The following is a 72089-nucleotide window of genomic DNA, read 5'->3' as shown; positions in this document are numbered from 1 at the left end:
AGCCTGGTGCAGCACAGGAAGGTGGCACTAATATGTTAACATCTGTTCACTACAGCAGAGGTACAACGACCTTGGTGTATCATCATTAATTTCCCCAAAACAAACCATCCAGAACTACTGCTAGTAGAAACAATTTGAGGAACATCAGCATATAGTCAAACTTATTTAGTCTTTGACATTGATTGAGGAGTTGTTGCCTTTGTGACTGGAACTCATCATGACCACAAAGGCTGGGCCTTTGCCTTACCCAAGTGCTGCAAAAGTGTTTGTCCCACTGGGGACCCTTGTACTCACCCCTGCATAAAGGGGGAAATGAGCATCCAGACTTTAGAAAACCTTGCTTAACTTCACAGGCTTCCTTTTTAATCAGAATACATGTGAGCGCTGACAAAGAACTTTGTCTTAATTTCTGTGCCTCGCTGCCTCCAAGCACAGCCATATGAATAATGTAGGAGGCAGTACATCCCCCTGGAATATGGGCATTTATGTACACACTAGGCCAGCTCTTCAGCTAGTGAAAATGGCTACAGCACAGCCATGCTGATTTCTGTCTGAAATCTGCCTGGATCAGCAGCAGTGTGACCAGCAGGACCAGAGTAGTGATTGTTCCCTTGTATTTAGCACAGTGAGGCTGCAGCTTGAATACTGAGCTCAGTTTTGGGCCCCTCATTGCAAAAAGGACATTGAGGTGCTGGAGCGTATCCAGAGAACGGTGATGAAGCTGTGGAGGGTCTGGAGAAAAGGTCTGGTGAGGAGCAGCTGAGGGAACTGGGGCTGTGTTTAGCCAGCAGAGAAGCAAGCTGAGGATATTCTGACTCTATACAGCTCCTTAAAAGGAGTTTAGAGACAGGTGGGATTTGGTCTCTTCTCCCTAGTAACTAATGACAGGATGAAAGGAAATGCTCCAGGTGCACCAGGGGAGGTTTAAACTCTCCTGCAAGAGTGATCAGGCATTGGAACAGGCTGCCCAGGGAAATGGTTGGAGTTGAACGTCCTAGAGGCGTTCAAAAAGCATGTAGGCATGGCACTTGGGGACATCGTTCAGAGGGTGTGGTAGTGTTTCTTTGATGGTTGGGCTTCATGATTTAGAGGTCTTTTCCAACCTTAACGATTCTATGATTCTGTCGCTGGAGGGTCTGGCCTGGGCACTTTGGGCTGTCTTCCCACATTGCCTCTCAAAGCAGCAAACATCTTTCCAACAATCCAGTGAAAACCCTGCCCTTGTGCTGACGTGGCCTCACTTCTCAGTGAGGAGACTGAGCGGTGCACTGCCGAGGGGTCCTGAGCTGTGCCTCCCTCAGGCCAAGGCCCAGGCTGTGCTCCTCACAGGCCAGGGCCCAGGCTGTGCCCACCAGTCTGTGACCTTGTGATGCACTGAACCTCTCACTCCTACAGCATCTTCACACAGCTTGCATCTGCCATCCTGCACCAGCTTACACCAGGGCCCATTCTTGCCCGCTGTGTGACAAACTGCAGGGACACCAGAGGTATTTGCCATTCCCTGGAGCACTGGTTGAGTCCCAGTCTGCTTCAGCAGGTTCCAAAAGCAGCCCCAAGGCAGAGGAGTGAGGGTATAGGAAGGCCACCCACATTCATTAAACTCCTGGAAGCTAGCAGAGTTGTGGGCTTCCTCGGTGCTTCAAGCCACAGTTCATTGTTAATGGAGTTAGTGGGTTAAGTTCATCGTCATGTTTGACCTCCTGTTTAGGAGGCTTATGATGTGTGAAAGCCTGGCTGCCAAAGAGGACTGATGGTGATGCAATTTTAGGGGCTAATGATTCTGCTGACCTAATGTCCTCATCCAGCTGCTTTCTATTACTGTCACTTAACTGGGACATGGTAGGCTCAAGGGACTGGGTTTATATAATGAGCTAGCTGTGCAATTATGGCAGCTATTGCAGGACACTGGAGCTAAATCTATCTCATTTTTGCTTCATCATCTATTTTTATATTATTCTGGCATAATGTGGACATTCCAAAAAATCGGAGTTTATTGCTCCTAGGTGAAATGAGCAGTGCTAATAGTGCTGCTGGGCTGTTGTCAGGCAGGGCTGGCAAGGGAATTCTTCCTTAGCTATCTTTTCACACTGCCCTCTTGCCTCAGTAATGCGAAAAAAAAATAAATCACCAGAGATCTTTGTGTTTATGTTTATTTTCTATTTAATTTCCTTCTTGCTTGCTTTTCTTCCTTCTTGTATGAAAGTATGAAGGGGAAAAATAACATGATTTTTTCCCAGAATCTATGGAAAAGCTATAGTGGCTCAACAGTTTACTTAGAAATGTTTAATTTCCCTTGAATTTCCAATACAATTTATTGCAGCTATGATCTGGGGTTTTCATAAGCTTCTGCTACCTAAGAAGTACAAACCCCTAGTTTTGCCTGAATTATGGAAATTCCAAAGATTATCACAGGTTATAATGCAGCAGTATACATGGATAAATTAGGCTTGGGTTTACTTCTAAATGGATAGCTAGCAAAGTATGTATGTTTTTACTACATGCAAAATCTTGGTACTTTTTATGGTCAACTTATTATCCCCTGACACTATCTGTCATTATAAGAGTAATGGGATTTATTCCCAATCTTAGAGAGGAACCACTTGGCAAGTTCACTCCAGTACAGATTTCTTTATAAAAGTGAGTTTAAATTTCAAAGAGAAAATGGTGTCATTTTCAAACTGCTTTGCAACAGACACATAGATAGATAGTATTTTTCATGAGGAATGTTGTATATCTTAGTTAAAACAAATGTCTGGGGGCTTGTTTTCTTGTTTGCACTTATTTGAGAGAGTTTACTTAGATAAACCTACTGATTTTTTTTTAAGCAAAAGATGTTTACTAAGACTAGACCATGCTAACTATTTCATATTTTGCTTACTGATTTATATGGGGGAAAAATTAGCTGAAAGGTCTTAAACAGGCAATATCACTTAATCATCACTAATACTTTTATGAAGTAGTTAAGGGTAGATATATTTTTCACCAGCAGCTAAAATCTGTATACTTACTAAGTTTCCATAAATTTGAAGTAACCTCATGTTGCTGTCCATAGCAGTAAGTAAACTGAGCAAAATCTAATTAAAGATACCTATCTATGAAATATGAGTCTTGATTCCACCTGTTCTCCATTCAGCATATTCCATCCATGTATGTTTTTAATATATTAGAATGTTTTAATGGGCAGTCATGTGTGACAGCCTCAGAATATTCTGTCTAGTGTTTTGGAGGACCCAGGGAGCTGGGCCTGCAGTGTATGCAAGTAACTTCTCAAATGTGCTTTCAGGGGCAAGTACAGAAGAGACTTTTACCTTCACAGCTTCTGTGGGGCTGAGGATTTCACTAGTTTTAAGCCAAATGAGTTCTCTGCTGGGTATGGTGTATACTCACACAGCTACTTATTTAAGCAGAATCATTATTTAGGAATAAGCAGAGAGTATGGAGTCATAGGAAGAATGGCCAAGGGTAGGAGCCAAATGGGATAAATACTTGCTGCAGCAGAGCTGCTTTTACACTAGCACAAAATGTCTGTGGGACTGTGGCCCAACAGAAAACATGACCATGAATTGGCTGGCTTCAATGCTGAGCAGTTCCATTCATCAGGAAGCTCATCTTTGGGCAAACTCAAGGGCACTAACAAGCCTTATTTACTCTAAGCAGCCTCCCTTGTCTGTGCCCCATGGGCTTCAGTGGAGTCTGAGGTTTATGCAGTTTTCTGTATGTGTATGTACATGCACATACATTTCTTGAGCTACTTTAACTACAGATGATTTAAGATTAAAATTCAGCTTAAAAAAACATATTTATTTTCATTGCCCAGGCAGTGATAATACATCAAAATTTCTCTTTTCTAGAGAGTCTTAATTTGGCCAGTGTGCCAAATTGAAAGGAGGAGTTGCTATAAATAGACCTCTTAGAGCCTTCATAGCCAGTTAAAAAAGTAAATAAATCAAGTACTTTAACAAAATGTAGTGTTTTAGTTTAGAGCTTTGTCTGAGCATTAATCACTACCATAGTAAGAATACAAATGAAACAAACAAATAAAACAACACAAACAAACAAACCCCAAACAACTACATGAATTACATTTATAACTCAAATGTGCAGAGTTTTTTGGTAGGTTAAGGAACATGGTTGTAAATGTGAATTTTACTTTCCTTTCTAGCATTTTTTTTGTGGAAAGCAAGAATGAGGGGCATGAAAACTAATGAAGCCTAACTGGCTTAGCAAGAAGGTCATGCCTCCCGTGTGTGCCTTAGGAAGTAAAGTATTACACTATGGATTTGCATATTTTTTCTACTTTTGTCATCACCTAAAGAGTGTCAGATGTGACATTGTGATGCTACTGAAGGGGTAGGCTTGTTGGTTGGGTTGTTTTTATCATTTCACAGTGAACCAGGGATATTGCAGGTAACAGTTCACATAATGGATTGTAGAGGTTATGAAGAACGCTGGCTGGTTTCTTTGATATCTATCATAAAATAGCCCCAACAGCTGAAATTTTCTTTGGTTTCATGGGCTAATAGTCATAACCAGAAATAATTTCTGAGTTATGAGGAGCCAGGCTAAGGACTGCTCCAGGTAAATAAAAAGGGGAAAGGCCAATGGGCAATCTGTCCCAACCCACAGGTGAATGCAGAAATAATACAAGGTTACAGCACAGTGATGATTAAGTTGTAATTTTCAGATGTTCCTCAGCTCAGCAAGACAAACCTTTAAGAGTAGTATTTCACATTTAGTTAGATAAATGCCAAGCCCAACACCAAACCTTGTCAGATGTCTGCCCTAGATGTCCTTGTCGGTGCAAATCTTAATTAGTTATCCTGTAGGTGTGTTTACTTCATTTGTTTCAGGACTGCTTAAGCAGTGAGATAGTGGTTAACAGTGAGAGAGAATGACACAGTCTCTTCCAGAATTCTTTGCTGGTCAGGATTTTATGTCTAAGAATTGAAACTCTGTCTCTAAAGAAGAAATGTAATTTGACTCACTGTCTTCTACTTTTCTAACTTCCATGGCAGAGCTTGAATCAAACATGACCTGCACATTCAACCATGTGTTCAGTCATTGCTGCTCAAAAGTTCAGTCATCCTATATGACATGAGTGATACTCACCTTTGTCTTCTAACAGTCCTGCAAAAACATGGGAAACAACTTGCATCCATCTAAAGCTATACTCTAGCAAAACTGCTGTTCAGAATATCTGTCTGTTGAAGGAAACAGCTCTCAGGTTATTTCATTAATACCAGTGGTGAAAGAAAACCAAACCAATTCCACCTTGTCACTGTCTATTCCAGTCTTGTTCATTTTTTTCTTCTAGGTTTATATGTTTCCTTCATTCTCAAAATCTTCTTTTCCCAATATTCCAAAAGCATTTCTAAAGCCCAAAGTACAGGAAATGATTTTCTGAAGTTTATTGTAAATATTTATTTAGGGCACTTTTGGGGTTTGTTTTTTATCCTGCTTTGGAAATTTTGTTGACAGTTAAGCACAGAGAAGATGCTCACCGAGCTGAAGGACTTTGGCTGCAGCTTCTTCAGTGAGTGTTCTTGTAACATAGTTTATGTGAGTTTGAAAGAAGTTAAGCTAAACATGAGCAGACAGTGAAGGACTTCCATGTATTTTTGTTCCTAGACAAGGACTGAAATAGGCCATCTCTCATTCCCTAGGAATCTAAGAACGTAGAAGGACCTAAAAGGTGAAAACTGCAGGTCTTAAAATGTACAGGATTCAAATTGATATGAGAAGCTGAAAAACTTAAGGATAAAATAGCTTGGCTAGGAAAATGAGTGACAGAAAAAAAGCTTCCCAAGTGGATGGGATGAGATGAGACAGTTCAGTGAAATATCTCCTGTCTTTCAGGCAAGAGATACATGAGGATCCTGGCCCATAATGTGTCCCTTTCAATTTTTTCCTCCATTTTTATCTTTGAGATTTTGCACAGGGTATTTCATATACATTTAATAGAAAAATGACATTAAATGAGCTTTAGAGTTTTACATTTCAGAAGCTTTCTGCATTCAAGAAGGTTTCCTTTATTTCTTTCTGATAAGATGCTGGTCTGAGATACCTAAAAAATTGCAACTTTTTGGATACTGTTTTGGAATGGCAAATACTGTCCTCATAATTAATTCTGGAGAGTAAGAGCTGTGTATGCGTGCTCCTCAAGATAAGACCTTTCTAAATGCTAACAACAGTCAACATAAAGACTGTGTGCTGTACTTTCTGCTTTATCACTGTATCTACATTTTTGTCAGTATTTGTGGGATTCCTTATGGAGAATGGGAAGTTTTGAACTGAGTGCAACTTTCTTGAGTAGCAGAAAAAAGCCTTTTTTAAGGATGTTTTCTGTCAGTCATGCATAGCTTCTCGCACAAGAGGAATAAATTGCAGCTTCCATGAGAAGGAGTGAAATAAAGCCATGGGTTTTTTTCTGTCACACAGGGATTATTGTGAGAGAGACAGGAATGTCTCACCTGGCCTTATTTCTCTTAGTGAAATCGTTGCATTCTTGACTAGTACTCAAAATGTCAAGGGGACAGCAAGAGACAGTGAAAGAACATCATACTTTGTACAAATCATCAGTAAGAACAAGAAGCTACTGCAGGTAGGATGATCTACAAAGGAAGCCACCAGCCTTATAGAGCAGGTTCAACTAGTTGTGACAGGGACATCATCTACATTCCCATTCTCTCTCTCTGCTCCCCCCTCTTCTGTAACAGCTACCTTATTAGTGACACACAATTACAGGTACTTCCTTAACCAGGATTGTCCAGGATGGGGAAGAACAAATTGGTTCATGTTTCTAGTGACTTGACTACAGATCTCAGTGGGTGCTCTGCTTTAAGGAGCTTAATATCTGGCAATACCTTCTCCAAGGATTTAATTGAGCAATCACACTGTGACAGATGGGCAGTTTTTGCAAAAGCCTACAGCAAAGAATGACTTTTGAGCTGCTATTCTTTGTCATGAACATTATACCACTCTTGTGTCTTCATTCACTGGCTTCTCAAACATGACAGATGATACAGCTGGTGGTATAGAAATTACAAGTTTCAGGAACTGGGGGAGGGGAGTTGGGGTGAGACAGAGGAAGAATCAGTCACACAACTAGAATAATTCCCTGCATGAGCTTAAATAAAAATCTGTTAAAACTTTCAGATAATTGTCAGGCCTTCACAGACTAACAACAGCCAGCTCATTAATTTTATGAGTGTTATTTGACCTATAATACTAATATGTTTTACTGTTTATTAATTAACCATTACCTTGAAGAATGTCATTATTTTAAATAGAAACACTCCATCTCTGTCTGCATTTATATAGCACTGAGAGTACTGTTAAAGACCTTAACCCCTCTGGTAAAAGGATCACTTTTGGAGTTTTCAGAGCTGTCTCAGGCTGTGTTTGGTTTCCTGTGTCCAACCTGAATACAGTACAGTTTTCCCAGCTATATAGTTGAGGCTGGAGAAGTATTTCTCTAGCACAAGGCTGGCTTGACTGCCTGCTAACCTGTCCTGCTGTACAGGCATCAGTACTGTAGTGCATTACTCAAAAGAGTGGTTTCCTTAGCAGTGTCCCTCTATTGAGTTATTTGTCCCTTTGTTTGGTGGTTTTTTATTAATATGCTTGGCATTAGAATATGCTGATGGAATTTGATAAAAATGTAAAGCTGGAAGTGCTAATGTGGAAAAGCCTGGTACGTTATCTAGGAAGAGATGGAGTGTCTAGCAGATTGAAATAAAAGTAGTGAATTAATGTTAGTAATACCAAGGAAAAGGTCATGCTTCTAGGAACTAACTGGAATTCAAGTGCTGAACAGGGATTAATCAGACAATAAGTTGGAGAGGGAAGATATGGGCATAATATGCCCAGTGGTCCAGCTGCCCTCTGGATGACTATAAAGCAAGAGGAAGATCTAGCTGTACAATAAAGAAATAGAGTCTTTGGACATATAAGGTGAATTATTAAAATAGAGGAGTCTTTAACTGTATTGCAAGGCATTACTGAGTCCTTGGTTAGAATAGTCACATTGTTCAGTTGTATTTACATTACTTACATAGTTGATAGAGACAGGCACATGTGAATGGTGGTTTAGTGCAGGAATTATAAGAGCTTCCAGAAACTCCACTCTAAATTCTGATCTTGAGCTAGGTTTCCATATATACTCTGCAATATATATTTTTAGTCATTCACCTCCAAGAGAGATGTAATTAAATTGTAGTAAGTGGAGTGTAACTCTGCTGAGTTTATAAGCAGAAAGGTCTTCTGTGACAGGACACTAGCAGAGTGGCACGTAAAGCCTAATGGAATGCTCAGAGAGAGTGGATCTGGTGACTTATATCAGGTTCATGTTAGAAAGGAAAAATAACTGCTAATGCTAAAGAATCTTAATGAAGAGGAATTAAAAAAATAAAAAGGGAAAAAAAGGAGATAGGTTGTTTGTATATACGTGGAATTTATATAAACTAAGTTCTGCTCATGTGAGAGGAATTCTTGAACAGCCATCAAAAGTCCTGCTAGTGACAAAAGATCCACATTTCAAATGGAGCTCAATCTGGTTTTGAATAGGGTCAAATTAAATAACGTTGTGATTGCAGGTACCTTGTTGTGATGTGACAGGAGTTCATTTCCATTATTAAATTCCTTTGAAATCATTTTTTGACGATCCACAGATGTCTTCCATTGAACAGCAGCCCTGCACACAAATTGGCTTTTTTTGCTCTACAGGCTGAACTCCATTTGATAACCTCCAGGTTCTCCTTTCCCTCAAGCTGAGTCACGGTTCATCACTCCCTCTCCTGCTCCTGAAGGCTGGGGAGAGTTGGTGCTATCTTTGACAAGTGATTATTATCCAGTATAAAGAAAGAACTCATCTCATGTGGACAGAATTAGAGCTGGGTGTCAATCTTAAATTTGTGAGAAGATTATTAAGGGGTTTTCAACCTGGTAAAGTGGTGACAATATTGTGACATAAAGTTCTAACAAAGTTTGTTTGTTCTACTGTTTTACAGCCTTCATAGTCTAATAACATCTAATTAATTTTGCATCTGTTATTTGACCTATAATGATAAAGTACAGCTGTGTCTATCTAAAGTGCTTGAACTAAAGCTACTTTAATATACATTACAATTGTGTCTGTGTCACCTGCACTGAATTTCGTGCAAGTTTGTGGTTGTAGCTGACTTAATTATAATTTGATGTCTAATGCCAGAGAGATCCAAAGATCAGTTTAATTCCCTGATTGGCAGAAAGAAGTAGCTGCAGCAGTTCCATAGCTGCTCAGGAGACAAGTCTGTCTGTGCTGAGCACAGCCTTGCTTGCTCCAACCCACAACTGGAGCAGGGCTTTTCCCACAGGGCTCCCTGCAGCTCCATTGCTGCCCAGGCTGGACACCTCCACCCAGCACAGTGCATCGTCAGTGTGATGCAGCTGGCAAACCTTTCTTTGTCACCCTTTACATGGAGTGTCTTCTTCAAACTCACTGTTGCTTCTAGCACCATGAAACTAAGCTGGCTTGGTTTCAAAGCATATCCTAGTAATTGTCTTGATGTGTTAGAATAGCTTATGATTGCACTATTCATCATTTCTGTTCAGAAATAAAACTTAGCAGAAAGGCAAAAATACTTTCCCAGTTCTGTTTTGTTGTGTTTCCCTAATTTTTGCCCAATATTCCTGAATATTATTGTATTCTTAGTTTATACCTGCTTTTGCCTTCTAATGTGCATGAGAGGTGAATAGTCTTCTCTCAGTGTGAAAGACAGCTCTCTTAGTTCTGTTCCCTCAAGCCACAAGAACCAATTGATGTCAGTTACCTCAAAAGGAAATTAATCCCACTCCTGTGTTGTTGTATCAATACTAATGCATTTTTCCTGCAATTTCCAGGTTTTGACATCACTGGCTGCCAGCGAGGCTGAGGTAGGAAATCCTGTCTTATACTGGTGGAATGTTAAATAGCTGTCGGTGATTTTGATAGCGGAGATAAGCTGTCTTACAGTTTTGGGGTGAAATTTAAGTGACTTCATTGTGGCATTTGCACTGCTCCTACTGTTTAATGAGCCAATCTTTGGAATTCTTGTCTAGTTATAACAATGTTTAAGTTGAAAGAGTCATCCTAGGGAAGTTTTGTCATTGTGTAGGTCTTTCTAAGATATCCATGGCATTGAAACTGCATCGTTCAGAGCTTTGTTAAGCATGTGCTACCATTCTTCATCAATAGAAGGTGGGTGTCTGACCTTTCCCCTACACCCTCCAGTTTCTGTAGTTTGCTCCACAGCAAAGGAGTTATTGTACCTGCTCTGGAGTCAGTTCTGGTGGCTGGCATCCATTCCTCCCAAGTCCATAACTAGTTTGTCTTGCTTCTCTGGTACCATATGACCTGAGCTGTTTGACCAGATTGGGATGTGGGAGAGAAATACAGTTTTACAACAGAATGCTGCTAGTTTAATTCTTGTTGGATTCTGAAATGACATGAGCTATATTTTATGTTGTATAGCACAGACTGATCATCTTGCTTGCACATTTCTTTTGCTGGTTTTTCTATTCATGTGTGAGTGCTTTAAGCTGTCTGAATGTGTCTAACAGTATTCTTTGAGATGAAAATATGATGATTATTGAATTATATTTGGAATAACTGATTGCTGAAGTGAAATTGACAATCCTCTGTGGCCACTAAGGCCTGTTATACTGCATTTGTCCCTTGTGAACATTGCTGTTGAGTAAGTCACTGAACTTTTATTAACTGACAGGTATTTTTATTCAGTGCACAGTTACTGACTCATTTAAATGTAATGTCAATTGGAAGCTCAGAGCATTTCTATATGAAACGAGTCTCGGACTCACAGTAGGGAATTTGTGATGTACTCTAAAGCTAATGTTTAACTATGACAAAATGTCTAGGTGACTCTAACTGCTGTAGTCAGATAAATTTTTAATACGAACCTCTGGTAAATTAAATTGCATTATTAAAGAGAATAGATGTCAAGCATCCAACAAGATAAACTGTGCTAGTTACTTTAAAGAATGAGGACTCAAGTTCACTTGCATGCTGTAAGAAGTAAGATTTGTGCCTGCTTTTTCACTGTTGCACTCTTTTAAATGTCTGTTGCTCTTACATCAATAGGCTCCAATAATAAGTACTCACTCCCATTATCTTGTTTTGCAATGGAGTCTTTGGGGCTTAGATTTGTCACTGCTACCAATCTTGCTCCCTTATAAAGTCTGTTTCTTCATCTATTTGTGAAGTGCTCTCATTTCCCTTTTTTTTTTTTACTTTTGTTTTGAAGATTCTAGAAATATTCCAAGTTGTTTATTTGTGTTCCATTGTTTGTGAGTACATTCACCATTTAAAAACCTTAAGAAAGTTAATGCTTCTGCTTGCTCTTCAGCAAAGCTTATCAACTAGCCTTTGTGCTTCAGCCCATGGACCAGCTGACTTGACAGAAACAAATCTGTGTGTAAGAGGTAATCGTTAGATGTTGGTTCTCCCATTCATAAAAGTACTCAGGAGAAATATCAGAGTTCCACAACATAGGAAAAATCCTAATTGTGGATAGAGAATAATGAAGTGATTTCCTGAATCAGGGCAGGGAGAGTGTTTGTACATAGTCCTATCGAGTTCAGGGGAATAACTTACAAGAATAACATCTAAAAAGAATAATAAGCATGCAGAGCTGGCTGCTGAGTTTTTGAACTAGAGACAGTTTTTAGCCTGAGGGAAATGACTCCTCTGACATAATGGCAAACTTCCCAAGATTTCCTCCTGGGACCTAGAGAGTGCTTTGTATTAGGCATTACATAGTGCAGATGTAGTATATTTTGAGGCTAACACACCTTAAATAACTTTGTATGGATGACATACAAGAGTGTATATTTTTTATTATTCTTTGGTCTTCATGAAGAGTTCTGAGAAAGACACAAAACAAAACAGCCTTTTTCTGCTTTACCTTTTTGTCATGTCTTAATTATTTGTGTTCCTCAATTTCTTGCTCCTGTATACAGTGCTTGTATTGCAAGATCTCTAGTTGCTTTTGAAAAACCGAAAGTACACCTGCCTGCTTTCTAAAACCTTTTATTAGAACTGCTGTGTGGTTGTTCTTGAACTGTTGATCCAAGTAGTCTTGAAATTTGATTACTTCTCTTTTTCTTCTTGGTTGACATAGCCATATTCCCTTAGTGAATTTTGTATGAAGTCTGAATGAAATGTTGGCCTGTTTGCTTTGCTATTGAATGTTTCAGGAGATACAAGCAAGTTTTTGTTTTGTTTTGTTTTTCAAATACTGGTTGCCACATACCTACTGTAGAGAAACCAGTAGATCTAGAGGAAGCTTAGAGGAAGCCGTCAAGTAATCCAAAGACCCCTCTTTCATCTTTTAATACATAGTGACAGAGTCAAAGCTGCAGGCAAGCAAGCCTTCCATGAATAATTTCAGAATCTGCCTACTCTGTGTCTTTTGGTGTCATAGTCTTGTTAACATGCAAGTTAGAAGCACCTTTAAAAAATATTAACTTACACAGAGGTAATCAAATATGAAGGTTTTAATCACAAATTGCTCTGGACTTGTCCACAATAAAACACATAAGAGAGCGTGTTAATGTCATTACAAAATGGGCCTGAGAATAGTTTCCAATACAGCTATCAATTGCCCTTACATGCACAATATTTTTCTTATAAAGTTTTAATGTAATTCCCACAGCTTGAGGAATCCCTTTTTTGAGGTCTGCTCACTGTATTTACTAGAGGTGTCTGGCAGTCTAGTCCTTTTATTGCATTCCTGAATGCACATTTGTCCCTTTCAAAAAAACCCATCTAATTCAGGAAACTCTGTGACTTGCTTCCAGAGTGTCCTTCTTTCTAATTAGCTATTAGTATAAGTAATATTTATGCTGGGAAAAGCATAAATTCTTCTCCTCCTTATGAAACAAAAGTTGTTACCAAAATAGAGACCAGATTCCTGTTTTCTTCCCCAACATCTGAGTAAACAATACAGTGAAGTTCAAGGCTGTCTTCTTGGGAGAAGTTAGAGGTCATGCCTGATTGAAACACAAGTTTTTTGTAACCATGTGTAAGCTCCCTGCCTGCTTTTTTGTGAGGGATGTCAAGGCAGCTTTTCTATTTTTTTTGCTCTTATGAGGAAAAGGCTGCCCATATGTCTCAATAAAGCTGAAAATCAAAATCAGCTCAAAGCCAAGGAGGTTATTAAATCAGAGTTTAAGGAAAATCTCAGAACAGTAAGCAAAACGTGGTTCTAATGATAACAAAACTGTGACTGATTTATACTGCAATCCATAAGGTCCTTGATTATGAGGAAATGTCATTGTGAAGTCCCCCACTTTCCTTACACAGAAGGAATAGGTCAGGCCAGTGAGTGGTGTGCGCCTGAAAAGGCCAGGAAATGTATTACATTTCAGTCGCCCTTTGCTGCTCTGTGTGCGCAGCGGAGAGCGAAGAAAAATCCTCTGACAGGACAGAGAATTGTTTCATTTAGGTTTTGTTTATAACATGTTTATGAGAAACCCTGTGAATGTGGTGCTGTGGAAATACATTTGCGTGAACGTGAGAGATGCATATGCAAGGTGTCTTAAGCAGATATGGTCTGAAAGCCATTCAGGGCGTTTGTGCTTGCTGATATTATTGTCTGTTTGCATTGAACTAATGCCTAGAGGCCCCAGCTGGAATCCTGCTCTTTCAGGTTGTGTAGAGGCATGTGTTGCACAGCACTGCAAAGGTCTGAGGCACCTGTGGAGGTAATACAGAAAATGGCTGGAGCAAAATGAAGGCAGCTATATATCAGGTCAGTAGCAGAGCCAGGGTCTCATTGCCAGCAGGACCCTACTAGCTGTTTTTCCTAGTTTTAATGCTGAAGTGAACTCATTAATTTTTGAAAAGCAGTCAGTAAAAGAAAATATCCATCTGCCAGTGGTGTTCCACTATTACTGTTTTGCAAGTTTGCAGTGCGTTCTCTTCCTAGGAGCCTTACAATACTGTTGGCTAGTATATGAGTAATTTTTAAATCCTGTTGGCTGTCCGATTTATTTCCATGTGAAAATTATGATATCAATGGAAACTTAATTTGGGGAAATATGAATGCTTGGTTGAGTGCTTTTATGGTAAATTGCAGGTGTTGTATTAAAAATCCACAGTAGATGAGAACATGCCATTCAGTCCTCCTGGCTTCTGTGTCCTACATTATTTTCCGAAGCACACTTAACATGCAGGGACCTTGTCTGCCATCACTCCAGGCTACGTACGTGCTCAGGACAGAAGACATTTCCATTTCTATTTTCAGATTGTTGTTTCAGAATGACTGAATGGATTATAGCCTCTCCCTTTGCTGATCCATCAATACTTTGCATCAGCCCAGACATCTGACTTGAACCTATGCATTGTTAATCCTACTCAGCTGTATATTTCTTTTTCCAGAGCAGAGGAATGAGGCACTGAGCGATCAGTCATGACTAATAAAGAATTTGCTATGAGTACGCTTTTAACGTTCATATCTTTAGTTTTAGAGCAAGAAAACATTTGCATTTTAAAGAGCAGCATCTATGTCCATACAAGTGTAGCCTAACGCTTTACATATAGTCAGAATTATGATTATTTTAAGGCTTTGTCAACTCTGTATTTTGTAGCAGGACTTTAGAATGTATCAACAGCATAATTGTTACAGTAAGATGGTCTCTTTTGCTTGATCTATTGAAATCCCTTCAAATCTGACTGTCATAAGCTGTCACAAATTGTGTATAAACAGGTATTATGAGTTTAAAAAGTAATTGCAAGGTATTTTTTAGTATTATACTACTGGTAACAATATTCATAGTTTCAAGGGTAAATTCAAGAATTATGCATCCAAGTAATTTTTACTTGTCAAGTTTTTAGAATTGCACAGTTATATCTGTGCAGAATTTGCTGGGTTTGATGCTTGCCTGTAAGTAATTTCCACCAAAAAGTATCTCACAAGCACATAAGCTGAGTAAGGGTCTGAGCTCCCACTGAAAGCTGTCTGCGGGTAATTCAGTGTCACACATAAATCCTGCTGAGCACCTACCTGTGCCTTCAGATATCTAATAAACTCTTGATTGTCAGTGACGGGAACTCCCAGATGCAGCAATTATTTTGACAAGTTAATATGGACATTCCAAATGTGGCAGAAAGGAAATTCATAGCAGTGCATGCCTGGTAGGTGACCTTTGAACGTGATTTGAGTGCATCCACCTCTGAACACTTAAAACATCTTCTGCCTTCATTAGTATTTGCTAGATTCCCCTCCAACTTTTGTTACCAAGGGCAGAATCCTGTCTTTTATACTTTGGAGATTTAACCATGTTAGTTACATAGATGTGCATCAAAACTGTACAAAATGGATGGGAAGGAATTACAGAAAGTTGTAATCCATTTTTTTACTTGCATATGAATTTATAGGAGCACACATTTTCAGTATTAAGTCGTCTACAGTAATTTTAAGCTGTGCAGTGTGAGAAACAGTTGCTGTAGCTGCTACTGTAAAACCTAATTTGCTGCATAAAATATGAGAGCTATAGTGAAATATGAGCCGGGAGAGCAACTCTTTTGATCTTGAGTAGTCAAAAGGTTGGCATGTATAATGCTATGAAAATAAATGATGTCAAAACTGTAGGATATAATTTATGGTTTGGGGACTTCTTTACTCATAGAAGCAGAAGCTTCTACCATTGCAGATCAAATAATTCAGCAACAGATAATGAATAGAAATTACAAACTTCCATAAAATCCCAAATATATTGAATCATGCAATACATCAGTTTAGACATAACCAGCTGACTAATACAGTGATGATATATGATTAAAAGAGCACTGATAAAAGATAGGATTGGAACTTCAGCCTTTTCTTTGTGTCCTTTATGTAAGTAGTAGGCATTAGGTGTCATCCAGTTTGGTCACATAAATTGCCTTTACTTAGTTTCAGTGACAAAAGCTGTTAAAAAGGAGGGGTCTTCCTCAGCTGTCCCAGTACAGTGTGAGGAGCTGCCAAAGTGCCTCGTGGTGCTTCTAGGAAAGTGATTGCAAGGCAAGATCATAACAGGTGTGGACTAAAATCTTTACCATTACCATACCATGCAGATTCTTAGGTTCACCTTTGATAGCTGAGACTACATTGCCTGTACAGGATTCAGGCTAGGATTTAGGTTTTTTAATGTGTGTACTTTTCCTAGATTTCTCTTTTGCCCTTTTGTCACTCCACTGCTGCACAGTCCCCTTGTTCATGCCTGTCAAGCTGTTTATGGAATTAAAAGTGATGTAAGCTGGGTGTTTTGCTGGGATTTCATTGTTGGGAAGCGTACTATTAAAGGGGAAGTGTTCTTCCCCTTACTCCCCTGACAAGGCTGTTTAGATTAATATAGATCAGTAAGTCTGAAATGGAAATGTTCCTCTAATACTGCACAGCCTCATGCCATCAACCCAGAATCTGTTTGAACATGACTCCTAGAGAGGCTTCTGAGGATAATTAGGTTTAATAACATAATGACAACTGTGTACCATCTTGTACGCCTTTCCTATGCATAGATATATATTCAGTAATATGATGGCAACAGAAATAAATACAAGCTAACCTCACTGAAGGGTTAGCATTGCCTTGAAATGCACTTTGCATACTGTTTCTTAGTTTACTTCTGTGTCTTCTTGCTAAAATATTGTAAGTTTTCGCTGCCTACAGGAGAGTCTTAAGGTTCTATGACAATTTTAAAGTTGCTGTATTAATCACACTTTTCTCAATCCTTTTGTTATGAGTTTCAAAAGTACCATACTGTCAGAGCTGGAGACATGCCATATTGATCTTGATGATTAAATCAGCTAAAGGAAACTTGATTTCTAGAGGTAACCCCAAGATTCTTAAAGCCCAAATGTTTCCTAAATATTTATGGGCTTCAAAAGCTGATCGAGTACCTTTGCTCTCTGATTACTACAGTGAATGACAACACGTGGTTCAGATTCCCATCATATCAGTGTGATGTAGTAATATATAAATTCATCTGTATGTGTTCTCAATCATGTGAATATGCAGAGGAAACTTCTTTTTTCCTGTCTTGGCAAGGCAAGGAGATAAATCGGTGAAAGTGTGTATGTGTTTGAGTGATAAAGTTGGTTTAATGATTCTTGGGGAAAAATTTCCTCTGGTACATACAGCAGTGACTTGATTGAACAGGACAGAATCATGCAGTTCAATTAATGTGCAAATATGTGTTCACTGAACTTTCATTCCATTTATCACATGGACATGGAAATAGGGTCATTTTTTATCTCTCTATTATGTATATGACATCTTAGTTTGCTTCTTGCATGTTGCTATGTGAAAAATGGCAACGTGGCACACCACAGGCAAAAAGAATTGGAGATAAATTCCTCAGCTGTCACAAACATCTTCAAGAAGATCTTTGAAGATAAACCTCTTCCTACTGCAAGGATTAACATTAAGAAGGCTTTTACATGCTCTTTCCTTTAAAATTGTATGCATCTCTCAGCCATATGCTGTGCAATCATTGGCAACAATTGTCATATTGATGAAGTGCATGGTTAGCAAAGAAAGTGTAACCACAGAAGGAACTCAAACCGAAGTTTTAGTTGAAAATACATTAATATTGGTTGGTTATTCAAAATAAGAAGTCACCCATTTCAAGGTAAAGGTTTTCTGATGCTTATAAAGGTTTTCATCCATCCTCACAACTAGTGAAATTTGTTTGGGGACTATTCTCTTTCTTTTGACTAAATAGTCTAAATCAAGCTGTAGGGATACATTTGGCTATTCAGTTTATACACTGAAAACCTATAGTGGAAATTCTGTTATTGGAAAGTACAGTGAGTAAAGTTGGTTTTCATTTTATTTTATTTTGTTGCATGCTATAACCTGGGGGGGGAGGGTGGAAATCCTCTTGATATTGAACAGGAATAATTCATAAGAGCCGGAGATACAGATAGAATTTCATAGGTATAACATAAAATAATGGAATTTTTAAAGTTCCTTTCCTAGGTAGCTATAATAATACAGAAATGCAGTTAAAATTTTCATTGTTCTGTTTCATTGGTAGTTTAAAGTAAGGACTTTTAGGCTGACATGGGCAGCTGTATAAATTGAAGACTAGCTGAATTCCATGTGGAATGGTAATCTTTGCAGGAAAAGCTTATAACCTTTAAACAAACCACAGGCCAAGGTCTCTGCCATGTAAATTGGCAGAGCTTCATAAACTTTAATGGAGCTGTGTCTTAATGGAGCTGTGACAATTTTTAAGAGCAGAGAATGTGATCTTAATTTAGGTAGAAGGTAGGAGAAGCTTAGGAATATAAAGAAAGTCTGAATTATTAATTATCGGTCCCCACACCTCACTGTTAAACAGGAACAAGTCCCATTGGCTCAAGGATTTCAGCAGGTTTTTTGGCAGTTACTTAGTTCAATAACCCAGTGCTTTAATTAATGTAATACAATGAATCACTGCCATGTAGTAGTTTTGGTCTTTTCCTCAGTCAGCTGGCTTTCAACCTTAAAAGCACCAAGGAAGAGCTTTCAGTCTGAAGCAGAGCTGAGAACCTATCACTGTAATGCAGTTAACTTGGGTGGAGGCCTATTAGAGTATTAAATGTGATCAGTTTGCTCATCTGCTGTCTGTGAGCTGAGACTGGGTTGAAGTGATGCCTTGGGTGCATGCACAAATGCAAACACAAATATTGTCAAGATTTTCTTTATACAGGTAAAAATGCAGGTCTGCTAATGTCTCCAGTAAGGCAGTACTTGGTGATATGCAAAGAAATATGCCTGTCCCATCAGTGAAAGAGGACGTTTTACAATGACATTAGACTAGTAGCACTGAAGTGACTGCACAAGAGGTTATGAAAAACTATATTATGTAAAAATGCTGAAAAGTCCAGATTTACTATTAATTAAGCCTTGTATTGATACTTAATGTTACCTATGAAATGAGCAAAGTAGATACTCTGGCTAAAGTTTCTGAATCAAATGCAAGTAGTTTGGAAAAAACAAACCAACCCCCACACTACAGTGCAGAGTAATGTATTTGTCCATCAGAACAAAAACACTGATTGCAGAAGTTATAGAGTATTATGGCCTTAAGTTTAGGAGAAGTAATGGGTTTGTAGAGAACAGGTTTGTTTAGGTTAAGTCATAGGTAAAGCAGTTATGAGCCCAACAGCCTTTTGGTTTGGGACTTCTTTGCTAGGAGGCTTTGGAAAGGTGCTCCTGATCATTCATATTGTAGATCTTAAACAGAAACTTTACTTAATAGCACTACTTTACTAGCCAGGGGAAGTTGTTTGGGGAAGTGTGTATTTGGTTTGGGTTTGTGGTTTTTTTTTTCTTTTTCATTCTCTTTTGACTGAAGTGCTAAAGTTCCTTGCTTTCCCATTAATGTGTGACTAGCCTCTATCCAGGTTTCCTACCCTCCTGTAAAAACATAGGGTTTAAATTGCTGTAAAAAGGAAGTGGCTGCTTGGACAAGTGCTTGCATTTCTGTGTTAAAGGCAAGAAAAGAAAACATTGTTCTCTGGCTCCTGCTGTATTCATAAGGTGGGGTACTGGGAAGGTGACCAGTAGTATTCCTATACCTGTGGTACAGGAACCTAGGGTGTATCTGCTTCAGGGAGAATGGCAGAGAGAAACTCCTGCCCTATCTGACAAAAGTGAAGAAAAGAGATGAATAGGCTTGGGAGAGAGCCTGTCATGTAGAGGACAGTGGGGAAGCTGCTCTGTAATAGGGGAAATACACCCTCTTCTTCTCAATAATGACAACTTCAAAGAAGGGTCAACAAGGCATAGACAAAAAATTTCATCTTCTACCCCTTCAATTTTGAGTTTTCTCAGATGATACAGTTAAGATGTTTCTGTTGGTGACACATGGTGTGCTTTGAGATGCAGTGGGAGACCTGTGCCTTTCACCTAACAGAGGGCAGCCCAGGGTAGAAATTAGCTTGCTGAGGCACACACCTTTTTTCCTCAGCAGTTCCGCATTTCATTGCCATTGAAACAGGAGTCTGTTTCCTTGTCTGATAAAGAGTTTCCCATCACCTGTAGTCCTAAAGAGGTTTATTCACATGATGATGAATTATTTGCATATGCTGAATTATTGAATGCAGAAAGGCTGAAGTGTTTTCCTAACCAAAGGTGCTGTCTTTTTGATTGGGAGTTAATGATTTTGAGACTAGGCAAAACCAAAGCTTTAGAATCCTATTGACAGGGTTTCCATAACAGAGAACAGACTAACTCACAGCAGTTGGTTTGAAAATTACTCTTCCTTGCTGTATCTCATTTTCCTCCTTGGTGCCCTTTATCCCCAAAGGACGCGGTGAATGTTGTAGATTCCAAATCATCTGGAGAAGCTCAGTGGGCTCCATCTTCTAAACTTGATTACTTTTTTTCTGTATACTTCACATTCTTAGACTTCAAACATAGCAAGAGAATTTCTTTCCTACTCTGGATTCAGTGGATGTTTCTGCTGTAACTTCTTTGGGGAGGCAAAGTGGCTCCCAGCTGAACGGCTCCTCATGCACAGCATCATTTTGGCAAAAAAAAAAAAAGGAGCTTGAAACCAACTTAGTATTTGAGCTCTAGATGATTTATTCTGGCAGAGAACAGAAGGGCATCTACAGATAAACACAGATGATTACATGCTGGTAATGCCACCAATTGTCAGGAGACTAGAAGAATGTTCCGGGAGGAAATACCTGTGATGTTTTATGAATTATGATGTATCGCTGCAAAACTTGTGTCACAAAACTGCTTTCAAAATCAGCACCAAGAGGTACTTTGTTTATAAAGTCAGCGTTCTGAGAACTGTGTTGTGTTCATCAGTTTGGTTTTCTTGCATTGAGTTGACCCAAGAAGGCAAATTAATACTGTTTGTGAGTTAGTTTTGAAGCCTACTTTTCAGAAGAGAATCATAGTAGCAGATTAAGACCTAGGCTAATATTAACAGAAAGCCAAACCAAACAGGCAAACTAATGAAATTCTGTCTGCTGAACTTTTAATAACTACTTTACTCATTGTTATATGGATGATAGATTTAATTAAGATTCTCTACCGCTCAGTACCGTGTTTTAGGAGAGATTGCAGAAAAATCAAAAGGACTTAGAAGGGCAGTAACAACTATTTTCAAATGCGGCTGTAACTGGCAGGAAGTTTGGTTTATGGCTCTTTACTGAATAATTTAAATACCAAATTAAAGGAGTCATAGAGAGTAGTCAGATGTGCCTTTTCTAATAATTATAAGGGCATTATGGTAGAGAGAACGTGAAAGTTCAGCAACCATATGAGCCACTAATTGAGCTTCTTCTCAAAGAAGAATTCCAGTGTCAGTTGTAGAGAACATATGGTCAGTGGCTCGATACCTGTGGTGCTGGTACTGAAATGTCATCAAATATGTTATCAGAGGGCAGCTCTGTTAGACTTCTCTGTTTCTGGTTGAGATGGTCCAGTTTTCCTTTTGTATGTGCAAGTGATTGCTTTGTATTTTTTTCCAATTCTAACAGTCATGATTTTTTACAAAGTAGTTTTATAGAGCAGTCGTTTGGATGTACAGGGTGGGTTAATTTTCAGAGTAGGTATGGATGTTCTCATGCAGACGTGTGTTTGAGTTTCTGTGAGGATTTCCCAAGGTGGACATTGCCATGCCACGAAAACTGTAATATTACAAAGTATTTTAAGCAATTAATCAACCACTCTGTGGCCCCAACTGCAGAAACAAGGCTTTGGACGGTCAGCTGAATTTCTCTCCTGAGATTTTCTGATTCATTTTCTTGAGGAGAAGGTGTTTCTGTTCCTGCAGAGCATGGTTGGTGCTTTGGGTTCGCTTCGTTTGCCTAGTTTTTAATGAAGACCCTGATGTCAGCTATATAAATGTCCACATCCAGTTAATAGCCAAATGTTAATAATGGGCTTTGCAGTGTTTCATTCTTATGTGCTCAGTGTTTTAATTGCATCTCCTAACTGACATTAGTATACCAGAGTTGCATCAGAGTCTGGAGCAGGACTGAGGTGTGGGAAATTTGGGTTGTGTCACCAAACCCTTTAAAAATGAAAAATGATGGGGGGAAAAAAACCATATCTTTTTCCTTTTATAAAATGTTGTGAAGTTAAGACATGCGATTGCATGTTGACTAAAAGTAGTTACAAGTAACCTTAATTAGCTCCCGATCCCTTGAGTTTAGAGGAATGCTCTATTTAAAATGAACTAATATGAAAAATTGATAATTCCTCATTATTTTCACAATGAACAAGAATGGGTTTTTCCCTTCATGCTTTCCCAGTGTTTAAAAGTCAAGAACTAAGAAAAAACAAATCAAATTTCAAATGCCCAGAAGAAGAACACAGAAGCCAGTAGGAACCTTATTGTCATCATTCCCATAACTGATTTGAAACATTGGATTTTCATGGCTAGGTAACCATTTACTTTCTACATGAGTTGCTGTGATAAGAATTTATTACAGGACCTCAGGGAAATGTTGTTACATCTATTAAAAAAAAGTTACCATTAATTTTGTGGAATTAGAACATCGATTTAATTTGGCCTCCTTTAATTGATGTTAGGTAGCTTGGGAACTGATGTCCTCACTTGTAAATGCACTTAATCACTTCTTGCTACAAAACCTTGAATGTAATTTTTCCAATCAGAGCTGACAGTTGTAGGGTTAAAGCTCAAAGCTAATAAATTCACATGGACTAGATACTGTACTACCTGGTGTCCTCCTGCAGAAATGTTTGTATTGCAAAGCAAGTCTGAATAATTTTAATTAGATAATCTCACCAAGTGTTCTTTTTCTAAATAAATTTTAGTTGCTCATGTTAGCACAGTAATTCAATTTGGTGATGATTTTCTTCATAGGAAAAAAAATATTCCTCTCCCTGTCTGGTTGTCAGCCAGCATACTGTAGAACGTTGTTAAATGCATGGACACAGTGCCTGGAATGAAGTGACACTTGGTTTGTTGTTTCTGAAGGCAGAGAGGTTTTATCAGCATGTGGACCAAGACACTGTCAGGTTAAAAGTCATGAAGTTCACAAAAGCAAATGTCAACATGCTCGGGTTAATGATGGCACTTTAAATGAATGATAAGGAAAGAATTATTTTTAAGATGAATCTGCTTACTCTCATTGTGGTGTTTCTTCAACATTTCACACTTTATTTGGAGAATAAAAATGGATTTGCCAGAGAGTTGGTTTAATTACTTATTCCTGATGAATAATCATTGCTTCAATCATAGCTTTCCCTGGAGATTATAGCCCAAATAAGACTGAGATGTTGGTTGAATGAAGAAATAGAAACTCCAGAAGTCCTTTTACTATAGAAAATCACTTTTCATTGAAGTTATTTCTCCTCTCATTATTAGTCTTATTTACGATCTCCTAGGCACCGAGTGGGAACATTGCTGAGTCACAAGTGTAAGGGATTTACTCATGCTGTAGAAGAAAAAAGTGCTCTCAAGTAACTGACCTTCAGTGTGCTCTTTGAAGGATACTTTCTAGACTCAGTAAATTGGGGTCCAGTATTTTCACTAGCTGGTCCATGACTCCAAAAGACATTTCCTTAAGCTGGCAGTGGGAAGAGATTACACTGCCTTCTCTTCGAACGGCCAAACTCAATTCTTCATGTACTTTGTAGAATCACAGAATGCTGATGTTTTTAAGGGACCTCTGCAGATCATCAAGTTCATTCCCTGTGAAAAGAAAAACATTTTAAAATTTTTGAAGTTATATGAATTAACTAAGCAGACCTTCAAGCTGAGGCCTTTCAAAGACATAGAACCAGAAACTGACCACAACTCAATCAATTATCTGTTCCATGAACTTCCTCTGTTTCATTTAGTCTTTAGAAACTTTGTATCAATGGGCAAAATTAATTAGGTTTTCAGTTCAGTGGCTTGAAGTCTACTCTATAAATGCATAGGAGAGGGAGAGTTTTAATTGTACATTTTGGTTTAGAACTGTTTGTTCTCTTGGTCAAATGATAATTGTAAAATGTGTCTTTCTGCCTTACAAAAGGTAAAGCAAGTTGTTTCAAGTTCACAAAAGAGAATAAACAGCCCTATCTCCTGAAGGATCCTAACTCTCCTCAGGTAAATGCAGTGCTAGGCACTTTTAAATTATGACTGTAAAATATTAAATAGATCCAAAAAATGTGAAAAACTGTTTTGGCTTCCTGTAATTAGGATCTGTTTTATCTTTCCACCCTTCACAGCTTGACTAAAACTTTTGAATACTGACCACTGTCAAATTTATCACTCTTCCCAAATTGATTTTCACACATAACTTCAAATGTTAGCACTTGTTTAGAACTGCAGATAAGCTCTTCCAATGAGTGAAGGAATGAAGCAGATGATGTTGTAAATCATCTAGATATTTCCCTCTCAAAAAGGAGAATTAGGGAATTCCTTTTAATCCAAATCCTGTTGTTCAGGACCAGGCAGTGTGATGTCAATAACTTGTGGGTTGGGGGTGGTTGTTCAGTTTCCCTGAACTATTCCTCCAATGCAAGTCTTAGAAACTGAGAGGCATTATGGGGAATAGTTCTGCTACACTAGGAAACATATTGTGGTATGCACATGGTTAAAAGCAGCACATACTTATGATCCCTTATTTAAAGGAATTCCCAGTGGAAATGAGGGCAGACTTCCCCTTGCATATGTCATGTCGTCCCAAGCTAGCAGTCAGCTTGATGACATCTTCCCTTCACATGGGACACGAGCTGTTAAGTAGCTGACTAATTAGGCTGGTTAATTTCAAAACAAAATGCAAACAGTGAAGTTCAGATTCCTCTATTTTTCACCAAATGTATTTGAAAGAGTACTCTGTGTAGAACAGAGCATCTGACATAATCAGACCTGAGAATGACCCAGTTGCTGTATATGACAATATCAGCACTAAACATCTATTACTTAAGCCTTGGTGCATCCATAAAGATCTATATTATGTAACTGCTTTTGAACTTTATATTGGAAAGTTGTGATACTCTCACTGTGCCAGTGACAGAATACTGTTAATTTGAATACTGATGCATTATTTCTTTCAAGGACAGGGAAATTTCAACAATGTAAAGTTAAGATCATTGTTCTGTCATTCTTAGCTGAAGGAACTGCTTTTCACTGTGTTCAGAGGGAACTTACTCTGCTCTGTATCGCTTACAGCTCTCAAAAATCACTTCTAAGTACATTCCTGTATCGATCTGCTTTAATACAGGAGGGTACCGAAATACTACAGGGATGTCATCACTGTAAATTTTGTCCTGGGGCTCTTATTTAATTGGATTTGCAAATTATGAATTTTCCTGCTCTGACATTTCTATTTTCATTCTTTTTATTTTCTTTTTTTTTTTTTTTTAGTCAGTAGTTTGTACTGACCATATCATGAAGATAACTGAGGACAGCTTGGGATTATGTTGTTGACATTTGCTTACAACCTACAGCATTTAGAAGGAAATCCATTTGTTTCCAGAAGTTCATTTTATTGTTCGTAGTCATGCACTAAGAGCACCCCTCTTAGACCCACACTCAACTCTTTATTGCATTTTTTTCATGAGCTGGAACACCTTTGGAGAATCCTCCTGAGGACCAGATTGAGGCACAAGCAATGCAGGCAGTTGCCAAGGGTTGTATACAGATGAGGGCAGCAAAATCCCAGTTTTAGACAAGACAGAACTTCACTGTCTCTCCCAGTAGCAGCTGAGGCTCTCTGCCTCAATTTCCCTCATCCTGTGGTGATAGCAAAGCAGCTCCACAACCACAGCCCAACTGGGGTGGCTTGAAGCACTGTGATGGACCATTGCGCATCAAGCTCAATTTTCTGCCTTTCCTGAGCTCTGCCCCTCTTTAGAGGGCAGGAGGTTGTAGAGATAATGCATCCTTATTGATATGATGCACAGCTTGATGGAAGATGCTGGTAATACTTCACACTTTGCTTGTTGCTTATCTTTCACAGTCTCAGTTGTGCAGATGCATGCATTTCACATGAGCAATTATGGAGGAAGATACAAACAACAAGATCTTCCAGAGACAGACAGCTTATTCCTACTTTCCTGGGAAAAGTAGTGTTTGATAAAGTCAGTCCACCAAAGCTGAAAACCAGAATTTATCTATACTGAGAATTTTGAAATGCTTTTTGGTTTATTCCACAAAACCTGGTGATTATATTCATGTTCTTTGTGCTTTGTGTTGTAAGGTAAAAGGAGGCAAGCAGGGGTTATCGATGGTGTACTTGCAGCTCTCTCCCATTCTTTCCAAGAAAATGTTAAGAGTTCTTAATCATGCTATGACTTCATTAAGGTGGCAACCTGCTTGCAGGAGCAAAGGGGAAGCAGAAAGAGCAAAAGCCAGTATGACTCCACACCTGTGAGTCATTTCTAATATAAGTTGAGTGTCAAAGGTGTTAAGGAATTACCCTGTTCCACCCTGCTCCAAACAGACAAGCACCTGCTACTTTCTGAAACTCTACTGTTATTCCCCAAATGATCTGTAAGTGTGCCTTGAATAAAAGTGAAGTCCAGTAAAGCTCCAGTCTCAGGTAGGGAGTGCAGCAGCATCAATTGCTTTCCTTTAAATGACACCCTTACCTGTCTGTAAAAACATTGGTGTGCTCTTAGCCTCATCAGACCAAAATGCAATACTTGGACCAGGCCCTAATATAACTTGGAAATCCAGCTACTTTATTACCTCTGAGAAATCTAGAGCTTGAGAATTAAATTCCCAGATCTTAGATCCTGGCTATCCCTGTGGAGTCCCTGAAGAGTGAATTTCCTGGAGTCCTTCCCTTAGCTCTCTGAAGTAGAAGGGAAGACAGCTGCGTTCTCTGCTTTAATTAGACTTAGGAAGTAGCTCATAAAAGATTGGAAAAGAGAGCAGAAATCATCCAGCCTCCTAGTGGAAATGCTGCATGAATAATATTGGGAGGGAACAGATAGCTCTGAAAAGTTAAATAAGCCAAAGAGTTGTCAGTTGTTGGGTTTCCCCCTCCCCCCCAATCTTTGCAAATTTCCCTGGTAACAGTTGCATGAGTTGGTGATTCAGAACATGGTTCCGTTTATTTGGTTGAAAAATGATGAGTTGTAAATATTTCACAGGAATCTGTGGCAAGTTTCCTCTGCCATGACTCACAAGGATCTGGATTATTATTATGAAAACATTTGTAAAGTTTATTGTCTTTCATTTCATCAAGAAACGTTCACTTGAGGATCCATGCTAGGACCGTGTTGTTCATTGCTTATCTGTTTTTTGCCAGGCTTTGAAGTGTTTGTCACTGTAGCAGGGCACTAAAACAGAGCCTGGTCATATGGGTGACAGCCTGTAAAATGAATGGCAACATTCAGCCCATGAATAGCCTGGAAACATTAGCATCAGGCAGCTATTAGGAGCAACAGCAATTGCTAGTGCATTCTCAAAAGAACAAAAAAATAAAGAAAGAAAATTAAAGCTAAGCACATTTTGGTTTAATATGTATTTCATTCCCCATCTCATACAGTTTCTGGGTGGCTTGGAGAGCAGACTTATGTATAAATAGGTAAAGGAATAAATGAAGAAAGTATTACCCCCAGTGTTTCTTTCAGCAAAGAAATAAAACCCTACTGTGTTTGCAATCTTGCAGGGAAGTTGTAGAATTAAATGATGGTGCATAGGAGGTGGGTACTGTAGAGTATAGCAGCATAGCAGCTCCAAAGGGAAGAACCTAGAATGGTTATCTAAATGGTATTTAAATGGTAGTTCTTTTTGTTGGGAGGTAGTCAAATAACTTCACCATATTGAGCTTTAGAACTCAGAATAGAGATGTGTCAGACCTGGGTATTTAAGCCACTAAGTGTCTGTTCAAGCCTTGAAAGGACAAGTGTTTTCCTTATGGGTATTCATGTTGTGCAGCATCTCTAAACTGCTTATAGAGAGTGAAAAGACTCCACAGACAGAATATGTTTCCAGTTCATGCAGTTGCTTTCTCCATGGGAACCAGAGCAGATACTGTTGTAGGATGCATTCAGCTCTCTGCACTTGTCTGGCCAGACTGTGTGGCTGATCTTCTTTAAGATCCAGGGTATCATTGGCTGTCCACTGAGGTCATGTGGGCTTCTTTCTGTGGAACTGAAGTACTCATCAGGGACTTGAAAACCAACCAAATTTCTCTCACTATGTTAAACAATTTCATATTTGCTATACTTAGATCAGAAAACAATTTCTGTTCTGGAGGCTGTAACCAAATTTACAGCTCTTCTTCAAACTAATAAATAAACAGCCACTCACCCTTCCCCTACCCCCATCTTTCAGAAACTCTTCTAAATGAGACACAAATTAACTAAGACAATCTGGATATTGGCTAGTATATCTACTGTTTCAATATAACTGGGTAGAAAATAGTCAATTAGCAGTTTTTCTGCTACTAAATTCTATGTGGAGAAGGAGCTGGTTGCCTCTTTCCCCTGTGCCACTGAAGTCACTCTGATAACAGACAGAATTTGGACATTTGTGTTTGATGTGTTTTGTACTACACATTGAGAAAACTAGAAATAGCATGGCAAGAAATTCTCCAGCACCAAGCAGGCAATCATGAAAGAAACAAACTAATCAGTGTGCTTCTAAACTATTTTTTTTAATCTTCAAATCATATTGTCTGTTACTATAGAAGAAGGTATGTGAACAAAAATTACACTGCTTTCAAGGATCAGTGCTTTATTAGAAAATCTATAGCTACTTTGAATTACATTTAAATTTTACCCCAAGCCAGGTATATTTTCAGTCTAATGAAAATAGAGTTTGAGGGAAGTCAGGGCATTTGGTAAGAAATGTTGAGTATTGTGCTCAGTTTTGGGCACCTCAATACAAGACAGATGTGGAGGTGCTGGAGTGAGTGCAAAGGAGGGCAACAAAGCTGGGGAAGGGCCTAAAGAATAAATCTTATGAAGAGTAGCTGAAGGAACTGTGGTTGTTTAGTTTGAAAAATAGGAGGCTGAGGGAGACCTCATTGCTGTCTACAATTACCTGAAAGGATGTTGTAGAGAGGCCGGTGCTGGTCTCCTTACTGGTCTCTTCTCACCAGTAATTAGTGATAGAACAAGAGGGAACAGTCTCAAGCTGCTGGTAGGTTTAGACTGGACATTAGGAAAAACATTTTCACAGAAAGAAATGTGCTGCCCAGGGAAAATGGCTCAGTCAGCAGCCCTTGATTTGTTTAAAGGTCATTTGGAATAGGGTTAATGGTTGGATTTGGTGATCCTTGAGGGTCTTTTCCAACCCGAATGTTTCTGTGATTCTGTGGAAGGAGAGGTAAGCCCTGTGTGATATGACACACAGAGTACATTTAGTAGGAAATCCTGGCTCCACAGTCACTGAACATAACACAAGAGCAACAGTTATATATATCAAGTCATATTAAAACTTGGAATATCTCCATGATTTTGCACACCACTGCGTCCAGCCCCAACACACAAAATATTGCTGCTTTATCTAGGAGCCTCCATTCCCTGTATAGCAAAGAAGTCTTTCCAGAACATTGACTTTAGCCAGGAATGAATTCTTGAATGGCCTTCCTCTGTTGTTGAGCTCCAGCTTCTGTCATAGGTATTTTGGCTAGGTGCCATAAGCAATGGGCTTTTGATTTCAGTTGTGCTCAGTGCCATTTTGAGTGGCACATGTTTTTGTCATGAATTATTTAACATATCTTTTAAATTATTATTTTTTTGATAGCAGAACTGTTAGAAGTCATATTATCAGCACATGATAGATTAGATTGGGTTTACCACTAAAAACTAACATTTGCCTGGAAAATTTGGGGATTGTATAGTCTAATCATCAAAAGAGAGTTAGCTATGCAAAACAAATGGTTTGATAATGGTTATTAATAATGGACAGACTTAATCTTACATCCTTTTGGATTGGGTTTGTGTTCTAGAATATGATTGATATTTATTTATATCAATGTACACTGTTGTCCTTTAGTGATGATCACAGCCACAGGATAGGAAAGTGTTCCTTTACAATGTATGTCAATCATTGCCTCTGCATTTGACCTAAACAATTTGATCTAGAGAATACGAGTAGGTAGAACTTAGAATCCACCTTCTGCTCTGCATATTGCCAAGGGCCAGAACTGTAGCAGTGGTCTTTCCCCTCCTCTTTTCTGAGTGACATGAAAACTAGTAAGTAGACATAACTCCCTGATTTAGGATTCATTTGGTGCAGAGTCATTGATGTTTTGAAACATTCTCTTGCTATTCTGACCCATGAGCAACACTAATCTATGTTTACTGTGAGTTCACACGTGGGTGCACTTTTGCTTTAGTGTAAAGACTGCCTCAAATCTTTTCTCACTTTTCTAAACCAAGAACCAATAGAGAAGCATTCAACAGAGCAGAAGGGTGTTGCCGATACATCTCTGCATCCTCATTGCACTCAGTAAAGTGCCAAGGCTACAGACTGCATTTCCACTGTCACTTGGTACAAAAGATGGACAGGTGACATTGAGAGGTAAATAGCATGATTTATTGCATAGCTTACAGAGCAATGAATTATATACTTGTTCTCTCTCACAAAAGTCTTCAGTTCTGAATTCCTTGCACTGTTTCAGCTCTTCAAAGCATCCACAAATCTGTGATCCTTAGGAGAACACAGATATGATGCCCCAATATCTAGGCCATGCTGTGTTCAGTTCTATCATAGGATTGTTCATGTGTCTCAGATGTATCCTGTAAGCACTTTGAGCTGAACAGACCTACTTTTCCAGCTTCTGATTGCTTAATTATTCTACAGGTTATTTTTATAGAAAGCACCACATCAGAAAGAATATACATGAAAACTTGTTCCAGTCATACCCTATCTCAGATCTGTCTTTGATGTGCAGATTCTGTCATCTGCTTACACAAGGTCATTCCTCTGTGCCTCATCTCAGTTGCTCAGTTCAGTCAGGAATCTCTGCAGAAGCAGGGTCTGGTTTGAATTCCTTTACAGAGCAAAGGACAAGTCCACTCTGAAAATGTGTGAAGTGTCCTGTTTTGATACTAATGAAATATCTTTAGGAAATTCACATCATTTTAATTAGTTCCAGATCACCTGGAAATTCTTTTCTCTCCATTCGGCCCTGAAATTTAAAATAGAGAGTTAGCAAAAAGATAAGTGTTCAGAGTAATATATTTTTGGGTGCAGTAAGTGAATAGCTTTTCTTCCACAATAAAAAAAAAGATGCTTTATTCTACAAAATAACAGTAGGGTTAAGTAGATATTTTAAAGAAGAGGTCATTCAGGCAAACTGACAAAATATCTAAATCTGAATGCCCTCTTTTAGTCCCTTGACATCTGGATTTGTGAAGATGATTCTGACAGATGTGTCCAGCTAGTCTTTAGTTCAATAGCCGTCATGGCTTGAACTGCTGGAATTTATCAGTGAATCCTATGCAGGGCACAAATGCATTTTGAGTTTCATAACAATGGTTATGAAATTTGGGGATAGCTTGAGTTGAGTTTCTTGTCTGCTGCAATGAGTGTTTGCTATGTAAGGAGGTGGCAGACTTGACACCTGTTTTTCTTTGGGTGTTTTTTTTAATGTATGTATTTAACTGGTACTCTGCAGCTGCAGAAACAATTGGAATTTCTTTTTAAGACTTTTTTTTTCCTTTCAGAAAAGTTGCATTTGTGAATATGGAGTACTTGAGCATTTTTCCACAATTGTGAGCATTCTCCATTCTCCTTGGGAAAACTCATTGTGGGGACAATCACATATTACAAATGGCCTTGGAAAATAAACTATCTGTCCTTTTGTTGTTAAGAGTGTGTGAATCTTATCCATCTGTCATCCTCTGTTCCTTCTATGTTATTATTCTACAAAGTCAGTTCTTCCACAGAATCTATTCGATTTTTATTATTTATTTTTTTCTTGTGAGAAGCTTACAGGACAAAAAGCAATAGAAATTCACCTCAGTATTGTTCTTGAGGAGCTATTTTCCCTTACTCCCTTGAACAAGTTTCTTGTATTAAAAATTAAACAGAAGGAAGCCGTCTGCCTTTTGTATCATTTAATGAAGCAAAATTCTCCTGAAGAGTGCATTGGAGTATTTAAAACAAGACGGTGCATTATTTACAGTCCTGTGATAAGGTAATTAAAGACTCAAGAAAATGTTGCTGCCTGGTCTGGTGCTCTAAGTGAAGCTTTGCAGGGGCCATGAAGATGGGTCTCCCCAACTTCATGTTGCCAGAAGTGAGGAATTGTAGAGACAGGGGAGCAGTTCCAGGTGCAGGAGTTTGAGAGTCACTAGTGACACTGAGCGTGTACTCAGTCAGGAGCAGTGCTGCTGGTCTGCCTAGCTGCCCTTGCCTTTTAGGAGAGGTTAAAATGGTAATGATAATTTAAAAGAGATGCTCAAGAGAAACTAGAGAGTTGTCCATAAAGACACAAACACTTGATAATAAGTCCCATTAATCACAAGTAATAATTCATACTTAAGGCTGTTCCTTGGTTAGGTGTTTGTACCACATCATCTCAAGCTACTAATACTGTCACTTTGGTTAATGATGAGCTCCAAGGTTAATGGCTTGACACAGCAATGCCTTTTGATCCTCTTGAAGGCCCCTGTTATTCTCCTCTCACTGTTTATGTGCAGTATTGCATAAGGTCATATATTTCTTAAAAGAGCAGGCACTGGATATCAGTGCTGCTACTGGGGGGATAAAGAAGCGTAATCAAATAGTGCATCTCTAAGGTAGGAATAAAAACCAGGCAGTGTTACTTCTAGTCAGGCCTGGAAAATGCTGTAGCTTTTCCTTAATTTGCTAAGTTTTTGAGCACCAGAAATGTTCTGACAAACTGTCAGTGAAATTGAGATGACTCTCTGGAAGAGATACTGATAAATATTTCAAAGGTTTCCATTACTTGCTATTTTGAGGAGAAAGCTGTTATTAGACAATCTAGACAATAAGCATTTTTGTAATGAAGCATAGTTGGAAAGTATAATGTTAAAAAGATCTCTGCTGGCTGTGATCCAAAATTCTGCCAGTCTGCAGTTACAGAAAAATCAGAACAGAGCATCACAGAGCTGCCATGTGTGAAGGAATGCCCCCCCAAAAAGGGAAACTCAGAGGGCAATATTTGCCCTAGGTACTGACAGCACGAACGATCTAGGCTCTGTTCATCCTCGTTCTGTGTCGTCATTCGCAAGGTATAAAACTGAGTAATTGATTTTGTTTCCTCTAATAAACAGAATCCTGTCATTTTTATGCAATGTACCTACAGTTTCTGAAGAGGTTTCTTGTCTCAAAAATTCACTGCTGTTTAGTGTACAATTCCGGTCCAGCTTTAGAATTAATGCCCTGTATTCACATCACTGAGCAACTTATTCTGCATCCTGTGCAGTGGAAGGTTGATTTAGGCAATTTTCCCTATAGGTTTGTGCGTATGTCACCTTTGGGCAAAAGATGAGCTAATAGAATTGAAATGAATGTAATTGGCAGAAGGTCAGCCAGGGAGCTGTATATGTCTAGAGTTTCCAGAAAAGCCAGAGTTGTTTCATGTTGGCATATTACTTGATTAGTATGCAGGTAAGGTGATTGTGCCTCAACAGAATAATTGGATCGTTCAAATATCTGCAAGCCCTGGTGTATCTACAAAGCCTGAACAGTGATTAGATCCTGCCTGTTCATCGCGGCAAGCCTTGAAATTCTTCCCACTGTGAAAAACTAATTTTCTGTGGGAATTTATTAAATAAGAAATCTGCATGCCACTTTACCTTGTAAGCATTACCAGCAGAATACAAAGATTTCTTTTGACTTTGATGTATGCACTTCATGGCTGCTTTTATATCATTGTTTTGCTATTTTTCTGCATTCAGCACAAATTCCAGTGTTTCTTTGTTCCACAGATTTCTAGAGAAGAGTTGCATCTCCAGTCGCTGATAAGGCAGCAGTTGATTTACAGAGAAGGGGAGGAGGGTGGGTGGGTGTGCAGGGGGGGGGTGGGAAAATAAATATAAATAACAGAGACATAATTAAGACATGAGAATACACTGCACTTGTTATGTTAAGGGGAAAAAACAACCCAGAACAAATATTCACAAGTTGTTGCTTTTCAGTCTTTGTATTTCTGTGCAGTAATTGGTTACTGCTGCCTCAGTAAACAAATTTATCATGTCAGCTGATTTTTGTTTTAAAAACAGAATGCTAATCTGTGTTAATAAGGGGACAGCCAGTAGCATGCTGTAAGATTTCTCTGCTGCTTAGCAGATTAAAAAACTGATTTTTAAAAAGGAGGAACTGAAGCTCCCTAGCAGGTTTGCAGTGTCTATTTCAGCCAGATACAGAAGTGCTCTGAAGGGCAAAATAACAAGGTCCTTTCTGTACTTACAAGATGAACTCATGCTGTATCTTGAATGCCTTAGAGCCAGTGTCTCAGTCAAAATACGTTTCCACTAAGAGGATGTAGGGTGCAATTCATCTTCTGCTCTCAGCTAATGTCAGTCGGCTCGGTTGTAGTGGAATAGAATAGTCCGAACACCTGCCCTTCTTTGCTCTATTTTTCTGTGGTTTTAAGTAGTACAGCTACTCCTGGAAGCCAAGCTAGAGTTATAAACACAGTATCACTTAAGCTACAGCTTGCCAGAGCCACAGTAGAAGATAATCACCTAAAAAGGGTAAATCCTCTTGGGTGACAGAAAGGAGTTATATGCAGAGCTAAATGAATAATTCATGGAAATATTTTTTTTGTCAGCTTACAGAATGGCTTGAGATTCTCTCAACTGTGTATTAATTATTCAAATGTTTCTGAGAAATTTTTTCTTCAACTTTATAGTAAATATTGGAAATTTGAGCTTGATTGTTGCAGTGATTGATTTAGAAGCCCGTATGGACTTGCCAGACTTCAGCTGGTTGAGTTACACCTACCTGAATATATTTGGCATAGATTTAAAATCTCTGTCTAAGGAAACTTTAAAACTTCCTCTTCACAAACTAGGTTTCTGTAGTAAAAACACAACAGCTTTAATTTTTTATGATAGTGAGCACCCTGCACAGTATAACATGGCTGAAAGTAATTCATTTGGAAACTCAAATGGATCTGTAAATACTTTTTCCTGCATAATTTACACAGTTCTGCTTGTGTGATACTAATCACTACTTATTATTGCTGAATTTAAATTACTCAATTGGGGAGTATTCCTTTGTTCCTTCTCTTATAAGTTGTAATTATCTGTCCATTGCTACATCTCAGTACCCAAGTGGTTCAAGGACAGTGCATTAAAAACCTCATAGATTTGTGTGATGTGACACAGTCTTGCTATTAAAAACATCCCAGGCTCTTCTGTAAACTAAGTTATGCTGCTAGATTCCCCCTCATTTGAGCAAAAGGGAGGAAAACATGAAGTTGCCTTGATAGTTTCATATCACAATGCTAGAATGTCTGACAGATACAAAAGGCTGGGCTATTTTTAGCCTTTTTGCTGGCTGCTTTGAGGCCCTTTGGAGAAAATGTTTATCAGATCACTGTTTAAATTAGTGCCACGGCATGAACTCACAGACCTGGCTACTGGTAATGGATGGACTGTCAATTTGAAATGTGGTTTTGACACATGCAGAGTCACAGAATCATATAATTGTTTCAGTTGGAAAAGACCTCTAAGATCAAGTCCAACTGTTGACCCAGCACCTCCATGGCCTTTAATCCATGTCCCCAGGTGCTATGTCTACACCTTTCTTGAATGCCTCCATGGCTGGTGACTCCACCACCTCCCTGGGCAGCCTGTTCCAATGCCTTACCACTCTTTCAGTGAAGAAATTCTTCCTAATGTCCAATCTAAACTTTCCCTGGGCCAGCTTGAGGCTATTTCTTCTCCTGTTACCTGATACTAGGGAGAAGGCACCAATGCTCACCTCACTCCAAACTCCTGTCAGGAAATTGTAGAGAGCAATGTGGTCTCCCCTCAGCCTGGCCTTTCTTTAGGCTAAACAACCCCATGTGATGGTTTACCTAAAAGTGGAAACATCTTTCATGTCCCTGCAAAATTGCATTCAGATTCCATTGCTTGCCTTGCCATAATTCTTCCTCTAACTTCAATCAGAGAACACTAATCAGCAATGTCCTGTAAAACCTGCAAGTGTGTCCTGTCTGATGTGTTGTGTTTCACAAATGGCTGCTTTTCAGGCTGGTTAAAATAATGCCTTTGGAGTGGGACATGGGCTACCTTCAGTAGGAAAGGTGTAGTGAAAATGTGAGGGGGTATTCCCACCTCCCTTCTCCTGCTCCGAGTTCTGTAGCCAGTGCCCTAGTTTTACCTTCTAGTCTGTGACTCCTGGCCATTAATCTCTGATGTGAATTTTTTCAAATGCTTTCTGAAAAACTAAACACTACAACCACAGTATTTCTCTTATCTGTCACAGCAGTAATATCTTCAAAGAACTCTAGGAGATTAGCTGAGCATAACCTCCCCTGCCTAAATCTGTGCTGGCTACCCTTAATCATACTGTGTTCTCTGGAGTGCTCTTCAACCTTGTGCTTTATTTTTCTCCTTCAGCTGACTTTAGTTAAACTTAGGACGTACATGTGGAATTTACACGAAGATTAGGCATGGGTGAGCAATGTTATCAGCAAGCTTCTACATCAGGAACAACAAAAAAGGAAAAAAAGGCACTCCAACCTAGAATAAAAAAGGTGACTGAGGGAGCTTATGACAAAGATCTGTCAAATCTGAGTGAACCTGAGAGGATTAACACGAGACGGTAGTTCCTTGTCTCTTCCACTCCAAGAATTAGGACACAGCAAATGGAACTAGCAGACTCAGAACAAAAGGAGCTGGTTATTAACAGAACCTGTAATTGAGACAAGGGATTTCTTACTGTCAGATTTCATGGCTAGTTTGCATGGGTTCAAAATGGATCTGGACAAATTCACACAAGAGAAACCTGTCAAAGTCAGTTTAATGTCAAGACACTGAAATGTGAGGCAGTCCTCAGGCTACAAGTAACTAGGAATTATCATTAAATGCTAGCCCTGTTCTTGCACTCTTTCCTTGGCATCTTCTGCTACCTGTGTGATACAGAGCCACATGGACATCTAGTGTGGCCTGATCTAGCCATTGTTTGGAGCTTCCAAGCCTGCTTCTGAGCCTGAGTTCTAACTGATGGCTTCCTGATCATCTATACCCTGAAGTGTTTTTATCTGTGCACAGGTTGGTGTAGGATTCGGACTGTAGTTCTCACAAGAATGGAAGTTTAAGTGGCTGAATTGTTAGCTAAAATTCACTGTTGGGCTTAGTTCCAAGCATGATTTGCATAGTCTGCAGAAATTTACCATTCAGATAACCTGTGCATTGACTGCAGAGAGTTTGAAGTTATACCAGAAAATGCAAATTACTCCATTTTATCTCTGTCTTGGGTTTAGATTTTGTGATTGGTTGGCTCTTCTTGATCTTAATTAAAAGTTTCCTTTTCAGAGCTTTAGAGTTTTCTTTTTCCTGGTGAACATTCTCCCCTCATCCTCCTCCCACAGGACAGAACAAGGCTGAAGGAAACATTAATTAAACTCAGTGATAACATAAAAATCTAAAAAGTGTTTTAACTTTCTTGTCAATGAATCTCCTTGTGTAAGGGGTTTTTTAACCTAAAGGTAATATGATAAAGCAGAGTACATTTACAGTGTCAGTCTGCCTGCCAGGATAGCAAATTCTGGGACTATAAGAGCATAATCACTTCCCATGTGCTTGCCTGCACTTTCGTGTCAGTACAATAATTTAAATACATTTGTTTTTTCTGGTGTCATGCAAAAGGGTGTTATGGCTGGTTTTAGCCTTTTTTATTTAAACAATTCTTATCAGAAAATATGATGAGGTAAGGGAGTTGACCTGGCAGGAGAGTTAACATTCTCATAGAGTGGGGAGAGAAAGAGACAACAAAAGAGATTCTTCTGTGTAGATAAAACGCTCGATTTTACTGGTCTTCACACCCTAGTTCAGAAAGATAAGGGGTAAATGAAGGAAATAAGCAAAGACAACAGTTGAAATACTTGAACAATATAGCTTAAGCTCTGAAATAGTGTTGATTAAAACTGGCCATCCTCTAGCTGTGGAAGATTGCATACAGGATCTTTAAAAGTACTTTATAAAAGCAGTTGATTTAAATGGACAATTCACAAACCTGCGTTCAGACCCAAGTAATGGTCATATCCAGACCTTCTGCTATACTAGGAGTTTAGTATTTCTAATTCTATATAGCCACTGAATACCCAAGCTGTTCAGTCAGCTTTTAAGTCCCAATGCACTATAAATAATAATTAAACAGAATTATGAATGTGATATTAGAGTAGTAGTAGCATTTCACTCAGCTAGAGTTTTTCCTTTTTGTGTTTATGTTCCAGTAAGATATTTATGTGATTGAGTTGACTAACTTAATGTTAATAAGCAATGAACTTTAAAATCTTAGAGCTGATGAATAGAATAGAATAGAATAGAATAGAATAGAATAGAATAGAATAGAATAGACCAGAACAGGTTGGAAAAAACCTTCAAGATCATCAACGGCATGAGATTTAACACATCCAAGTGCCGGGTTCTGCACATTGGCCACAGCAACCCCATGCAGAGCTACAGGCTGGGGTCAGAGTGGCTGGAGAGCAGTCAGGCTGAGAGGGACCTGGGGGTGCTGGTCGACGGTAGACTGAACATGAGCCTGCAGTGTGCCCAGGCAGCTAAGAGGGCCAATGGCATCCTGGCCTGCATCAGGAACAGTGTGGCCAGCAGGAGCAGGGAGGTCATTCTGCCCCTGTACACTGCACTGGTTAGGCCGCACCTCGAGTACTGTGTCCAGTTCTGGGCCCCTCAGTTTAGGAAGGATGTTGACTTGCTGGAACGAGTCCAGAGAAGAGCAACAAAGTTGGTGAGGGGTTTGGAACATAAGCCCTACGAGGAGAGGCTGAGGGAGCTGGGGTTGCTTAGCCTGGAGAAGAGGAGACTCAGGGGTGACCTTATTACTCTCTACAACTACCTGAAGGGAGGTTGTAGACAGACGGATGTTGGTCTCTTCTCCCAGGCAAGCAGTACCAGAACAAGAGGACACAGTCTCAGGCTGCGCCAGGGGAGATACAGGCTGGATGTTAGAAAAAAGTTCTATACAGAAAGAGTGATTGCACATTGGAATGGGCTGCCTGGGGAGGTGGTGGAGTCGCCATCGCTGGAGGTTTTTAGGAGAAGACTTGACGGGGTGCTTGGTGCCGTGGGTTAGTTGCTTGGGCGGAGTTGGATTGGTTGATGGGTTGGACGCGATGATCTTGAAGGTCTCTTCCAACCTGGTTTATTCTATGTATTCTATGTATTCTATGTATCAAGACCAACCTATCATCCAACATTATCTAATCAACTAAACCATGGCACGAAGTGCCCCATCCAGTCTCTTCCTAAACACCTCCAGTGATGGTGACTCCATCACCTCCCTGGGCAGCACATTCCAATGGCCAATCACTCTTCCTATGAAGAATTTCTTCCTCACATCCAGCCTAAACCTCCCGTGGTGCAGCTTGAGACTGTGTCCTCTTGTTCTGGTGCTGGTTACCTGGGAGAAGAGACCAGCCCCCACCTGGCTACAACCTCCCTTCAGGTAGTTGTAGAGAGCAATAAGGTCTGCCCTGAGCCGCCTCTTCTGACTCTAAGAAAGGATAATATCTAGAACTGTGCCCTCCTGGACTGATCTGAAAGCAACTTCATGTAGGAAAACACCTTTCTTGGTATCAGCAGACCTTTATACCAGAAATAGAGTAAGTCTTCATATTAATCACATGAGATGCTTTTTTTGGGTAGCTTTTATAAAGTCATGTCAAAATGATGCTTCAATCTCATCTCATCAAATGTGGCTTGTAACACACATTACAGTGTAAGGATAATATCTGGAGACAAAAATATGCCCTGAAAAGACACTGAAGAAATTCCAAAATTTTTGGTTGAAATTGGGCAGAATCTGCTAGGGAGACATGGTTGTGATGGGAAAAGGACAAGAATTGTCCTGGGAACCCTTCTTGGTTACTGAGAGCACAGACAGGGACAAAACACCTTCTATGGGAGGAAAGATGCTACAAGGGGATTGAGCAGAGGCCTGAGGAATTATGAGTTGCTTGATAGCTTTGGTCACAGACTAGAACAAATGTGCCTAAGAGAAGATAAAAGAAAACAGCAGGAAATAAATGTGGATGTGTACATGTCTCTGTATACCTCCATATTTCAGGTATAGCACAGTCCAAGTGCTTAGAGCTCTGCCTGGCTACACAACTGTGAGGACTGATTCCCAGCAGAGTGCTTTTTTGCCTTTTTTTTTTCCTTTTTTTGATTGATTTTTTTTTCTACTTTTTGACAGTGGAATAAGGTGCCTGATGCCACTTTACTTCAGCATTCAAGGTCTACAAGATGATTTTGAAGATTTGGTCCAATCATTTTTTTAATTAAGCACTTTAAAAGTTCAGTGCAACTGAATAGCAAGATTGAAAGAGTGGAAGTTTTAAAATGAACTGGCAATTATTCATGGGTCATCCCTTCTCAGATTTCATTTAATCAAAGACCCAATAAAAGCATACATTGTGAGGTGGTTCATTTTTTATAATTTCTTTAACTTTTCAATCTCATTTTTAAAATTATGAGTCATTAAGAGACTGATTCTGAGATTCCCTCCAGAGTTTTCCTAATCAGGCACATTTTATTCTGCCCATGGTAACTGTGCATTAACAGTCAGTGAGTGAAGCAGTTAAATACTTGCTTAAGCATAGACCTCTGGCTGTGTGGCATTGAAAGTACAGGACTGAAGTGCATTGGTAAATTGAGCCTACAACATGATATTGTTAAGAATATCCCCTACACCGCTATCATAAAATTAACCAAATACATTAGGAATTGTACTCTGGTTTGATAGCAGTTTGTTATGTGGATTATCTCAGCTCTCTTGCAGGATAATGTGATAGATGAGATTTTAATGTTTAACTGTTTACTAAATCAAATACAGTGCTCCCTTCTTCCTTTTTTGAAATGTAAGGAGAAAGTATACTTTATCATTCCCTTCACAAAAATGGGTTCTATTCTTCTCTCTCCTCTTCCTTGTTGGATGAGAGGCTGAAACAGGAAATGTTACCTGGCTGAATAAGGCAGGAACCACAGATTTATATCAGGGTATCCACTGTATACCCATGGCTTTTAGCACACCCTTGATTTTCAAAGCTTTGTGAATGAGGAAGAAATTCAGGGTCAGAATATTAACTGAGTTGGAATTGCTTGAGTTTCTAATTCAAAAAGTTACTGAGAAAATTTCTTGCATTAATAAAGCAAGGACAGGAATCTAGCTTCTCTTTAATGTCATAACCCTCCCCATTATTTCATGAGAAGTGGGCTTTTTCATCCTTATTTGGCAGTTTAAATTCTGTTTCCAATATATTAATTCCAATGCTTTAACATGATAAATCTCAGTTTTTCAGTTTACCAAGAATTACTGACTGAAAGGCAAAAAAATGCTCATTTAGATAATTAAAAAGTTGTATTTTCTGGTATCTTGCCAACGTCAGAGAATGTTGTTTATTACACTGGTACCACAGGATGCACCAAACTCTGGAATGGAGCCTTAAACAGAGTAAAGTTTGTATCAGTCAAGTGGCTGATGAAGAATAACAAGAAGCATGATCTGGCTGTGTAGAGTTCAGCTACTTAGCAGAACTTGACACACTATGAAAGTGCCTTGGTTGGAGTTAAAACCAGAAGCCACAGTCATAGATGTGAATAAATAGCATTACTGCTAAGGAAGTGGTTCAAAACCCTCTTGAAAATTCTGTGTGGGTACTAACTGGCACACAAAATAGAGTCAGTGCTCTGACTTTCACCAAGAGATAACTATTCAGCATTAAGCCTTCCCAGCTACTGTCTAATCAAATTGAAACAGACGCACACCATCCATAGATCTGCGACAAGTAAAACAATGCACCAAATGCCACTAGTGTGTGACTAACATGTTGGACTCATTATAAGGACAAATGGTAGTTTGAAAACTTCCTCTGTCTGTAGAAGCCCAGAGCTAACTGACTTTCACTGTGACTTGGAATTTAACAATAGAAAATCCTTTAAAATAAGATTAGAGAGTAGTGATAATGGCAGCATCAAAGCAGTTTGAACTGTGTATCACCCAAGACTTAAGTTATACAAACAAACAAGAAGTTACTTGGTTTATCTGAATAGGTTTGTCTGTAGTTTACCTTAAGAGCATGCCAGGAGCAAGGTAAATGAGTTCATCTTTCTAGGTAAAACCTGGCTTTTCAAATTGCTCAGCTCCCTGCTGTTTCTCTTGACAGTGATGAAAATCTGTCCCCTTTCTGCTGAAGCCAAGCCTTATGGAAGCTGTTAAGTATTCAAGAGAGGTTCTCTGGGTTTACTTTAAACTGGTTAGTAGTCCGAGGAGTAGAAGTTGAAGTTCTTTTTTCCTGCTCTTGGATTGTATTTCCCACCTTCTTAACACCCCCAGCTTAATCAGTATTAAGAGTGTAAAAAGAAGTGTTGGGAGGTTTGGAGATAGAAGCTCAGTGCTCATGAGCTGTGTTCAGAGGTGGCAGGGGTGACTTTGCCATTCCTTCCTCCCTCCCTCACCCCTCTGCTCTCCTGCTGGTAGCTATGAATGTGCTGCATAAATAAGCACAACTATATCTTGCCACAGTGATTCCACATAGATGCTAAGAGTACAAAAGTTTCTGCATCAGCAGCCTGGGATCATAATAGACTGCAAGGTAAATTGAAAGCTGTTCACTTGCCTTTAAACTGCAGTGTTTGGGTCCTGATGTTCTTCACAAACAATTAAATTTAAAGCCATCTCTGGGAGATTTCGCTCTCTTCCAGAAATGAGTTAATAAGAATTTTCAATTTCTTCTTGTAAATCTTAGGCAGAGCTGGAAGTGATGAGAACAAAATTGCACATTGTCGTGTGTAACAAAACACAACATGCCTCTCCAGCCCACTGTGATCCTGGAACATGTAAAGAAGGCCATTTCCCCGGCTTTTCCTCTTTTTATCCAGTGTCTGAACTTCAGGTCGATCCCTCAGTTCTAGTAGGATTGACTCCATATGTAATGAGATAATTACCATTACTTTAATTTCTGTAATGATGGTGGGAAATGGAGTAGGTGACTGCTAATATACTTACTGTCTACACCTACTGAACCCTTTTGTTAATACTTATCCTATACAGAGATTCAAAAAATGCATCTTTTTCACCTCGGGCATTATGCTTCACCTCTCTTCCTCTGAAATCACAGGCAGTGGTTGTTGTTAGGTAACAGACCACCAGGCTTGGAGGACTCAGTGATTTAATTCAGCATCTGACAAGGTCTATTTTCTTGTGAGCATTTCAGGTGTGTTTTTCTCATTTGAAAGCCAGTCCAAAGGTGTGTGGGTTGATTGTGTTATCGGTGCAAAGCAACAGCTAATCAGACATTCCTTTTATTCTTGCAGAGACAGCATTGGAATCATTAGATTCTTGGTGGTTACACTTTGATTCATTAAGTTCACTTTTGAAAGGACCAACTCAGCTTTTTCAGCTCCATACATGAACAGGAGTAAATAGAGCCAAGTCACAATCAAGTCACAATCCCAGATGCCTGCAAACTAGCTTGATGTGCACTACCCTGCTGTAGTAGTTTAAACTCCTTATTGCCAAGATGCTTTCTCAGAACGCAATTAGGAACTCCAGCTGTGCTCTGCTTCTATGTTCCTGGTTGAGAGCATTTCACATTTTCTTTATCAGTTTTGAGAATCTCCTTGATTGTGCTAATGATGTTCAAATGCCTCTAGATAGAGCAACAGTAAGCTTGTACCTTTGTTGTCCCCTTTTTTTTAAAAAGAATATCAGTTAAAACAAAACCAAAACTCTAGGGCCAAGAAAAAAGCTGAGAATAAAATACAACTAAGAATACCAATGCTTTGGGAGTGCTGCATAGTGTCAGACAAATCTTTGGAGGTGCATTCTAGCACCAGCAGTTGCTATACAGAAATGCCTTAATTTTAATTCATGAGGCAAGTTCTGCAGTAGTCCTTAGGAACAGCTCCAAAGTGTTTGGGTTTGGCAGCTTCCCATTGCTCTTGTTGTGTTCCATAATGTTTATTTGCAGAGAACACCAGCAGCTGGTTCAGGGGTTCTCCCTTGTGAATGAGCACAGAACCAGTATCAAAACAGGTAACAAAAGAAGGATTAACTCTACAGAGCAAAGCAAAGAGCTCCTTTGTACCATCTCTGATCTTCTGTACTGGAACACACCACAGTTTTGAAAAATCACCTTAAAATACTCAGGAGTTAATAGCAGCACCGTGTGAAGAAATAATCGTTCATCTTGTCTGATGGATCCTGTGGAGGTTTGTCATTATGATAAGATCCTGTAGTAGAGTAAACACCATGAGCTGCCTTAATGTCTACATATATGTAATAGATACTTAAGCAACATGCATATATATATGTTTTTTTATTGACCCTTTCTTCCAGCTCATTAAACACAGCTGCTGCTACTATCAGGAGAAAGTGCATTGAAAGTAATTTGAAGAGGGAGATGATTGGTTGTATTAAATCCACCATGTGTTGTTTATTTTGCTTCATAAAAGAGAAGCAGTTTTGTTGCAGATGTTTGCCAAAAACCAGTCATCACTAAGTGGGGTGAAGAGAGAAAGGGACACAGAAGTATAATCTGAGACAGCTGGTCAAAGGCAAAGAGCCTTTTCCAGTTGCAGGATGGTAGTATGATTCCTCCGGTTGAAACTGTGGAGCAGTAGAAAGAGCTTACCTGAGCAGAGCTTATTTTCAGAAGTGTTTTCTTCCCAGCCTACATTGAAAGTGAATAACTTCCTATTATTTTTGTGTCCACTAATTGCTCATCTGCTTGCAGGGGAAATATAGACCAAGATATGTGTTCAGCACCCAACTCCCATTCATTTTAAAACCATGTTCAAAAATCCTTATTCCATGATAATTTTCCAGCATATTCCTTTAACTATCTTGTCATATGTCCTTGTGAACCGTTGCAGTCGCTGACATGAAATGAAATGTCTTATCTCACGTGTAAAAGGGAATTCACTGATTGTTGCCTCTCCTTTGTGAAGTCACTTCACTGTGCCTCATTTATTTCCAGAAGAAACAGCTGAGTTGATTTATTTATATTTTTTTAAATAGGAATTTTAATTTCCAAGTCAACATTCAGGAACTTTTCTGAGGTTGTGGATATAGTTTATGTCAACAAAGAGACATTTTAGAAAGATCCAGCCAACAGTGCTGTAGTAGTCACTGTACTTTCATTCAATGTCCATTAAATTAATCCAAAAAAATTACTGCTGACATCTTGTGGAACTGTGTGTTTCATGAAGTTTAATTTACAGGTGCAGGTGTATATCTGAAAGGACAATCTACAGCTGTAACAAATGAACTTAATGTTGCAAAGAAAGGGCAAGAGAAGCCTATCGCTCTTCCTACAAAAACAGGACGGTGACTATGTCCTTTTGAAATGTGCTGCTTTGTGCTGCCCTACATTTCTGCTTCATCTCTTTCTGCCCAACTTACATAGTTACTCACTAAAGAACTGTGTCAAAATTGTCATATTCTTAGACTAATAATTTCTAAATTCAGGGTGCTCTCACTAGCTAGGAAGGGTCATTTCCAGAGACACTACCATGTGCAGTGTTTCACAGTGGGTGGTAAATGTAAGTTTAGTACCAAATTTCTTATGTGCGGAAACATCATTTTATATCCTGCCTGTTTTAACCAGTCTGCAGACACCTGGTTTTGGTAGACCAATCACTGTAATCTCTCACATTTGCAACGGCATAGAAATAATAGCTGTTAGTGATGAAAAGAAGGGATATTTGTTTTCACTTATTTTACACCAAATCCAAGTTATTAGCTACATAATTTTATAACACAGATGCTTCTGTATGGTCCTAATTCTTCTAACAGCAGAGGAAGCAAAATGCCATCAGCAGCAGAGTGGTGCAGGGGCTGCACAGCATTTATACAACCAGACATTATGTCTCTGGGATATTACAAAGAAGCAGCTGATTGAAGCATTAACATGTCTTGAGTCCTTTTCCCTAAGAGACACAAGGTCACTTCAATGGCTTACTGAATGAGAAGTTGCCACCTGATTTCTTTCCGTCCTTCTTACTCTGACTGTGCCTTAATCCACTGACTTAGAGTACTTAGTCCTTTGGAGGGGGAAGGAGGTGAAAACAGCCTACAGAAATGAATATTTATGTACATATTTCTGTAATTTAAATTCACTCATTGAATCCAGCTAGTACATACAGCTTCTACCAGTGGGAGGATCAAAATCTGTAGAAGTGCAAATGCTGGTGAGAAAGCGTTCTTCACTGAAATAAAAAGAAATGGAAGCAAACCTTGTGGTTAATGATGATGAATATCATCAAAATGAGCACATTCAGAGGAAGCATGTATTCTGAAATGCTCTGTATGTATTATCCTCATGTTTCTCTTTCCTAGCAAAAAAGATAAGCAAAGGCAGAAGCATACTAATGCTGCCTAATGTACAGCTACATGTGCATCTCTCTATATATCCTAGAAATCCTGTTATTTCTTTCTTGTAGCGTTCATTACTTAAGTGTAAGAAATGGATGGCAAGCTTGCTTACTTGGGAAAGATTGCAGCCCTAGTAAAGGACAAAACTTATTTTATAGTAATTTTCCAATCTTTAGTCTCCAGTTAATTTTACTTAAACCAAAATCAAAGAGAGAACAATAAGGTTTTGCTTTCTAAAAGATTAAGTGCTTTTCAATACAATCACAAACCACAGCTGGGTTTGGCAGTGAAGCCCCTGACACTAGTACAGCCCAGGGAGGGAAAAAGCCAGTAGCCTGACGGCTAACCTGGGGACTGCTGTGGACAGCTGAAGCTGTCTCTCCTGACCCATCACAGTCACAGCACTGCTGACAAAGGCAAGCAGCAGTCTTCTGCTGTGCAGGAAGCCAGGAGGATTGCAAAGAATGATTATTAAAGAAAAACTAGAGGCTCTGCTGGGCTCACAGTGATGCCCTGCACATTACTCTCTCTCAATTTTTATTTATTGTCTACTTACTTAGTCTATCTAATGAACAACCTCAGTATGTAACCTCATAATGAAAACATTACAGAATATTTCATGCTTAGTTGGAGCTGAATTTGTCTCTTTGTTTAATCAAGATACACATTTGTAGAGTTATTAGAAAATAATGCATCCACTGTACATTTTAAAATAATTGCCTGACATTGATTTTGAAGCTCTGAAAATTATCAGAGAATAGCAATAATGATATTATTGATAATGCATATTCATTAATGCTGTTCTGTTTATCATTAGGAACAATTCCTATGAGCCATGCTTTTGAATGAAGCCTGTGCACTAGCCACTATATAAAATCAGTCCAAAAAGACACAGACTTTGCCTCATAAAGCTTATGATCTAAATATAAGATAAGAGACGACAATAAGATGTGGCTGTAGTCATAATACATCCACAATCTATGTTTTATTAACTGGAAAGGGCATTGCAGCAAAGGTGTATTTTAAGGGAAAAAAATGAGTGAAGGTGATGGGCTTTATATTTTTTTCTTATTGCAAACATGAAAGAAGTTGTAAAAGGGTGTCTTCTGAAGTGATGTACTGGGACAGTGGATATTGATATATGCACTCATCTGGAGTAGGTCACCTGCCATTTACTGCATATCATGAGAGTTCTCTGTCTCTGAGATCTACAGGATTCTTTCTAATGACTGGTATAAACAACTAATTAAAAGCTAGATACTGGCAACCATAGCAAGGAATGTGTCTGGTAACACATCTGAAACCATCTAATATCTTCAGCAGTCCTGTAATCTTCAGCATAAGGTAGTATATACAAGTTATTTAAAAAGTAAAACTGAGTAGTGACTGTTGAGTAGTGGCCCAACCTAGGAGTCCCTCTCAGGAAAGGTGGGGCTCATTAAAATAGAATTTTACCTAAGCTAATGACATGGTCCCAAACATCTGATATTAAAATAATTCTGAAACAGTGTTATGAACAATTTAATTTCAGCATGTGTTGCCATCATAGAACCAGAAATCTTCCCATCTTCAGGTGGTGGATTGTCAAAGGCAGGTTCGTGCACGTGGTCTCTGCTACCTCAGACCTGCCTTTCTTTCAGGGCGACCTTCCTCCAACCGTAGAGTTTGACTGTGCCAAGGCATAGCTTGCAGTCCACATGTTCCAGATACTTTCCCTCTCCTGGCCCTGGTGACAGCACGTATCTTCAGGATAGTGGTCTGTGGTAGCTCTTGGGTACACCAGAAAGCACAATGCTTAATTTAGCCATTGTGTTTCTCAAACCTGTTTGAAGGATTGGTGCTGTGAGCCAAACGTCTTACTGATTTTCAGCACAGCAACGGTGCAAGCATGGGAAGGGGAAAAAACACAGCACAGAGGATTTTGAAAGAGAAAAACTAATACTTTGTCAGGGGATCTTAAAGTTCCAAGTAGTGAGTTTTTTCTTAGGTTAAAATGGACTTTCTAACACCAAAAAAAATCCCCAAGTCATCCTTGTAATGTTCCTCCTAATAGAAATGCTTCTGAATGTGAATGGGGAAAGCTGTTCTTCATTGGGTATTCTGATTTTCAAATGGTTTCCCAAAGCATGACAGTATTCAAGAATGTCTGAAGGAAATAAATGCATGCTAAAAATGTGCAAAATGAGAGTCATAATTTTCCAATGAATTGAATATATTCATGCTTTGCATCACATGAGCAGAATAATAATTTGATCAGGAAAACAACAAGTAAAACAAATATTCCTGTATTGAGAACAGCCTGGGTGGGGTTTTCCCCTATTGTTTTAAGGTTTGCATTACAGTAGAAGAAAGGTAATACCCTAGCAGAAATGAAAAGGCTTGATAGATATACGTTGACCACTTAGTAAGAAATTAAAGACACCTTAGAGGAGATGAAATAATTGAAAAAGAAAGAAAGAATCTGTGTTCATTCCATATCTGTCTAAACTGATGCATTGTCACAGGGCTTCTAATGGGTCCTCAGTCCCTGGAGGCTTCCAGACTTCAAGGAACTGAAATGAATCTGGTGGAGGGCTTTTTTCAGATGGATTTGTAAATGTTTCAGGAGTTTCCTGTTGTTCTTACATATTATGACCCTCACCAGCTGTTGTAAAGAACTATTTGCTTTATGATTTAGTTTACCCAGGCTGAGACAACGATAATTCAGTAAATCAAAACTCACTCGTTAAGCTTTGGTTTCATTTCCCGTTTTTGCAAAGTAGGAGGGTATGAACTTTTCATCATGAAAAATCAACCTGACCTTTAACAAAAATCTGGTGCAAGCATTTCAGCGTTTGGTTGTTCCGGCATTTCAATAAAAGACCAAATGAATTGAAACACATCATATATCTTAAAATGTGAACAGTAACATGAAGCACATTAGCTCACTTGGCCTGAAATTTATTCATGTATTTTGAAGTGATGGTAACAGTTCATCTAAGTAATAACAACAAAATTAAAAGGAGGAAAGTAAGTTTCTTTTTAGGTAAGTTTCTCTTTGTTAATTCTTATTGAATGATCCCCAGTGGTATATAATGTCATTAAAATCACAGTATCACTAAGGTTGGAAGAGACCTCGAGGATCATCGAGTCCAACCTGTCACCACAGACCTCATGACTAGACCATGGCACTAAGTGCCATGTCCAATCTCCTCTTGAACACCTCCAGGGATGGGGACTCCTCCTCTCTGGGCAGCCCATTCCAATGACAAACAACTCGCTCTGTGAAGAACTTTCTCCTCACCTTGAGCCTAAACTTCCCCTGGCACAGCTTGAGACTGTGTCCTCTTGTTCTGGTGCTGGGTGCCTGGGAGAAGAGACCAACCCCTTCCTGGCTACAACCACCTTTCAGGTAGTTGTAGAGAGCAATGAGGTCACCCCTGATCCTCCTCTTCTCCAGGCTAAACAATCCCAGCTCCCTTAGCCTCTCCTCATAGGGCTTGTGCTCAAGGCCTCTCCCCAGCCTTGTTGCCCTTCTCTGGACACCTTCAAGTCTCTCAATGTCCTTCCTAAACTGAGGGGCCCAGAACTGGACACAGGACTCAAGGCGTGGCCTAACCAATGCAGAGTACAGGGGCACAATGACTTCCCTGCTCCTGCTGGCCACACTATTCCTAATGCAGGCCAGGATGCCATTGGCCTTCTTGGCCACCTGGGCACACTGCTGGCTCATGTTTAGGCAGCTGTCAATCAGCACCCCCAGGTCCCTCTCTGTTTGGGAGCTCTCCAGCCACTCCGACCCCAGCCTGTAGCTCTGCATAGGGTTGCAGTGGCCAAAGTGCAGCCCCTGGCACTTGGACTTGTTAAATGTCATCCCACTGGACTCCGCCCATCTGTCCAGTCAGTCGAGGTCTTCTACTTTTGATTTTATTTGGTATTTGCAAGCTATGAATAAATGTTTTTCCTGATAGAATTTGAAATATGTCATAGTTTTCAAAAAAAATATGTAAATTATTAGGATTTGGAGCTGATGTGATGGGCAGGGTCATTACAGACAGTGTTGCTAACAGCTAAGATGAAGCATGGAGAACCATTGCAGTCTGTTCTTATTGTACACAGCTCTAGTAAATGTTATCACAGAAGTGGCAGGAATTGTTGGTTCCCAAAGGATTGTGGCTTCATGACAAACTCTTACACACAGACTTGACTTTAACAATGTCATCTGACCATCTGGCGTCAGCGTGGCTGCTTAGGTGATAAAGGTGGGGACATACTTGTATGCTTTGCTGGGCTGGAGTTTAAGACAGGATTGAGTTCTAGTAAATGGGTATTTTTGGAGCAAAGGAGTTTACCTGCACCAGACCAAACTGGACCAAAACACTCCTGCAGCTCTTAGGTATAAATCTTTAGCTAGTAGATATTTGAATAGATGCTGAATATAATAAACAGTAAGAATTTTTATTTATTAAACCCTTATGTTCTTCACCTGGGCCTGACTCAGATTACCTGATCATACCTTAAAGCATTTTAAATGAATAGGTGGGGCATTTAGGATTCATGCTTCTGGCACACTGAGCTCAACCATACCTGTAACTCAGAGGAGTAAGTTAAGCATCTCCTTCTTTGGTCCTTTATTGCTGAACAGAATCTCTTTGCAGGAAGTGTTCACTTACACATACCACTTGAAGGACATGCACTTCAAATTTTAGAGAATCAAGAAAAAAATGCAATAGATTCTTTCATTCCTAAGCTATCACATCAGTGAGGTACATAGCATACATGGCATGATTTTAAGTTTTTTAGGGGGAATGGAGCAAAACTGGAAGCATGTAGTTTCAGATTGGATGTCAGGACAAAGTTCTTCACCAAGAGGGCTGTGAGACGCTGGAAGAGGTTGCCCAGGGAGGTGGTAGAAGCCCCACGCCTGGAAGTTTTTAAGGCCAGGCTGGACGGGGCTCTGAGCAACCTGATCTAGTGTGAGGTGTCCCTGCCTATGGCTGGAGGCTTGGAACTAAATGATCCTTGAGGTCCCTTCCAACCCTGGCAATTCTATGATTCGAAGTGTAGGTAAAGGGTATAAGTTAATCTACACAAAATAACCCTGGGCAATGCTTTTTAATTACTAGACATTTTCTAAACTCTCAGTGACTGATAAAGCCTCAGGTTCCATTTGTTCTCTCCATGTTGTAGAGATTGTTTATCTTTTAAAATAGAATTCCCACCATTTTAGTTTACTCATGTTGTGGAAGACAGAAAATAGCATTTCAGTAGGTACTGCTTTGCTGTTTTTCTTTCCAGATGGCCCCAAGCGCCCTCTTTCAAAGAAAAAATCATGTCAAAGTAGTTACCTGAAGGTCTTATGCACCAACAATGCATTTTTGTGTCAGCAAAATAGTTCTGACAACTGAAGGGAATGATTGTATTTGAGGATATTTGATGGAAATGACCTCTGCTCTTAAATGCTTGTAAATTTTCCGTTGTGGTGGCTCAGTCCTGCTCTTTTCACTGAAGGCAAAGCCAGGATGGTTTACACAGGCACATGCTTTGCATTGGTGCAGTGCACCGGCATTTGCTTCACTGCCTGCCATTACCTGGCTTTTGTGTGGTTTGGTTTTCTCCTTTGTCAGAGGGTAATGTGCAGGATAAGTTTTTTGTCACCCAGAGCCCGCTGGTTGAGTCATGCAGTGAAACTATCAGTCCTGCCTGTTACATCTGTGGCAATTCTACCCAGAGGAGATGTTGCAAGACAGTGAGTCCCCAGTGGGATGTAATAGAATGGAAGCAGATGGTGAGCTGAAGAAAATTTCAGGGGAGGATTACATTTTCCAGTTACTGTCTTTTTGATTTCACTGTTATTGTCTGATGAATTGTGTCAGATTTGATCCTTCAGATTGAAAAGCTGCTTCTCAATGTGCTCCCAAATGTACAGATAAAGTAAATGGCTGCTGCCAATGTACTCTTTCAGAAACTTAATTTTTTAAATGCATATTAGGATGGGCGTCTCGTTTTGTCGTGTCTGCTCTGTGATTTTTGCCTTCAGCTGAGGAATTTTTTTCCTGTCCTGCTTTATGTTAATGACTGGGTTTTCAGTAGGCTACCATGTTTTGATATCTGTACTTGTAATTTATTCTTGGGCTAGCTGGCTTACCCTGGCTTGTTTAGACACCTTCACTTTGGCTTATTTGCAGTCTCTGGTGGGGTCTGTACAGCTCCATCTGCAGGTATGAGACAAAGAGAGAAGGGAGACGCAGACCCTGAGACCTCAGAACTGGAACTAATGTGGACACACAGCCGAAGTCTGTCTCAGGTGGAAGAATAAGCCCATCTTCTTGGGAATGTGAAGCATGGAAGCTGATGGCTTCTGGCACCATGAGCAAGGCTCTTGCCCCATCTAAAAGCTTCCAACTGCAAGGTAGATTCACTGCCCTCAAAGCTGAAGAAAAAGCCAGATGTGTTTTTAGGGAAAGCACCTGGGCCTGCTGACCCTGAGCCATGTGGCAGCTATAACTTTTCTTTACAATCTTTCCAGAAAGCAGAGGCTGAAATTAAGTCATGTAGTATTCTAGGAAGCGGTGTCCTGTGCTGTCCAGAAAGCAAATCCTGTGGTGAAGCACAAAATGTAGCAAGAGTACAGGGGACCTTGGAATCAGTGTAATTCTTTTTTCTTTTCATCTTTGCTCCACTTACTTTTTAGTAACTATTGGTTTAGGGAGGACTTTTAATTCCACAGACTAATGGTTTGGACAATGACTGGGATAGGAGCTGCTTTGCCTTTATGTAGCAGAAGGATTTAACTCCTGCTTTCCCAGTTCTTCGGTACCCCACACAGTACAGGTAGCACCACTGCCTCAGCCTTGTTGCTGCTTTTTGCTTGCCTCCTGAATAAAAACTTGCTTTGACTGACAAGCAAATATCTGCCCAGCTATATAATTTGTGAAATACACTGAGAAAAGGGTTTAAATTATTTATATATATATATATATATGCTTGTCTTCTAATAATAACAATGAAAAAGTTCACCTATCCATGACTTGCAAGATAATCTGTTACAGTAAGAACACTTCCTTTGCAAATTCCAAGCCTCACACAGTAGCTCTCACTGAGACCATGCAGATACTTGATGACAAATTGAAACTTAGCACATGCTGGAAGGGCAGCACTGTGTGTCCAAGACCCTATGACTAATATCTGAGAAGCTGTGCTACTCAAAATATGAGTAGATGTGGCTGAGCTGAACAGTTTTCCTCAAGCTGCTGTGAAAACAAACCATTGTGCCAAATCATCATCCCTCATCTGAGTGGAGACTGGAAAGCCTGTAATGGTCCATGATGATTTTGTTATGATTAGTAATTGTTACTATTTTACATGATTAAAACTCAAGAGAACTAAGAAACACCAGGGTACAATTTACAAATAGAACATTTTCTGTTCAGTACAGAAGTATAAAATTCTTTCTTCATTGTTTCATTCTCTTCTTGTCATCTGCACTTCATCTGTAGTCAAGGACTGTGTCTGTTCTTCTAACCATGATTCCATGCTACAGACACAGTAATAGCCAAAGAAGATTATTGAACGAACAAACATTATCTACATCCATCTTATCAATAAATGTGTCATGAGCCAATTTGATGCAATTACACAGAGGTGTCCTTTCTACAATACCAGTAGATCACTTTGATGTGCAACTTAAATAATACTTTAAGATACTTTAAAATACCTAGAGGGTAAAAAAAAAAAAAAAAAAAAGAAAGAAAGAAAAGAAAAAGAAAGAAAAGTAAAGAAAATCAAAACTTGGTTTCAGCAAAAGGATATTCTCCAGATATTCATCAGAAGGCTGATAGCTGAACTTAAAAGCAGCAGTGGAAAATATTTCATAGAAATTATGTGGAATTAGGACTTAAATCTTGAATACAACTAAGCCTCCCTCTAGCTATGACCAAACATTGTTGTGCCTACCCTCAAGTTTGATGCCAGTAGTAGAAGTTTGTTTCTCACTACAAAATGGCCATTACTATTTTAATGGTTGTGCATACAAAGGTATAAATAAACAGACTTTGTCTGGATCATTCTTTTCCATGTGCTCGTATCATCTTCAGTCTTCCTTTTCCTTTCTCTCAGTTAAATACTGTGTGTTGATTTATTCCATTGTGGGAGAGTTTAGATTCTTTCGAACTGAACTGAGGTATGAGAGTTGATAAATCCAAATGAAGCTGAAGTCTGTAGTAGGTCATAATGGCAGCTTTCTGACTGCTTGCTATTATTTAGTGTTGGCTTATTTACTCAGGCTTAGGAGCTCATAAACATTATAAATACACATGTAAATATAATGAACTACTTTTCTAGACTGTTATGGCTCAGCTTCCTTTGGTACCTTTTGAAAACTGCAATTTCATGTATTTCTTTGATCTTCTTCTTGTACTGATGTTGCAGACAACTAGGATATTTGAGCTACCTGCTTTTGTTACTATGTAAGTACTGCAGTTATGTGATTTAACATGCTTTGAAAGGGGGACATGATCAACTTTTTTCATGCAAGAATGACTTAGAAGGATTGGAAGTTTCCAGCAGTTCAGGATGTTTGACTTGCCTGCTATGTAGTACTTTCTGAAGCTTTAAAAGACCAGCAATTCATCAGTTTTGATGGAAAAATAAGACTGGAATTCTTATCTGTATTTGTGAGAAGTTGGACAAACCACCACACAGCTGTATAGCTTCACAAAAGCAGCTACACCGCTGATCTCATCAGGCCATTTTTCTTCTGAAGAATACCAGTATATTGGAGGGATAAAAGGAGTAGTATTTTTAAAGGTGGATCCAGTGAGTGAGAAAGTTTGGTCCCACAGACAGCCTGGATGGGATAGCACTGGGAAAGAAATAGGGAGGTGGATTGGTAAGAGTACAGGTATCTTCCTATTTCTTTTGCAGATTAAGTTTTCATACCTAAAAGGTAGGAGGTTGTATGCAGTTTATTAGCCTAGGCAGTAGTTTATTAGAATGATAGCTGTACAGACAAAATGACTATTTTTGTGTGTAAGGGCAGATAGTTTGCAGTTCTCAACCTCTTTCCATACATATGGAAACGATACCATAAACACACACGTCATTCTGTGAGTACCAGCTCTGCGTGCATCCAGCACTCTAGAAGACGTGCATGAGCACCTGCCCACAGAGTGAGTCAGGCAGATGAAACCATGCATCTATGTCATCCTACATTTCCTTGTGTTCTGGTTGAAAAATGGGGGGTCCTTGGGAAACAACAAAAGCAAATCAGGAAAACTGCCCTTCAACAAGCACTGGAATTTCACAGCATTTGATGAAAATGGGTATTTAGGTTAAACTTTGAGTGATGCCTTTATTAATCAGGGATCAAACTCTTTATTCTGTTTCACCTGGTTTGCATTAATCCTATAGGATGGAATTAATGAAAAAAAGGCATTTAAGCTAATTCTCCATCAGGGGAATTTGGAGTTGCATATAGCCATTTTAGGAGCTCTTTCAAGCATTTCTGTGTTCCAGCAATCTCCATGCTATGAAAGCCCCTCAGGGCTTTAGACAGTTCTGTGTGTCTTTTTGTTCTCTCTAATAAAGCTATAATAAGGCACCAAATCTCCCAGAATCATTTTTCTAAATGAAATACAAGCCCAGTGCTGTGTTGCACGGTGGCAGCACAGTCAGCACTGTGTGATGAAGTAGTATAAATACAAATTACAGCAACAACAGGGTTCTTCTTTTTGCATAAAGGTAGCAAAGATTACTTTTCTATGGATGTGTTTGATTTAGTGCAACTGCTGAAACAGCTCTGGGGATTATCCTAGGTGAATTTCAGGAGTGGTGTAGTAGCCATTGAGTGAGTCAGCTCTCGTGAAAGTAATGGCGGTAGGAAAAGCAGAATTCTGGTCAGATTTGGAAAAATATTGGGAGGTGAAATGATATTGCTTATTTTTAAACCAAGCTAGAATGCTTATAGTACAAGAATATCAAGATGATGCCCTGTGACTGACCATCCTCGGCACTGGTGTCTGTGCTTCTGAATGGCTGCCATTTCTGTGGACATAAAGACATAAATAACTCTTGGAAAAGTGCTCAGAAGTTATGTTTCTAAGGTTTTTTTCAGTAAGCATGTGAAAATTCCAAACCAGGATTTCAGCTGTGTAATTTAGCATTTCTATCACAACTGATGGCCTCATCTAACTGTGTTCATTTCCTCTTTCCTGCTCTTCTTAATGTGCACAGGAGAGCTGAGCTGACTTCTCTGAGCTACTTTGTGCAGTGGAAGGGGTTGTAGGTTAAGGGAAATGAAGAGTAATTGGTATAACCATAAAGTCCTCCAGAGGCTGGAGAGTCTGAGAGGGACAGGCAGTTTGTCCCAGGTTGTTGTAATCTATTATTCTATTCTGTTTTCCTGCATTTCTCTATTTAAGGGAGTGCACAGCCAACTCTCTTGCTCTCTTCCCTCCATCTTAGGAAGCATGCGTGCCATTATCTTTATGGTTTGTGAGGGAGCAGTTTTCTCCTGGCCTTGGCAGTGAATTTCCAGCTAACCTACCAGGTTTTGGCCTGATAGGCCCAGGTGATAAATTAAGCCTAATTTGTGATTGTCTTCCTTTTACCTAAATACCTTTTGTTTATATTTGAAAATAGAATTTCTATTTAAACTTATAATCCAGTGCAGATAATTTTTATTTTACTCCTAGGGAAGGGGTAAAATATCTTTGCTGTCCTTTTGCCCTGGGCAGCTCGTGGCTCAAAACTAGCACAGAAGGTGGTGCATGTCTTTATCCCTCTCACTTTGAAAAATAAGGTCCTTTTAAAATCATTAAGTAATGCTATTGCTCTAAAAGAACCACATCATATTTTAGCAGCAGGACTCCTCTTAGTGGTTTAAAAAGTGTGGAAATACAGGATCTAAAGTGACTGTGGTTTATGATATTGCAGATAAATGCTACTTCCACTCTCTGCATGAAAATTATTTCTCATAGAAACTTCTGAATTACTCTAAATAGAGTAGACTGATAGAAATATTTTAGTGGTTTGCAGCTTTGTTTTTGAACCTCTTAAGTGAATAAATGTGTGAGTTAAGTACATTTGTTTTCCTTATCCTAATGAGGCTGCTTGAACTTCTGTCCTTGGTCTTCAGTGCAAGAAATACCAGGTGAAACTGTGTTCTGTTGAGCCTCTGATACTATGCATACCTAAAGAGAAGTAGCAAGGTACATCAAAGTTACAGAGCTTGAGGACAACTGAAAGTGTATCAAGAGAAATCAGTTTTCATCCTAATGCAGTTATGAAGTCTGAAGTCTTAAAAGATACACACACATGTGCACACACAGGTAATAATAACAATAATAATAATAATAAACCAGGTTGGAAGAGACCTTCAAGATCATCGCGTCCAACCCCTCAACCAATCCAACCCACCTAAACAACTAACCCATGGCACCAAGCACCCCATCAAGTCTCCTTCTGAACACCTCCAATGATGATAATTTCAGGTAGACATGCACAGAGGGAGGAAGGAAAAGGAAGGCAGAAAAAAGGAAAAAGCAGTCCTTGTGAGTTACCTGTTAGATGCAAGCAGGTGGATTCTGCATCATACTGGAAAGGCTAAAGTAAGCCAAATCTGGCTCCAAGCCCTTGAGACTTGTGTGGAGTCATGAGGAACCTTTAATATAAAAAGAATCTCTTGATAGTCCTCCCTGGTCACTGTAAATAATAGACACGAGTGAAATGGGGCTTGTTTTGTACAGTTAAATGGATATCTGTCATCAGCAGAGCACTTATGTTTCTTTTCCTCTGGACAGGCCTAAGGTTAAGACAAAAATAGATCCTGCTGCATCTTTTTTTGACCATGACATTGTGTATTTTGTTCAATTGTTTAGTATGAGAACTGTGGAAGTCAGCTTGTTCCTTTCAGCTTGTTCTTAATGTTAGAGTATTATGGTTTCTATTATTTTGCTGGAAAGAAGCAAAACCCCAAGAAAAGCCTTCAGAGTGTGGAACTTTAATTATTAGCATGTAATCCAGATTTAGAGGACTTCTATTAATGGAGTAGAATTTTTTTTCTTCTTTTTTTCAGTATGTATTTTTTACAAAGCTATGAACCTTGGTTAATTATAGAAACTGTGATGAGCTAAAATAGATGTCCTCTGCTTCAAAGTCAAATGACTCAGCTGAACCACAGGCCCCTGAGCTTTCCAGGACCGCACTGGTATGGAGGCTTCAACTTTCTTGATGGACATTAATTGTTGAAATGGAAAGCAGTTACCTTTGGTGCTTTTCTTCCTCCTCTTGAAACATTTTTCTGCAGCGTGCTTTGAGCTTTCCTTGAAAATCTGAGAAGGTATTACCTTAATGTTAATAGTTAGTGATTTGAACCACATAGTCATGGAATTCTGTTAGATATTTCTGAGGACTACATGTACCTTCTTTGCCTCGTGACTTGTGCACTAACTGTAGAGAGTATTTCCATCCCCTGACAGAAACTGATAAGGTATGGACAAGCCTTCGCTTTATTCTCCCTCAACAAAGAGGTTTTCTTGCAAGGGCTGTGCAAGGAGGAAGCAATAGGAGATTTTTCTGGGATTCAGTCAAATGTCTTCCAGCTGAAACATCTTCAAATCCAATAATACCATGTTTGGAACTTCCAGTCCACCAAGCTGACAAAGAATCTGGCTGTCAATGATTGTAGCCTGATTTTCAAAGCAAATAGTGTGGCTACATGTCACATTGACTAGAGTAGGAACTGAATGTTCAGCATGTCCTGAAGTCATTTTGGGCCTTATTACTCGTTTATTCAGATGTGTGCCTGAAGAATGGCAGAAGAAAAAGTAAACATTTGGAAGTGAAACCTTTAAGAAGCTGGGGTTAAAAATTCTCACTTTTTTCTCTTCTATCACTGATCATATTAGACAGCCTTTAAAAGTTAGAAGAAGAGCAATGACACTTTAAATCCCATCAGATTTTGTAGGGAGGAAATCACTGCAATTTGGAAGGAAAAAGAAAGGAAAACTTGTTTTAAAAAAATGTTCTTACTCTCTTAAAAGAGGGAGTACACCTGTGGAGCTGAATGGATGCACATTCCACCGTACACAAAAAGTCTCTTCGAGGGCTTTGTTCATATTTGAATCCGACTCCAGTTCCCTCAGCAGATTTGTGATTTGGACCCCACATTTGTAGCATTGGAACAGTCTCAAGCCCTTAGGGTCCATATCTCTGAAAAACATTATGACTGAAGGAGATTAATTACAAATATGGCTTTAAAATATAGAATAGCCTAGAATGTTTCATACAGAAAACAGAAAGAGTTGCCAGATTGGGAAATATTTGAAAGAAACCTCAATTCATCTCTTTGGTTCTGTAGAAATGATTTAGTATTTGTGGCGACATCACAAGGACAATGTGATTTCAACTGGACTTGTAAGGACAATACATTTTGAGACACTGAATGAAATCTACTGTGTAAGGGTAGAGTAAGTCTGTCCAGACCAACATTAAAAGAAGCTTCAGATGACTTTAGTGGAATGCTTTAGGGGAAAATACAATGACAATGAGCTTCTGAACAGAGGATTTGGCTACATCAGAGTATTAGTTTTGGGCAAAAATACTGGAGAGGGGCATTTAGCCAGAGGTTTAACTGGACTTACTGGAAGACAATATGATGTGTAATCCTTTACCCACAATAGAGTTGGAAACTTGTAGAGGCTGGATTGCACTGATAGTCCTAAATGCTGCATAAAAATGAGCAGTGCACATGGAATAGATGTGTTTCTGTGTGTTTCAGTTTTACATACTGTGTTTGTAGCTTGTGGTCCAGAACAAACAAAATGAGAGCCACCTAAATTGCAGTTACTTCAAGGTAAGTATTTCCAGTGATGCTATTTTTTTCAGAGTCAGTTTTCATAACATTTAATCACACTTTTTGGCTGCAGACTTTGAAGTTTTCAAGTCCAGATAGCTAAATCTAAAGTGTGCTCCACCTCTTTTGCTTTTTATTAAAGGTAAAGCTTCAGCTCATAAACCAGATTCCATGTATTAAATTCAGGACATCGCTTGTGTTGTTCTCTGAAGGACCTGATGCAGATACTAGGGGAAAAAACCCTACATTTTATAGAGCAGTAACTCTCATTTTCTGTTACTGATAAGCACAGGCAGACTTCTCTGGTTCTAAATTATTTTCCTGTTGTAAATTGTTTCCTGAATTCTGCGCTGTGATCATCCTTTAACAACACTTTAGCCTATAAAAACTGCAAAAGCAAATAAACAGCCACATTCTTGTTGACTGAGACAGCATAAACCACAGAGAAGGGAGTTAATTCCACTTTTCCCTAACATACAAGCACCTGTAATTTCCCTTCCACTTGTTGATGTTGGCTGCACCTGTCTGTTGCTATGTTTCATGATAGTAGCTTTAACTGAAATTGTATTTTGAATTTGCTAATAGCACTCATTGTAATTACTGTGTAATACTTAATTGGAATTCATGTAATTATTATTTTAAACTACATGTTCTGATTTGAATTTGTAATGTAGAAAACACATAGTCTGATCTTCGATCTGATTCCCCTTGGATCACTGAGGATGGAGCATACATTTTAATGTTTCAGGTTATTGGTATGCAGCAGAATTTTCCCAGTCTAGACTCCTGATTATATGCTAGCACTGATATGTGCAAAGGTACTGCCAGTCCAGTGCAATATATTTGAAGTTCTAGACTCTGTGATCAGTCTCACCAAAAAATGATTTAAATTTGAGGTTCTTTAATAAGGATTACATACTTTGTCTTACAAAGTATAACTGCAAGATGGATTTCTATGTCTTTTTCAAACCCACACTGTTAATAAAAATGCCTGGTTGTGCACATATAAATTTTTCACTATTTATTCTTTCAGAAAAAAAGCCCAAGTGTCTTCATATAAATTTAGAAATCACCTTAGAGAGTTTACAAGCTGTCTGTATGGGCAGAATGTTAGTTATTGATTAAACTGGTGTGTTTTAAAGAAATGTAGATCAACTTTCTACCTAACTGTGGCCTCTAGATGAGCTCCTGACATCTGCTGTTGTATCATTCTTTTTTCTGTGAAAGTACAGGGGGGTCCTTTGCATCCAAGGCTTGGGGAGGTGTTTCTTTTCTGAATGGTTACAGTCCTGGTGTTCTGATGCATTGGCTTCAGTGACAGTAAGCATTGTGCTGAAGCAGGGCCTAAAGTATCACCAAAATCTTATCTAGCAACACCAAGCCTGTCCACTGTATAAAATAATAAGGCAGGCACTATTTTAACACAATAAATTGGACAGCCTTACTTTGTTTAGGCCATCTCCAAATGCTATAGAAAAGAGTGATACAATTATCTGTGTTCTGTTACTGAAAGGCTAAGTATGTCTCAAAGAAAATCTCAGAAAGATTTTAATTAAGTTAAACTAAAAGAGCTGAACTATAGAAACTGCCCTAAAGAATCTTTAATATCAAAATGAGCTCATAGCATCTTCTAATATAAAAATTAATACAGGCACGTTAACACTCTTTCAGTAACAAAATTAAACCAGAGTTGAGCAGTGCATTTGAGTGATCTTGAATACTTGGCTCTTATCAAGTTCTGTTTTCTTTCTGTTTGTGTCTCAAGTGGACCATGAATGTGCCAAATCTTACTGCAGATAGGTCTTTAATGTCCCTCCAAAACCAGAATTCCTTATTGCAGAGAAACTCACTGGTACCCAGTTCTTGATACAGAGAATAAACTTAATCCTTATAGAAAGCCCCTGTTGACTCTGATTCCATGGGAGGTAGTTTCCTTACAGCAGTGTGTGAATTGAGTTTATTATTCTTAATTCAAGAAAAAACACCCTTTGGTGTACCCTTCTAGCATCTTGGTGCAGTCATCCTCCACTAACTATGCCTGTCTCCCTTGGCAAGAATCTAATGCCATGGAAAGGAAACTGTACTGTGAGAGAATATTACAACACTGTTTGCAGCAGGACAAGTTTGTAGGTGTTTTGTTTATAACTCTGAAAACTTGGTGAGTGAGTGCCTGCAGATTGTCAGATGCCAAATGATACACTAGTCCCAGCAGCACTGTGCTGTGTTTAAGGACCTACTGTTTCAGGGGTTTCGTGTCTGATGTTGGATTTATGTCATGTTTCTTCTCAATGACTGTGGAGATGCCTTACAGCTTGTGCATCACCTATGATTTAATGGCCAGTATTAACATTCTCAAACCAAAGCATATGCACAGCAGGAATCTTCTCATGCCTGCGTACCTCTTGCGTTCACTGCCGCTGCTTGCCCCCCCGTCTGGCATTCTGCCATGCAGTTCCTTGAGCTTGTTCTTCATCTTATTTCTCCTGCTGCTTCCTGTACATTTGCTCATAAGAACTAAGTTTTTCCTTTTTTTCTTTTTTTTTCCCCCCCTAACCTTGATGAATGGCCTATATCTCAATGCCAAAGCTCACCCTTTTCTTAACAGAAAATGATTGATAGGGCAAGAATAACAATGGAACAGTTTCTGTGTCCTGACAACCTCAGTTTTTGCTATGGCTTCACTCAAGGGATAGGCAGAAGTGTTATTCTGTGCAGGAATTTAGATACTTACAAGTCTAGTGTGAAACCAAGTGGGATTTTGAAACTCCTGCTGTATGGTTTGAATGCCTTTTAAAAACTTCAGCATTGTGAAATACAAGCTCATGCACTTTTGCTTGGTTTAGATGTTAAGAAAAAAAGCTGAAAGACCACAAACATATTTAATGCAAAGCCATGAATTATTTGTGCATCTGCATGTAGTTTGATGCACACACAACATAAGTTTGTGTTTCAATAACATTGTTACTGATCTTGCTCTGCTCTCATTCAAACGGGTTCTTTTCCCTTGGCATGTTCCCTAGGCTTTTTTATTATTTAAATGAGTGTAACATTACCCTTGCTGAAAGAATGTCTGATTAAAGTCACTGCAGTTTTAAAGACGATGAGCTCTTAAGGCCAAATTGTTGACTAGCATGACAAGGTGGCTTCAGTAAGATCAGAGGAATTGTGCCAGATCACACCTACAGACTATCTAAATGTAAAGCTTAAGACAGTTATTTATTAAAATTTGTATGCCTAGTTGTAGGGAGAGAAGCAAAACAATCCAGAAGCTATTCAACTGAAAAAGCTGTCTAATTGGTACAGACTTTACTGGCCCCTAAGTCACGAGGACTTATGACAGTTTTGCTCCTCGATCTCTAGACAGAAATGCTCTGGGACAAATTAATGGCATTTAAACAAAAAAGAGTACAGCAACATCCTTGAAAATGCTGACTTCATAAGGTAACATTTAAATGGGAGCCTGTCTTTCTACTAAATAGCTTTCTTATCATACTAGTCCTTAATTAAAATAGTTCAAAGGAGTTGGGTCATAAAACTGCATTGTTTTTTTTTGTGCTAAAAAGAATTTCTGCACTCAGCAAGGCTTCCTCAGTTCTCATAACTTAGCATTTGAGTCAATAATCTTCTTTTCACTATGGTGAACCACATATTGAGAATGCCATAAGCAATTATTTAATCTTTGTATCTCAGAGTTAGTTCAGGACCACAGTGGTCTAATTAAAAAGTGCTTCAGTGTATCATTGATTTCTTGATATGACGACAAAGTCCTACTTAATTCTGCATTACTTTGAAACCAATAAAGCTGATAGCCAAGCTCTCTACATGAACACTGAAGGGTAGAGAATGAGTGTCTGTGCATGCAGTCTGTAGGGTCAGAAGGGAGAGGAAGAATCAAGAAGGATCAAAAAATGCAGGGAAGAATTTAACTTATGGAGGGGAACAAGGTCTATTAAATGAGTTTAAGATATTTGTTCAATCAGCCAGTCTAACAAAATTCTGAAGAAAGGATTATTGCTGTTTTCTGCACATAAAGCTTTGCAAAAAGTTCTGCATTGCTAGCATCAGGCATTGGACTTTGGTGATCTATTTGCTTGTCAAAATATCAACATCACAAATTCATTGCATTGCCTTACAAATGACCTCCTCTTAGCCCTGCTTTCTGTAGTCTAGAGTTTCATTCATTTGTCTTGTTGCAATCCTATTTCTGGTTTAAATTTCCACTTCTGTTGAAGCCATAAGTCCAAGTAGTAGTGTAAAAAAGCCCATAACCTCATTCATAACTGTCATGACCTTTAATTCAGAAGCCATAGCTGCAGTTAATAGTCTTTGCAAGAAATTTATTCAGTCGTTGAGTTAAAAATTCATTTGGTAATGCTGATTGGGAAATTGAGAAAATTCATGTGGGAAGTGAATTGGAAAATAGAATTTTTCCTTGGGAGAAAAAAAAAGAAATCTCAACATTTTAGTCTTTCTGTTATTACTTCAGTTCAGCTGTCCTACCAGCATGCATCTCGCCCCAATTCTGTTCTGTAGTGCTGTGCTTTATTGTATTTTTTCAGTAAATGAGAGCAGTTGTGTTATGGAGTCTGGTGTCATGAGAGGATTACATCTACTTGTATAACTCTCAGTAAAGAAAAAAGATGTAAGAAAATTGAATGATAACAAAGTGTCAAGCTAATCAGGTCAAATACTTCCCTTTTAAAGATTTTAATTTCTGTAAATATATTCTCCACATGAAGCTGCTGCTCACTTGAGTACTCTTGCTCAGTCATCACTGAAATCAGCTTCCCTAGGAAAAAAGCCCAAACAATTGTCATGCTGCCATTAATGAAAACCAAGAGGCTGTAGACTACATCCATTTATACTAAACATCTCTGAGCTGTTTATTAAGGGGAGGCTGTGAAAATATCACTCCGATTGTCTTTGCATGTGTATGCTCTTTGTAATGAAGATACTAGTTCAGGCTGAACAGAACTTTCCTACCTCTCCTCCTCTGGAGGTATTCAAAACCTGCCTGGATGCATCCCTGTGTGATCTGGTATAGACGATCCTGCTCTGGCAAGGGGGTTGTACTGAATGATCTTTCGAGGTCATATTATTATAGTATCATAGTATCAGTCAGGTTTGGAAGGGACCACAAGGATCAACCCCCCTGCCATGGGCAGGGACACCCCACACTAGATCAGGCTGACCAGAGCCTCGTCCAGCCTGGTCTTAAACACCTCCAGGGATGGCACCCCAAACACCTCCCTGGACAACCCATTCCAGGGCTTCACCACTCTCATGGTGAAGAACTTCCTCCTCACATCCAGCCTGAATCTCCCCACCTCCAGCTTCATTCCATTCCCCCTAGTCCTATCACTACCTGATATCCTAAGAAGTCCTTCCCCAGCCTTCTTGTAGGCCCCCTTCAGATACTGGAAGGCTACAATTAGGTCACCTCGGAGCCTTCTCTTCTCCAGACTGAACAGCCCCAACTCCTTCAGTCTGTCCTCATAGGAGAGGTGCTCCAGCCCTCTGCTCATCCTCCTGGCCCTTCTCTGGACATGGTTCAGCACCTCCAGATCCCTCTTGTAATAGGGGCTCCAGAACTGGAGGCAGGACGCCAGGTGGGGTCTCACCAGAGCTGAGTAGAGGGGGAGAATCCCCTCCCTTGACCTGCTGCCCACACTTCTCCTGATGCAGCCCAGGATCTGGTTGGCTTTCCATGCTGCAAGTGCACACTGAGAGCTCATGTTGAGCTTCTCCTTCACCAGCACCCCCAAGTCTCTCTCCTCAGGGCTGCTTTCCAGCCAGTCCCTGCCCAGCCTGGATTTGTGCCTGGGATTGCCTCGACCCAGATGCAGGACCCTGCACTTGGATGCAGGTCCCTTCCAGCCCTTAACATTCCGTGAGTCTTTGGAGTAAAATCTACACCTGCTTGATTAGGAAACAAATAAGGTATCTTCTGTAGGCTACAGCAAACTCCAGATATTCAGTCCTAGAGAATTTCAGAAAGTTGAGTGTATGAAAGGCTCAAAAGAAAAAGTGTAAAATTAAATTAAGAGCTTGGTATTTAGAATCCTATTTACACCCAAACCCAGCTCCACTGTCAAAGGAATGGCATCTGTCAAAGTCAGTGCCATCAGTGTGATGTGCCAGTAAATCCTTTATATTTTTGCATCTTTTCCCATGTATCAGGAATTGTTTTAACATGTTGAAACAAATGGCACCAAACTGATTTCCACAATTTTCGATGTTTCGCAAATTCTTAGTGTACTTCTCCTTCCTTAGTGTATTTCTTGCCTTTTCTAGAAGAATTCAATATGTTCATCATCACATCCGGTGTTAGAAGATTATCCAGCTTCTATAAACCAAGATGGTGCATCTTCTGGTTTGTTATGAACTCAGGATCTCTCACTTGTGTGTGTATCAACTCCCTCCCCAATGATTCAAACACCTTTACATACGTCTCATAGAATCACCTGGTTTAGAGAGCAAGTTGTCTTCTCATAGCCTAACTGTATGATGGGACTTGCTTCTTATATCAAAAAATGTAGCTTGGTATAGCTCTTGTAGGGCTCTTTCCCTATTTCCAGAGAATTGATTTGAAGATTTTAACAGCTCCTTTCTTGCTCTTGGCTCACTTTGTAAAGCTGCTTAACTCCACAGGACTATGGAGCCTCTTATCATCTCTTAGCCCCAAGGAGTCAGACAAAGATCTGCTTCCAGCTTGACACCAGGCTGGGTAACTTGGCAGCCCTGCCAGCTGGCTCTGCCAGAGATGCCCAAAGTCATGGTTACCCTCAGATTCTGCCCTTTTGCAGTTTTGCAGAGCTCTAAAGCAGGGGGGGGCAGAAGAATCATTATTTTGTTGCTAAGTCCATAGTGTTCTAAATTGTACTGACTCTTTGGTCAGAGTTCAGTGCAACAAACTGTGTAGGGAATATTTTTTGACTCAGATACAGTTTGGGGAGACACATTATGTATTGCTTGCAATTTTGAAACATTGCAAGTACAATAAAATAACTTTTTTCTCCACCTGACCCAAACCCATAAGGAATAAGACTAGACAGCTTGCTGCATGTCAAAGCACCTTGCTTTTCCTGGATGAACCTGAAAAGAAATGTAGAGGGGGGTTTTGGTTGTTAATTTCCTTCCTATTTGATCACTTGTTCATAGCCTTGTCCAGCTCTTAATTTTCAGAAAGAAGCTGGCAGAGAGTCACAAAATGCTGCTAGTAGCATTAATCAGGGCTTTGGATAAAAGAGAATTAATATAAAGATAAAAAGACTGAATGTCATAAAATACAATATATATTCCAGTGTTTAAGAAATGCCTTTTGGATTGTTCAAGTTGTTTTTAATCACTGTGATAGCTCTGCACAAAATATTTTAGCTATTTAATATACAATGTAAGTTGAACTGTTGGGAAAAAGGGACATTGGTGCTTGCAACAGAAGGCAGAAGTGTTGGAGTTTGCGATGTTAGTAAGTATTAAAATCTAGACCATTCTAAGAAGCAAGAAACAAATGTAGTTCTTCAGAAAATACACATTTTGAAGCAGGAAGTTTGTGTTTATATATCAGTTCACATTTTCAATTCACATTTTGAAGTGTCATTGGCAGGTGCTGGGGTTAACCCTGGCAGCTAAGCCTCCCCCAGCCCCTCTCTCAGTCCACTTCAGTGCAATTGCAAGAGAATCAGGTCATGAGTGAGAAAATATCATGATTCAAGATAAAGACAGTTTAAGGTGAGTTGCACACACAAGAAAAGCAACAGAAGGAATTAATTCCCTGGTTTCCATTGTCAAGCAAATGTTTTGCCATTTCCAGGAAAGCAGGACTCCATCATGCATGAAGCATACTTGGGGAGGAAAACACTGCTTAGTTTGTAAGCGTTTGTTCTAAAAGCCACCTAGCTTAGATAAGCATTTTTAAATGGTGAACCCCAAAATACCTGCAGATAGAAAAGGTATAGCTCAGGAATGGTTCACAAGTTGTCCTCCTCAGGTTAAAATGCATTTTAGCTGCCATGGAAAATTGTAGAATTAATTGCATGAACACGTCCTGTGGACAGTGTTTTCAGAATCAGCAAGTGACTTCAGATGTTATAGGTTTATAATGCATGACTTGACACATTTTAGGTTGCTATTTTTCCAGTGGAAGCACAGAGCTCTTTTAAGGTTAAATATCCTGCCAGTTGTTTGAATGTTATCAGCAAGGCATGTGTATCACTAGACAGATTGCAAAATGTTGAAGCCTACCACATGCTCTACCTTTCAGTCAAGTAACGAAGGTGATTTCTGGTTCAGTGTAAGAAATTGCCAAAACTGTGCTTAGCTGTTGATGTCAGAGGCTACTTCAGTACATGTGAAGTCAGCAAAGTGATTAATGACTCATTACAAATTAATACATTTCCCAAAAGAATTTGCAGGGATTCAACTGTGATATTCCTGCTGTACTCCACAGGAGCTACATGACTTAATTCCCATGACCTGCACTTTCTAACTAACCCGTTCGGAAAACAAGCAACTTAAGCAGTTGGAGACAGCCTGTTGCAAGGTATTGCATGGCATTACTGCACTCCAGATAAAGATCAGCCTTGAAATGAACACCTTATTGACATTTTTAGACTGGAAGTCCAGAACCAAAAAAGCTATGTTGGTAGTGACTGACGTGGGGACATTAGTGTTCCAAATATTGAAAAATCCATGGCAGGGCTGGAAGGGGACACAAGGAGATAGATTTCACCATGGTGTTTGCACATGTACATGTGTACAGTCTACTCTTTTCTCTCAGCAACTTAATATATTTTAGAAATATGCACTCAGAGCTTCCTGCAGACATGGGACTGAGGACAAATATGGTAGTGAGGGAATAAGGTGTCTGACTTCTTATATATATACAGTGATTTGCTACAAATGTATTTCAGGATGGGAAGAAAACATGCTCAGCGTGCTGAGAAGGTAAGGGCTTTCTGCAGAACTGCAGTAAATACCAGCTCTTTCTCAGCTGCATTATCAAATGGGGTCTTCATCCATCTCAGCAAAATAGGGAAGTTTCCTTTCCCTTCTTTCTTTCCTTTCCCTCCTTTCCCTCCTTTCCCTCCTTTCTTTCCTTTCCCTCCTTTCCCTCCTTTCTTTCCTTTCCCTCCTTTCTTTCCTTTCCCTCCTTTCCCTCCTTTCCCTCCTTTCCCTCCTTTCCCTCCTTTCCCTCCTTTCCCTCCTTTCCCTCCTTTCCCTCCTTTCTTTCCTTTCCCTCCTTTCTTTCCTTTCTTTCCTTTCTTTCCTTTCTTTCCTTTCCCTCCTTTCCTTCCTTTCCTTCCTTTCTTTCCTTTCCTTCCTTTCCCTCCTTTCCTTCCTCTCCTTCCTTTCCTTCCTTTCCTTCCTCTCCCTCCTTTCCTTCTGAATTCTTTCCATCCATCTTTCCTTTGCTCTTTGTTGTGTTCCATCATTCCAGTTCCACATGTGGTCTTTCTCTTTTTTGTGAACTACACAAAGTGTCTTTGATGCAAGGGATTGTGTACAGAACATTTTTTCTGTTCCTTGAAATACAAATATTTGACTTCCAACCCAAAGAAACAGGTAGTTGCTTTACATACTTGCATAGACAGATCTCCTGAGTCAACTAGGTAATGTCTTTCTAAATTTCTGCCATACCTACATATAAAATATTTCTTGTTCTGAACCATACTTGCTTACAGTGCTGTTTACTCAGGCACTGCATCTATTGACCGTGGGTTTGGCTGTGTGAGGGTCAAGAGTAATTTACTCACAGTAAGTAGATGGAAAACTGCCTGGTGGTGAAATTATTTATTTCATATGAATAACTGAAGCAAGATCACTAACCTCATTCCAGCACTGTGACCATAGCCTCTCCTCCACACACTGCTTTCTTAATCACACCATTGATCATTCATCATCTTTCATACCATAGTGGAAAACTTTGTCCTTGTCCTGAGGGATATGCACAGTTTCTAAATTCTGCCATTTGAACATGGAAAGTTGTAAGGAAAAGGGAAGCAGGAGTAGAATGGACACTTTGCAGTTGTCTTTCAGCACTGTGTTTAATTCTTCAGATGCTAACACAAGCCATGGCACTTCTGGATTTGTCCTTCTTTTTTTCTGCATATCACATGGATACAAACCAGCATTTAGCTAGAACTTAATCTGCTGTTTATTTAGCTGTTGCCAGAGTGAGCTGTAGAGTTGCTGTTACAATGGACTTCATGCAATTATAACTGCTCTCTCAGGAGAGGAAAGGTGCTGTGTGGCAGAGAGCCCACCACCTTCAGCAATGAGAGGCTTCTCATGGACTTCAATAGGCATTAGTCAGGTCTGGTGCCAGTGATTGTTTATGTGCATATTTCTGTTTAAGCAGTAAACACCGGAAGCATTCATTAAGCTTAACAGTGAAAGTGGCTGACCTCTCAGTATCCAAACTAGTCACATGCAAATAGAAAATTAAGTCAAGCATCAATCAAAACTATAAAATAACCTGCTTAATCTTTTCAGAAACAGCACACCCACAACCTTCCCCAAACCCTTGTCAAACAAATGGGTTCTGCAATGTATCTGGAAGGTCATCAAGTCCTGGGCTATTTCAGGAGCAAGTTCCAGATGGTCTCTAACATGCTGAATAATGTATGTCTGTGTGGGAGTGGGGAGACAGGGGCTTGTAGGATCTGTTATAAACCCATGCATTTTGCATTCGTATATGGCAAGCCAGGTGTTCTAACTGAAATGACTCTTGCATCCTTTGTTTCTCATGGCAGAAAAAAACTTGTTTGGAGAATCTTTACAGGTAATATCAATTTCATATGTCACTCAAGAGCACTATCCACTCTACAAAACCTTTAGCTTTTGTTTGGACTGCATTTTTCTTGATTACAGGAGCACTAGTTGGTATGTGCTTAGCTTGGCATTCCATCAGCAGCAATCTTTGATCTTACAATTCTTACAATCTATAAAGGAAAAATCTAACATCTCTGTATGGGTTATATAGGTCCCGCACATGAGTTGGAGAAATCCCAACTACAAAGACAGGCTGTGCAATGACTGGACTGAGAGCAACCCTTTGGAGAAGGACTTGGGTTTATTGGTGGGTGAAAAACTGAGTATGAGCCAGCAGCAGTGTGTGATTGCCGCCCAGAAACTGACCACATCCTGGGCTGTATCAAAGGAACTGTAGCCAGCAAGTGAAGGAAGACGATTCTGCCCCTCTTCTCTGCTCTGGTGAGACCTCACCTGCAGTGCTCTGTCTAGCTCAGGGGTTCCTAGTGTAAGAAAGACATGGACCTACTCAAGTAAGTCCATGGCAGGGCTGTTAAGATGATTGAGGAATGGACCCCCTTCCCTATGAGAACAGGCTAAGAGAGTTGGAGTTGGCCAGCCTGGAGAAAAGAAGGCTCTGGGAAGACCTTATTGTGGCCTCCCAGCACTTAAAGGGGGCCTGCAGAAAATTTAGAGAGGGACTCTTTATTTGAGAATCTAGCGATAGGATGAAGGGTAACAGTTTTAAACTGAAAGAGGGTAGATTTAGATTGGGTGTAAAAAGTTCTCCACTGTGAAGGGAGGCTTCCCAGAGAAGTTGTGGATGCTCCATCCCTGAAAGCATTCAAGGCCAAGTTGGATGGGACTTTGAGTGACCTGGTCTAGTGGAAGGTGTCCCTGTCCATTGCAGGGGTGTGGAACTAGATGATCTTTAAAGTCTTTTCCAACCCAAACCATTCTATGATTATTATACATAAGATAATTATATTGGACAGTGCAGACAAATGTT

Source organism: Dryobates pubescens, chromosome 4 (assembly GCF_014839835.1).
Source record: "Dryobates pubescens isolate bDryPub1 chromosome 4, bDryPub1.pri, whole genome shotgun sequence".
Lineage (NCBI taxonomy): Eukaryota > Metazoa > Chordata > Aves > Piciformes > Picidae > Dryobates > Dryobates pubescens.
The sequence above is the reverse complement of the archived record's forward strand: the minus strand, read 5'-3'. Positions refer to the sequence as shown.